This window comes from Hetaerina americana, unplaced genomic scaffold (genome assembly GCF_022747635.1).
Source record: "Hetaerina americana unplaced genomic scaffold, ioHetAmer1.1.p SCAF_10, whole genome shotgun sequence".
Classification (NCBI taxonomy): Eukaryota; Metazoa; Arthropoda; class Insecta; order Odonata; family Calopterygidae; genus Hetaerina; species Hetaerina americana.
In genome coordinates, this window is record NW_027286070.1 from 71,543,671 (window position 1) to 71,615,759 (window position 72,089).

At 39.6% G+C, this 72,089-nt stretch overlaps 2 protein-coding genes across 2 annotated transcripts in view; one reads left to right on the plus strand and one right to left on the minus strand.

Annotated features, from left to right (window-relative positions):
- Ccz1 (vacuolar fusion protein CCZ1) overlaps positions 1–11,291 on the minus strand; it is a 39,264-nt gene extending 27,973 nt beyond the window's left edge. The window contains exons 1-5 of the mRNA XM_071598847.1: positions 11,147–11,291; positions 10,968–11,068; positions 10,779–10,872; positions 5,908–6,177; positions 1–125 (exon numbers count right to left, since the gene is read on the minus strand). The exon at positions 1–125 is cut by the window's left edge and continues 96 nt beyond it. Coding sequence (XP_071454948.1) covers positions 1–125; positions 5,908–6,177; positions 10,779–10,872; positions 10,968–11,068; positions 11,147–11,221 — 665 coding nt within the window. The 5' untranslated portion in view covers positions 11,222–11,291. The remainder of the gene's footprint in view (positions 126–5,907; positions 6,178–10,778; positions 10,873–10,967; positions 11,069–11,146) is intronic.
- Positions 11,292–26,641: 15,350 nt separating this feature from the next.
- 7B2 (Secretogranin_V domain-containing protein 7B2) lies at positions 26,642–52,073 on the plus strand. The gene is made up of 8 exons (XM_071598848.1): positions 26,642–26,743; positions 32,983–33,096; positions 34,742–34,881; positions 39,297–39,574; positions 42,064–42,198; positions 46,589–46,806; positions 49,967–50,014; positions 51,685–52,073. The coding sequence occupies exons 2-8, from the start codon at positions 33,010–33,012 to the stop codon at positions 51,754–51,756; spliced, it is 978 nt and encodes a 325-aa protein (XP_071454949.1). The 5' UTR covers positions 26,642–26,743; positions 32,983–33,009; the 3' UTR covers positions 51,757–52,073.
- The last annotated feature ends 20,016 nt before the right edge of the window (positions 52,074–72,089 follow it).

The following is a 72,089-nucleotide window of genomic DNA, read 5'->3' on the forward strand; positions in this document are numbered from 1 at the left end:
TCTTCTGCCCGCGAAAGGAAACACCGCACCCTCAGGAAAGACCGCCTGTCCAATGGCAGGAATGAGACTCCTTGGAATACTTCAAGTAAGTCAGCATGGTTCAGGTGAAGAGATTGGCTCAGGTACTGAAAAAAAGAGGAATCCAATCAACATAGCTTTATCATAAGCCTAAGAGTCGGTCTGCATTATCACATGCCCGTTTGAAAATATTTACCTCGCTTAAGAAATGTGGTGGCCATAAAAATCAAAGCAGAAAATGCAAGGACATTCCTTGATTTCCATAATAAAATTTGTCATTTTTCCACGCTGTTTTTCCAGCTATTTGTAATACAAGCTGAGCATAATAAAACATTGGCTTTTATAAATGACAGAGTAAATTCTAATTGAGAACCAATATCTGAATTAAAACAAGCAAAATCCCCCAAAAAAGAGAAAATAAATTAGGATAAACATTTGCACAATGAAAAAACATCGATACAACAAAGGTTTACTTTTTAAATTCCTCACCACTCTAAAAATGTCACCGAAAATAAAAATTTACAACTTTCTAACACAGAAATAATAAAATGTGCATTATAAATTATCAAGGCGAAAAACACATTTGAGTTGACTCTAACAGCTGAACAGAACTAGAAATACATTCAGTTGAACCATGATTACAGCTTCATGGCTTTCATGGATTCTAAAATCCATCTGATCACCAAATTGAGTTGTCTTGTAGCATACGTTAATATTTAACCATTTAATCCCTTCTTTTTTCCTAAAGATACCCCCCATTCATTTTGGCCATTTTTATCTCTCTTCCTTGCATAATTAGCTATTTTTTTGTTTTCTGACTCTCTTGAAATCACAGGGAGTGGATATAATTTCAAACTGGATGGATTGCAGCAAGTATCTTTGGCGCTGGAATGAAATCAAAGTGATCTTGAACCAATCTGTATGCCTAAGCATTTCAACTCATCCACCCACAACTCCTTTCTCCATGACCCAGGTGGAGACGGGCTTCATTTCAGCTTGAAAGAATGGCCATAAATTATTTTGAAGCATGCATGAAAATGACGATGTTTTCACTTGCTTTTGTTACCCTAAGCAGATCATCTTCATTGTCCACATGCTCTACTTCCCCAACCCTTCGATGACCACAGTCAAGAGGGAATTGCAGTGGAGCTCTTTCTAACACCAGTGCCGACCACAAAGAACATTGCACCCCTGTCCTGGATAGGACAGGGGTGCAATGTAATTTGCAAATGCAGTCTTTTGTTGACAGTATTCCTTTACAATTAGGCTGATTTCACCATTAAACATACCTGTACTGGAGGATTTGAGAGCTCATTGATTTATTTTTAATATGTGACAAATTCTTATGCTTGAGGAAATAGCAATTATTATTTAGGTATTTCCGGTAGGTTTTGGTGGGATACAGACTGAACACACCTATACTCCGTAGCCTTGCCTGACTCAATTCAAAACTTGAAACCCCACAATATAATAAACCCTTAATTAAATGAAGAATACAATGTATCTTTCCACTGTCCTTTATTCACGTACAACTAGTTTCAATGCTCAAGTGTCATCATCAAGTACAAATTAATCAAGTCACGGTCCGTTTATGTACCATTCATGAGGGAGAGGAGGGGTGGGTGAGAGAGGGGGGAGGAGGGGGGGGAAAGAAAGTGGGGTTGCGATGGGCATTGATGGGGTGGGGGGAGAGGGGTGTCAAGCTTCAGGAAAGGTGATTGGTTGGTTCACAGTGGGGTGGGGGGTTTGTCGGGTCTTTCTGTGAAGGAAAGGGGTATTCAAACAATAAATCATTAACCAAATGACCTGTTTTTAAATTCTTCCTGATTTCGAGCTCACTTGTCCATCCTCATTCCTCTTTCCATCTGGTATAAGAGTTCCGGGTTGAAATCACTCCCATGGTTTTCTTCCCATAGATGCATGGCAAAGTGTGATTGCTTGAGATCACAGTTCCTGAAACAGCGTTGGTGTTCCTCCGCCCATGTTTTTAATGATCTTCCCGTTTGACCTATATATAGCACCACAGTCCCCACAAGTTAACTTATAAACGCCACTTTTATTTTGTGTACATATTTTGTCTTTTCTGGTATTCAAGAATGATTTTCAGTTATTCTTATCGTAAAAAGCTTACATCAGATTGAAAGAGGAATGAGGATGGACAAGTGAGCTCGAAATCAGGAAGAATTTAAAAACAGGTCATTTGGTTAATGATTTATTGTTTGAATACCCCTTTCCTTCACAGAAAGACCCGACAAACCCCCCACCCCACTGTGAACCAACCAATCACCTTTCCTGATGCTTAACACCCCTCTCCCCCCTCTCTATCAACGCTGATCGCAACCCTACTTTCTTTCCCCTCCTTCTCCCCCCTCTCTCACCCACCCCTCCTCTCCCTCATGAATGGTATATAAAAGGACCGCGACTTGATTAATTTGTACCTGATGATGACACTTGAGCGTTGAAACTAGTTGTATGTGAATAAAGGATAGTGGAAAGATACTTTGTATTCTTCATTTAGTTAACATGAATTTCAATTAAGTTGAGGTGGGAACAATTGAATGCATAATAAACCCTTCTTCAATTCCACATATTTCCTTCCTTCTTTCATTCTGAGCCCAATATGCCTATCCTTCTCCTCCCACGCCTCATATCTTCCCCACTACAAGTCACAGTCTTCAACATCCCATAGCCAATAAAAATGTTCTTCATGATGGTATTTTTCCTGCCTTTCATGAATTCATACTTTTTACACCCATACTTATTTGGTCCAAAACACTTCCAAAATTCATTAACTGTCCCATCTGCTCTAGTTATTCCCCTCATATTTAATGTTTAACTTAGCCTTCCTGTTTCTCAAAAAACCTTATAATATTTGTTTTGTTTAAAATGATTCTCATCTCATTTCTATCACACTGATTTTCAAATGCGCTAGGCAGTGATTGTAACTCCTTCGCTGACTGAAGCTAGATCTCTCACAAACGTGTTTTTATGAACTCCTAATATCATGTGAAATGCAGTTTCAATCTACTGTTGGAGAGAGCTTTCCAACAGTAGATTAAAATACTATTTTTCTCTGGTGCTCACATCTGAAATACACATATTCACCTTCCTACCAAGTTATCCCCATTTGTGTCGACTTCTAACAGACTTTTCAACTAATTATACATAATCTCAATTGTTTTTCATTTCATTTCAACCTATTTAAAGAGACACAAATGAATATTAAAATGAAATTGTGTTTAAAAAAAGTAAGTTGTTAAGTTGTGGCATTTTGGTTGGTTTAAAAAATGCTTCGGCCACAGATAAAACATTTTGAATGGTTTAAATTGCCGCCCAGACAGATGCTTGTCATTTTGAATATTTCATTAACATACTACCTTGATCAAAAATTTCCCGGAATTTATTCAGAAAATTAAAAATACAAGTTTATTCATCTAAATCTATATTGTCCCCTTCAAAGTAATCCCCATCGACTGCAACACACTTATGCCAGCGCTTGATCCAATCCTCGAAACATTTTTTATATTCGGTTTTCGGTATGTCCATCAGTGCTTCCTGCGATTTTTCCATTACTTCCTCTCGGCTGCTAAAACGCGTTCCCCGTAATGGTTTTTTAACTCAATTGAACAGAAAGAAGTCACAGGGAGCCAAATCAGGTGAATTCGGTGGCTGTTGGATGGTATTTGTTGCATTTTTCGTCAAAAAATTACGAATAATGATAGCACTGTGCGACGGTGCGTTATCATGGTGCAAAATCCACGAGTTTTCTGCCCACATTTCTGGTCTCTTTCGGCGAATTGCTTCACGCAAACGTCTCATAACGCCCAAATAATACTCTTTGTTTACTGTCTGGCCTTCTGGCAAAAATTCATGATGCACTACACCGTTGTAATCCATGAGCATTGCCTTCTTTTTTGACTGAAAACGACGTGGTTTTTTTGGTCTCGGCTCATTTGGTGAACGCCATTCACTTGCCTGATGTCTGGATTGCGTGTCGTACTCATAAACCCACGTCTCGTCTCCAGTAATGATCCTTTTGATGAATGTGGGATCGGATTCAGCCTCGCAAATCATGTCTTTTGCGACGTCAACACGGTCTCTTTTTTGCATGAAATTGAGGTCTTTTGGCACCAACTTTGCTGCTACACGACGGAAACCCAAATCATTAACCACAATGTCTTGGGCGGATCCATAGGCAATGTTCAAGTCCTCCGCTATTTCTCTGATGGTTAATTTGCGGTTATTGACCAACATTTCTTTTACTTTATCAATTTTTTCACCGACTTTCGATGTCGATGGTCTGCCACTGCGTTCATCATCTTCGATTGACTCACGACCACTTCTGAACTGCTCATGCCACTGGTAAACGACCGTTTTTTTTAGAGAATCGTTGCCGAAACACTTTTCCAACATTTCCAATGTCCGTGCGCCACTAAATCCGTTTTTTACGCAAAATTTAATACAAGTTTGTTGTTGCAAATTTAAATCCATTTCTGAAATTGTAAAAAATCGCCAACACACACAGAGATAGATGTACTCTTGGCTACGTAACTTTTGCAAATGTCAAGTTATGACACTAAGATTTAAAGGGAATATCAACAACAGATGTACCAATTTAACAAAAAAACAGAACTCAAATCGGAACGATGGGAGCGCCACACGGTGGTTATTTCGGGAACTTTTTGATCAAGGTAGTACACCTTGAAAACCAATTGTAATTAACCATTACAAAATAGTTCAACAAAAATTAAGGGCCTGGGTATAAAATGTGATAAAAAAGCATTTATCATCTCAGTGGGACATTAAGACCTTATGATAATTCCATGTACCAAATTAATGTAAATTAATGACTCTTACGCCATCAATTCATATGAATAGTTGTCTGGGAAAAAAATTAAGAAACTCCAAGGGCTATGATTATTCATGATTCATAAATTGTAAATGTCCTTTCTTCACTTCTGACTCTATCAGCAGAGCAATGAATTTTATTCTAGTGTTCGAGAATTATAAGTAACTATTTAAGTTCAAGTACACACCAACTTAAGAAATCAACGATAACCATTGGAATTCTGCAGAGCAATGAAGGGGCAATTGAAATGCTTGATAAAACACTGCAATTGCATTCTTTTCATAATGATTTAATCCTCCTTCATGCCCACATATTGATAAAATATCTTCCATAGCGATTGGTTTAGAAAAGCAAAGTGCATTGCAAATGCATAACTGAATATAATAATGCTCTGAACCCATACGCTACTTTAATGTACACTCAAACACACATGTCACATGTCTTTTTTACACCATGTCACCAGGTGGTTAAGTCATTGTGCTTTAAAAAGAAAATATCTGAACACATATTCCTGTTATAATAATGGACATTTTTGTCGAATATAATATTTTTCATTCTTCCATCTCTTTGAGCACTGAAATGCTTTTAAAATAATTGCTCATGGCATTTTTTTTAGAAAATAAACAATAAATGAAAGGATGGCACCATAAGAGCAATGTAATTCAGAGTGAAAAGAGGGAACTCCTAAGCATAAATTACTTCAATTAAATGATGGGTTGCATAATTAAAATTTCACGACTTGAGAAAGAGGGAGAGCATAATCTAAATTATAATCACTATAATAGCGGCTAGTTCACGAAAGCTGAAACAGTACGGGTGTCCCCTAAACACAGTGGTTGACGTGAAAGTCTGCCCATAGCAATGACTATTGGGGCAAATGCATGAGGGGAACAGGAAAGAGAAGGAAATAAAGGGGTCATGGGATATTTGATAGGCAATGAAATCCCAGGGTCAGAATATGAGAGTTCACAAGGAGCAGGATTTTCCCAACACCCATTTCACGTGAAGGAGACCGAATTTAAAAAGTTCACAGAACTTACCGAAGAGAAAAAGTGCTCCAAGCGATTTCTCAGCAGATAGTAGTGATCGTCCACATCTCCCGCAGCTTTACTCAGGAATTTGACCTGACCCTTTTCAACCAGTGACACAAATGACCCCGAGAAGAGCCTGAATGTCCTGTAGGCATGACGAAGGATGCCCAAATACACCCGGTCCTGCACTTCCTCTTCTCCCCGCACCAAAGTTGGTACTTTGTCATTGCTCTGTTGATTGTTCACTGGGGTGCGTGTTACGCAGGGGAGGCTGACAGTCTGCAGGAGACAAACAATGACACTCATTAAAACGACAATAATTATAATTAGTATTCTAATAGTTATGGTAGGTTTTGGATAGACGGGCCATTAAACACTACAATGCAATGTGCAACGAGGTGAACATCTGCTACAGCTATTTAAATATTGAGGATAAAACCTTATTTGATGCTCTGGAGAAGAATTGACCGGTAGCCACACCATAAGGGAGATACCATTTAGACATGACAACACCTCAAGTCTTAAACTGCAAAACAGAATTAAAATGCTAGTTATTTCCTTAATACACTTTCATTACGAAAATAAGTAAAAATTAGCTATGCATTTACTTTTGGTTAATAAGTCTAACTTCAAAGAATAAAACACAATTGACTTTGTAAAGACTGGGTATAATAAAAGAAAATAAAAAACCAGACATTGTGAGTAAATTAAGTACTGAACCAGGCAATTGCTTAATTGTAAGAGACACTGGGTACCAAAACTATTTCAAAGTTTTAAGATATATGTGTATCACTATTCTAAGGAAGAGTACATAATAATTATCATTCTGCACTTTTCCAGCGTGCTATTAATCGAAGAATAACTTTATTGTCGATGGATTTGATGCCACATACCCTGGTTTTATGCTCACCGAGGAAAGGCGTTTAATGCAGCATCATTGACATCCACACTTCACCAAAAGGTATTCATTTAAGATTCAAGATTTGACCCCAGATTTATTCACATTTATCATCCATAATGATTTTACTATTCATCCTATTTAAAAATTTACATGAAGAATTCGACAATTAAAAAAAAAATTAAAATATGAGCAGATAAACAAAATATACAATGGTTAATGCAATTTAGTATGATTAAGATGATAAGAGTAACAATGCCATATACATTACTAGTAGGAATGTCACATTTCAGGGATATGATTGACCGCTAACATCTTTCAAAAAAAGTAGGAAGTCCTATACCAGTCTCGTTTCGTCCATTGGAGGTCTTCACCAGGTTCTAGGGGAAGAGGTGCCAGTCATTTTTCCTTTGTGTTAATTAATTTTGGATAGTATAATTTTTATTATGGGAGTGAACTACTGTTTCCTCAGCTTAGTGCTATTGTACACACAATGCATATGCATTGCAGTGTCAAATAAAGACTGACAGGGAGAGGAAATGTTTTTACAAGAATTCTGACAGCTCTTTTCTGTACTTTGAAGATCCTTAGAACATGATCAGAGGAACTCCAAATGCAGTATTTGATGTTCACAAGTCACATTACTGTCACAAAATATAAAAACAAAAAAATGTACACATATTTTATTTGAAAACAAAGTATTAGCCACAAGGAAGCAGAAGGACAATACCTCATTTTTTGGAATTTGTGTCGGTTTCTTGTGTTGTGTGATAGTACCAATGTTTTAGATTTTACTGTCTATCCTTAAGTTATGCTGTTATTGGATTCTGCCTCAGTTTATTCCATCCCTTACTTGACTATCCAGGCAGGTTAGAGTATTAGCCCAATACAAGAAATGAGGCATTTTTCTCACAGAAATTCACCACATAAATGAAATAGATAAGGGCTCTTTGTTTTGTGTGATACCTTCTATTCTTTCGATTTCACTGTCCAAAATCCTTTTTTATGGAAACTCTCATGTTTTATGGCTCTCAAACTCTGCCTAAGTTCTTTCCTGTCTAGAATTTTGTTGCTTTGATTTGCACAGCCTATTTTGCAGAAAAAATTGGCAATGACTTCAAGTACAAGCTGACACAATGCCATGCATTATATCAAGAACTTTCATTTCGTTGCCTGCTTTATCTTAAGATCAGACTCTCGTAGTTGACTCAATTACTACTGCAATATGAGATTTTTACAATTTGCTTCACCAATTTCATTTTCTTGGGGTCCAGTTGGAGAAATTCAAGCCTCTTTCAGTTCAGAACCTTTTAGAGGACCAGAGATCTCCCAACAGGAAGAAAAAGGTTTGATTTCTTCCCCATATTGAGTTTGCACATGAAGCAATCCACCCAAATGGACCACTAGCCAATGAAAAAATGCTCAATTGTAATTGGACAATTCAAGTGCAGTGCTAGTGGGTGACAAACAAAAGAGAGTGAAAATAAAACACAGTTCACTTTCGACTTTTGCTTTAGATAGACTTTTGAGCATTCATTGTTGGAATTTTTGAATCCATATATTCTGTTATTACTAAAGAATCAATGATCAAATTGAATGTAAAACTTAAAAAAAGTTCAGTTTGAAGTCTTATTAAAGTCCGTTTATTCTATGCCTGATTGCAGCGTCAAAAACATGTAACAAAAATTGAATTCTATTAACTCTTGCGTATTTCCATTCATGCTTCTTTGTAATCTAAAAATTTCAGGATGGATATAAATAAGTGCTAAACGGTATAAACCCATGGAAGGATACTGGTACTCCAGCACCCAAGTGTGTTATTAATAAAAGATTTCAGACAGATTATCCTTTGTGTAAAATCAGGATGGTCTTACACCTATAAATCCATCATTTGCCATCAGAATTCATCTTGATCTTTTAATGTAATGGCATTTTCTGCTGCCTTTTCCTTCTGACTGGCCCAATATTTATACTTTTTTTAAAGATGAGCACATCTTTCTTAACAACTTCTGTTTGTACATTTTTATACACCACCACAAAATATTGCTTGAAGATAGGCAAAGAGACCACCAGAATAAAAAGTCCACCATGAGATTTGATGGAGAAAGAAAGGGAGCTGAATAATGCCAGCTACTTTTGATACAGGGACTGTTTTCTGCTACTTGATGCATGAAGATTATGTTCTAGAACAAGGTGCTTCCTGGGAGAGAAAAACATGTGCACCAAAAAACGTTTAAAAGTGCATTTTAAATGGTAGATTATGACATTCCCATAATGACAATTTTATTTGGGCTAAAAAAAACATCTTAGGCAAGAGAACAAATTAATTGGTAAAATTATAAATGGGTTTTGCTGTATTGACAAATATTTTCCAAGAATAAACGCTTGAATTTGAAGTTGATAAGTTTTAAAACATTAACATAGAATGAGCATATCAGCATGATGAAATTTTTATGATTGCAATATAGGACATCACAAGTTTGATTCATTTGTGTTTAAACTCAAACACAACATTACATAGTACTACAAAAGGAAATTAAATTGAGAGAAAATATTTCACAACTGAAAGAAAAAACTACGCATGTGGTGATTCATTCATTCTGCCACATATTGGGGGTGAAAATGGGAAATGACAATATAAAATGAGGTATATAGCTAAGACAATTTGTTCTCTCAAAAGGTTGATGCCACCAATAATGGCAATATGCTGCAAAATCTTCCTCCAAATAATTTAAATTTTAAATGGAATTTTGTCACTCCATTTGATACTATATCGACTGTTAAGTGCAATCTATTAAATGCGCTCCAAGCTATTCACTCTCTTGCCAATATACCATCATATACCATCACATGTTTCCTGCAAACCTTTTTTTATTAGGTATGGAATCATGACTGTATTTGGTTTATATATCTTTAAGGCTCTGATTCATGTGAAAGTTAATCTAGAAACTTACCAATTAAGATCTCACAACCAGATCTACTTCACAAGAGATTAAGCAAATCTAAATACTACTTATGGTAGATTGTTATCAACTTATAACACATTTCATAGCATGGACATATGGCTGTACACTGTATCTGGATACTCAGTTGAAATCAGACGGTATCCAGAGTTTCAATAATAGGGATTTATACCTGGTTACTAGCTCACCCACTTTACTCATTGGATGAATTCTTTTGTGAAAATCTTCATCGCATATAAGAACTTATGTTTATATGTTAAATAATATTTATATTGATGACATTTAATATGGTTGTACCATTTTTCAAAATGAATTAAGTATTATTATCATTATATATCTTTCATACAACCATGAGGGAGCGAGGTATAGAGAGAATTGAACAAATATAGGCGCACTTCAGGAAGATTTTTTGTAAATTTATTCTTAAATTAGATGCAAAATAAAACTTCAAGTCGTCCGTTCAACATTTAAACATTATCAATAAGGGGACTTTTAACGCAAATTCTTGACGTGAGGTCTCTGACATAAATGATTTGTGTTCATGGCAACACGAGAATTTTTAGTGCTCCGTACAGCTTATTTAGAGAGAATTTGCCGAATTACCTGTCGATGCTCGGCTTCGACAGGTAGTGAAACAATCCAAAACAAATAAACAACATTTCAACAGCGCGTTTTCCAAGACTGTCCTGGGTTCGAATTTGAGAAAGATTAGATACACGACCCATACCTACTAAGCACGTCAACCACTTTCTCACCATATGTTAAAATAGTAAATGGAATACATGAAGCATAAAAACAATCCATTTCCAAAAGAAGGCTAACAGCTAAAAGAAATGTCTGTTGTGGGATTTGCTGAGGGCTGTAATGTTGAAAGATATGACGTGCGATATTTTAAGGCTAAAACACAAGTTCGCATCCATAGAAAACTTCCGTTTTAACTTCAACCATTGCTGACGAAATTCGCCTGTCACTACTCGCCAAACATAAATTGTCATCGTATTATTTAAAGAATGTGTTACCATTACAATCCAATATCCCTTTTCTGGATTAAGGTACAGCTGTCTAGTTTTCTGAGTATGAAGGGCTTCACATGGTTGACCAGGATTAAATGTCCTGAAAAATTGACAAATTAATTTAAACATACTAGGCTGCAAATACTATTTGATCATAGCATACAGAAGTCCATGCACAAAAGATTAGACACTCACTCTGAAAATTTAATGATTGCCTCACTTAGACCAACATTTTTCATTTGGGTATCCAGGTCTACTTCTGAAGGATAGTAAAACAATATCTTCTTTTCTTCATCCTAAATCGAAAATTCCACACAATTACTACCCGAGACGTTCATTCAGCTAATACATAAACAAATGTTTACCAGACAGACCTCTCCTTCATTGTGGCCCAAGCTTGTGTTGACAACATAAAAGTTAATTAATCGGATTTCGGCATCGGATGACATTTTCCATTTTTAAAGAACTTATCAGTGGGCCAAATACTATTTCCGTGGTTGGCGCAGCGCGTATATCAATTGAACTACGTGAATTTAGCCCAACCTAATGCCAGCCCAGGACAAGTAGATCGCAACGCCAATGAGGGAAATGAAAATTCCAAAAAACAAGAGTTCACGGTCGGATATCCCACGCTTCAAACGACATATTTATTATTTTTATTTATTTGTTGCGGGGAAATATTTCCTCTTAACACATTTGAATGAAAGGTAGATATATTTGTATTTTGTAGGCCGCGGTAGTCGAGGGGGTAGAGCGTTGGTCTACTAGGGTTCGAACCCGGGTTCGATTCCCGGTCAAGGCACTCTGGGCACTTGCAGCTCACCCAAGCTGCGTGATTTTTCGGGTACCAGATCTTCCTGGGAAACCATAACCGGCACAGGGGAAGGAGCTGGCCCCCCTTCCACGATGTGTGAATTTCACACGCCGTATAGGGCTTTGTACTGGGTGAACCATCACCTATCAAACCGACTTTGGGTTGATTACTGTGTTTTTGTTTTTTTTTAATTATAATATTCTGTGTATATATCTGTGTATCGCTTCCATATTGGTGCATTTGAACATTTCTGCAGGAAACTGTAGCTAGTGTTATCCCTATTCTTGACTCTGAAAGCCAATATTATAATTTGTGGAGATCTCAACATTGACGTAACACTAAAAACTAGCGACTGTCAGGTTCTTGAAAATCTTTTGCTTTCATATAATTTATACTGGGTAAACAAACAGCCTACTCGATTGTCTGCCTGCCTAGATAATGTAATTACCAATTATGTTCCTGAACTGTACAGTATAAGTGTTATTGACCATCTACTATCTGACCATCAAGGTATAAGCTTCACTTTTAATGCTCAAATAACCCAAAATATATTTTCAAATGGAGGTAAAACCATTATCATGTGGCCCATAAGAAGAGGTGGTTAAGAGAATTTCCAACTGCTTCTATCTTGTATTAATTGGCATGGTATTTGCACAGACTCTGTGGAGCAAATGTGTTTTTCAAGTTTTTTAGGTCATTTCGTAGACATTTTTGAACTGCTTTCCTAAAAAAATACTAAACCCCATGCCCACTAATAATAAAAATAATCTCTGGTATACTGGGGAATTATTAACTCTTAGAAATGATTTACTTAGTTACTATCACTCTTACAAAACCAGTAGAAGCCTGCATGACAAATAGGCTTACTTGAAATACAAAAGAGATTATTATAATTCAGTTAGGTGTGCGAAAAGTAAAGCTTATAAGGATTTTATATTGACTGCAAAAAATAAACAAAAGACAACATGGAGAGTAATCAATGAAGAAGTTGGTCATGGTAATGGAAAAGAAAATCTTCCTTTAACCCCAAATGCTGTAAATAATTGTTTCTTTAAAGCTGTTGAAAACAATTTTTTCTCTCAAAACGTTGATGCTCCCAATATTGGCAATTTGCTGCAAAATCTTCCTCCAAATAATTTTAATTTTAAATGGAATTTCATTACTTCACTTGATATTATATCAACTGTTAAAAAATTTAAAAAATCCAACTGTAAGGGTATTTATGGTCTGTCTTATTCCCTAATAAAGGACATTATTGTGTTCATTGCAGAATCATTAGCAATGCTAGTCAACTTTTGTTTTGAGACAGGAGATTTTCCAACAGCTCTAAAATATTCCAAAAGAGAACCTGTCTATAAGAAAGGTGATAAAGATGATTTAGCTAACTATCATCCCATTTCCATTGTCCCAGTTTTCGGTAAAATTTTTTAAGCTATTATGAAAGATCTAATATGTAATTTTTTTGAGTCAAATAATCTCTTTTCCAAATCAAAGTATGGCTTTCGATCTGGGAAATTTACAATTTTGGCAATAAAGTCCATAACTAATTATGTAATTAATGCATTTGAAGAGGAGACAGTCTCTGTAACATTATGAGATCTTAGTAAGGCTTTTGACTGTGTTAATCATTCAATATTACTTGATGAAGCTAGAATATTATGGTATTAAGGAAATTGCACTGAAACTAATGAAGTCATATTTGGATGATCGCCACCAATTGGTTGAACTTGATGGCTGTCGATCTACAGCTCTTAAAGTAAAATGTGGTGTACCACAGGGCTCTGTGCTTGGCCCAATACTTTTCATCATCATGAATAATGATTTGCCCTGTCATATGAAACCTACATCTGTTTTATATGCTGATGACACTACTTTTGTGCAAAAATGTGAACCTCTAGAAGATGCAAAGGTACAATCTTGCGCTATTCAAAGACAGGCTAAGAAATTGTTTGATGTTAATCATTTAAATTTAAATACTAACAAAACTCAGCATATTGTGTTCAGTCTTAAATCAAAAATAACTGATGCTGAAACTACTAAAATATTAGAAATTTATATTGATACAAAACTTAACTGGGAGACTCACATCAGTCAGACCTATAATAAACTGAGTAAAGATGTTTATTTGTTAAGAAAGCTCAAGTTTCTCATTTCCAATGAGTATCGTTTAACGCTTTACCATGCCTTCTTTCAATGTCATTTGAACTATGGTGTTGAGTTATGGGGTCATTCCCCACATGTTAAACAAAGTTTGCTACTGCAAAAGAGAGCTATTTGCTCTCTTGCTAATATACCACCACATGATTCCTGCAAACCTTTTTTTATTAGGTATGGAATCATGCCAGCATTTAGTTTATATATCCTTAAGGCTCTGATTCATGTGAATGTTAATCTAGAAACTTACCAATTAAGATATAGCATCCATAACTACTCCACAAGAGGTAAATCAAATCTAAATACTACTTATTGTAGCTTGTTATCAACTTATAACACATTTCATAATATGGACATACGACTGTATAACTATCTGCCTACTCAGTTGAAATCAGACTGTATCCAGAGTTTCAAGAATAGGGTATACATATACCTGGTTACTTGCTCACCCAATTTACTCATCGGATGAATTCTTTTGTGGCAATCTTCATCACATATAAGAACTTATGTTTGTATGTTAAATAATATTTATATTGATGACATTTAATATGGTTGTACCATTTTTCAAAATGAATAAAGTATTATTATTATTAATACGATGTAGTTAAAAGCTAAGTAATGCGAGGTAGTTATAATTACCTACAAAAAAGGAATAAAATATCAGTGAAAAATAAATTAGGAAAACACAAGAATAGCAGTATAACTTCCAATGCACTTTTGTATGCAATTTTGTTTCAAAAATACATCGAAAATAGTATATAAGAATATAGAAAAACAACATCATTCTGAATAGGGTCAATTAGTTTTAATCATGCTTTATGGCATTCTTGAATTGTGAAATAGAGAATGAAAAAATGCTTACACTTGTTATGATCGGTTATATTCTCCAGTGATTTTAAATAAGGACATGAAAATTCAAAATTTTGGACAATTGAAGAGATGTTAAAAAATTTAGCCTTGAACATACCTTTGGGTGTCTACTGGGAATAAACCAAGTTGAGTTATGATAATATCATAACTATAATCAAAAGCAGAAGCCAAACGTACACATTACCGTATGGATAGGCCACACAGTGGGGAGGGACAATGCTGAAAAATGGGCCTGGCAAGAAATCAAAACGGATCTAAAACAACTCATGCCAGGAAAGTCTTTAGCAACATGAGAAATGACACCCAAAATCCTGTAAGCTCTCATAACCATGGGGTGAATATGTACTTTAAAATTTTAATTGCTGCGAGATGTTATACTCAAGTCAGAACATGTTTCTACTCTATTTAACAGGGTTTTACTCAAAGTGTGATCACACAGAATCGGCATCCCTTTACGATTATGTCATTATAGTGCAGTTTTCAATGTTTAGATTTTGAGATATTTATTAATGGGAAAAGCACTTTTACACAAAGAAAGGCATATTAACAAACAGGTACCAATTACATAAAGTTACTTGCTCGTTATTGAGAATTAAAATATAATTTAGAATTAAAGAAGAATTCTGTCTTGCAATGCATGAAAGACATTTACAGATGATGTTAAGGTACGAAAACATTTCTAGTTACATTAATTAGTGTAGGCAAAATATCATTAATATTCTAAATTACAAAATAATATTAGAAATATAGTGTTTATTACAGACCAGATGACGGTACAAAATGATAAGTGTTAGCAGTAGTTAGTAACTAGACCTTGTGTCATCGATTGAGAACACTTTCCGAATGGGCATTGGGAACAACTTACTGACATGTACAGATATCAACACGGCAATAATCAGCATTCTAATATTCTTTTGATATTTTTAATAAAATTTTTTAAGGGATCTTAGTGAAATAGAAAGTAGGTCAATATGGTCACAACTGTTGGCATCTCTCATAATCTGGCTTATAGGCAAGTATTAATTGAAATTTAATGCATGATATCTAATTTCAATTAGTGCTTCATACCTTGTGCTTTGTGTAGGTACTTGGAAAGATATGGCCCTTAAGAGTTCTAAGGAATCAATCTTGTTATAAAGTCATTTATAAAGAAAAGTTATGTTATTAGTTTTTCTACATTTATGCAAGGAGGGAAGATTTAGTAGAGGCAACATTTCATGATAACTATAAAGATCTTTGTGAAGATTGAATATGATTTAAATTTTGCGCAGAAATTTTCTTTGAACACATTTGATTGTATGAATATGGAGTTCAGTTTCTGCAGTATCGGAAGAGAAATTTGTAGATAGAAACATTTAACTTTAAAAGCATTAATTTTTACTACACCTTCTCTGTTGGTCAAATAACTTTCCATCCAGTCAAATAACGTACTATTCATTCCTAATGTGTCCAACTTTCTACGAAGAAGCCCATACAATTCATTCAACACTATTTTTCAAGCCTCCCTAAATAACATTCCAATTCAAAATTACCACAAGAAGGGTCTATCACATTAAAAATATTAAAATTATCAGCATACATACAGCAGGTGATTCGTGGGGTAAATCCATTCATCAATAATTCATTTTAATAGATAAAAACAAACAATGGATCAAGATATGATGCCAACTATATGTCACCAAACCAGAAAATTCAAAATAAAATTTACTTGTTTTGAAGATATTTAACCCTAAAATCCAAAAGTACTCCCCAAATTATTCTCAGATGTAAAATGATAGGTCATGTTTATTCATGCATGACACATTTTATGGAAGACAAACACTCATGACAAAAATGACCCATAATCAATTACACAAGTGTAAAAACTTAAACTTAATATACCTGTACTTGTATAAAAATAACATTTATAAAGTTATATGACTTACAGAGGTTGCAAGTTAAAAAAAAACAATACAGGCAATGAATTACAAATATACAGGCTGCGTTCCGAAAGTGTTGCAATTATTTTATTTTATAAGTAATTTATTGAACATATTTGCACAAACAATTAAAATTCTTCAAAGTACTGTCCATGGGCTTATACACATTTTTCCAGGCGACTCTGCCATGACCGGTACGCATTCTGGAAGGCGTCTTCGGGGACTTCACGCAAGGTCTTCGTCACGGCTGATAGGATCTCTTCTATGGACGAAAAACGGGCTCCTTTCAAGGGGCTACCTTGATCCGGGGGAACAAAAAGAAGTTTACTGGGGTGAATTCCGGACTACAGGGGGGGCAGCTTTGGCACCTTGTGCTTGGCCAGTAACTCGCGGACTCGTTGCTCGTTGTGGCAAATCGCGTTGTCGTGATGGAGTTGCCAGGTAGCGGAGATGTCTTGGCTCGTGCTGACGACTCTATTTCGGAGTCTTTCCGGCACATTCACGTAGTAGGCTGCATTAGTTGTCTATCCTTGAGGATAAAAACTCCTTATGGACCACTTCTTTACGATCGAAAAACACAATGAGCATTGTTTTCACTTTTGATTTGATCATTCTCACCCTCTTGGGCTTGGGAGACTGGTCGGTGTGCCGCTCAGAGCTTTGGCGTTTTGTTTCTGGGTCGTATTAAAAAAAACCTAGGTTTCATCACCAGTGATGACATTGACCAAGTACTCGTAATCAGGTTCATGTTCAATGCATTGCAAAAGTTCACTTGAAATGTCCGCTCTGTTGGTCTTGTGGTCGTACGACAACACCTGGGGCACGAGCTTGGCGCAAAATTTCCTCATCGCTAAATCATCGCAATCTTCTACGACAGTAGAAAACAAGTTCAGCCCATTGACAACCATCTTGATACTCACTCGACGGTTAGAGTCCAACAGTTGTTGAACACGAGCAACATTATTAATCGGTTTTGCTGGTTGACGGCCGTCCAGAGCCTTTTACATCGTGAACCTCTTCTCGGCCCTTTACCTTAAAGGCCTTTCACCGCCTCGAAAATTTTGAATAGGACAGAGCTGAGTCCCCATAAACCTCACGAATCAATTTGTTGGTCTCCTCAAGAGATTTTTTTCAGTTTAGCAAAAAACTTAGTAATCGCGTAACGTTGCTCGATCATCCATTCCATTTTTTTCGCGACACGGTCGGCGCGCAGAGGTTTCAATAACTGATGTCCTGCCGCTTTAATTGCTTGGAGAGCACTGAGACCGCTGTTACGGCAATGCTTAACGTCCCTCCACCAATAGGAGCGGCACGGGAAATTTAATGGCACTACTTTTGGAACTCACCCTGTTTTTTTATCACTATTAGTTTTAAATGCATTGAAGGATATTTTTCAGTAAAGCATCTGATTGCTGACACTTCGCTCATATTTTTTTAAAATAACACCCTTTATATGCACAATAACTGAAAAAGGTGACTTAATGTGGGAGACTGAATACTTGTATTTTTATATGACATGCTCAAACGTTTCACTATGCAAGAAAATAAACCTGAAGTTTCATGTAAATTAATGTTTAACCAAAATTGTTAAGGTTTACTTCATAATGTAAATATTCCGATTAATCCTAGAACTGTGCTGGTGGGATCAATAATAATTGCGCCTGGTAGGGTCGCCCAAGAGACCAGATAGGTCAAAAATAGGAGCCAGACGGGTAGTCCACGCAGTATCTGTTTCTCAGTGAGACGGCTGCAAAGGCATCTGACACTAGTGGGGAAGGCTATTGAGTGACAGTGTCACGCTAAACACACTATTGAGGAAGACCACCCTCAATCATTAATCCTATTAATTTTATGATGGACAGCATTGAGAAAAAGAGTCCTGTCAACCTCAGGACTCGGCCCAATCGGCTGTATGTTGTGTCTGGCGAGGCGAGGCTGCCACCATTGTCGTCATTGCACGAAAGCCTTGCAAAGCAAAACAAACAGCAGCAGCATCACCGAAGGCTCAGGAGAACACTGATTAGTTAGAATAGGAATTTGAAATGTCAGCACAATTTTGAGGACAGGAAAATTCGAGAATATAATTCTAGAGACGGAAAGAGGAAATATAGATATTTTAGGCCTATGCGAGGTGAGATGGAAGGATAGCGGGGATTACTGGAGTGATAACTATAGAATAATATACAGCGGCGGGGACGAGAGCCAACTAGAGCTCGCCGCTAAAATTAAATAAAGAGGTAGGAATAAGCGTAGCCAACAAAGAACAAGCAACGTAAAAATATTACTTGTAGAGGTAAAAGCAGAATCGACGAAATTGGTCTAGTATGTACATGCCACCAAGGTGATGTGGAATTGGAATGCGATAGTTAGGCGAAGGTGATGAGGTGGGAGAGTACGGTTTATGTTTGAGGAATGACTGTGGGAAGAAAGCAATTGAGTTCTGCAGGAGACAGAGGTTAGTCATCACCAACACTTAGTTTGGACACCACAAAAGGTGCAGGCATACATGGAAAATGCGAGGAGACATGTCATGCGCCATGGAAACTCACTCTTGCAAGTATACGGGTAAGTCGATTCGTGATAACTGAGTTTCGATTGATTAGCGTGAACTCCTACCGGTCATGGATAACAGTCCAAGTTAGGACATTATGAAGAAAAGAAGAAAATGCAAGATTCCAATAAATGAAACCGTTGATAAAACCGTTCATAAGAAGTTTCGAAAACAAGTCGGACAAGAATGGAAGAAAACCAGGGAAGAGTGGGCAGAAACCTGCTGCAAGGAAATCAATGACGACAAAAATAAGGGAAGACGTAAAACTGCTTTTGAACTGACGAGGAGACGATTCAAAGAGAGGTAAATGAAGCCCATAACGCCTGAGGTGCTACTGGTAACATATCGATACAAGAAGGTTAAGACATTGGGAAGAGACGGACTGAACACATCGCAGTGCTCTATCTACCATGTGTGGCAGCGGGTGAATACACTTACCTGGCTAATTTTGCTCTGAATATGGCCCTACCGCGGTCGGACAATGTTATTCTGATCCTTTATCATTCGTGGAAACAATGAAATCTTAAATCTATCTGATCGTAACTCAATCTCTCTAATTTTATTGACATGATCTCTCCTGCCGTAGTACGATAGGGGTATTAATAAATTTCCAACATTACAGCTAAAAAGACGTCCTTCTAATTTTTGCAAGGGATTTAATCTGTCATTTAATCATCGCTCCATTGAGTGATTCCCAACGTAGCTCCTCCAATATTTTGGATACGCTACTAAGTTTATCATAACAATGTTTTACAAATCTAGCTCCTCTACGCTGCACGCGATCCAATGCGGTAATCAATCCAACTTCGTGACGATCCCAGTTACTTGCAGCATATTCTAAATGAGACCTAACCAACGACAGATAACATTTCTCTTTGACCTTTTCATCACATTTACTAAGTACTCTTCTAATAAATCCTAATTTTTTGTTAACTTGTCCATATATTTCCCGTATATGTTTCACCCAGGAGAGGTCGTGAGTGAGGGTAACGCCTACGTATTTAATGGAGTCTCCATATTCCATTTCAATGTTCCCAATGTAGTAGGCGTTCGGGTTGCTCTTTTTCCAAAAATTTATGATTACACACTCTTTTAAGTTCTCTTCTGATTTCCAAGTGTTGCACCAGTATTGTATAGCATTTAGGTCATCAGCTGCTGTGCCCTCAGGAACACGGATATTACGATAAACCACTGCATCGTCGGTACATAAACCTATCTTACTAGTGACTACGGAGTCAATGTCGTTAATGCAAAGTTTGGAATAAAAGAGGTACGATAAAACTATCCTGGGGAACGCCTGAAGTAACTTCTAGTGCATTTGAGCTAACTCCATCTATGACTTCACTTTGTACCCGACCATTCAAAAAGCCTTTAATCCAACCCCGAATATTTTTATCAATGCCATATGCTTCTAGCTTTGCGAGTAGTTTACTATGAGGTACTTTGTTGAAGACTTTCTTAGAATCCAGAAAAATCACGTACACTGGAACACTGCTCTATCCCGAAATAAGAATATCATGAACCAAATACGCAAGTTGTGGCTCGCAGGATCTATCTTTTCGGAAACCGTGCTGATTTTTCATTAATAACACCTGATTATCGAGGTGTCTCACGATCGAACTACCGACTCTATGTTCCATAACCTTGCACGAAATGGATGTCCCCATTTCTACCATACATAGTATAGGTGACAGACTACTAAGGTCACTTTCACCGGTAGGAATGGGAAAGAAGGAAGGGTGGAGAGAAATCCGACGTTGGTATTAGCCTACTCTGAATGAAAGGCGCCAAGGGGTCAGCAGTTTAACGTTCCATCTGACAGATGGCGCACTCACTCAAAGTTCTCTCCGCAAAGCATCTCAAGTAGAGATCGGGATACCACTGAAAAAGATCTGCCACCTCAGGATTCAAATTCTGGCCCTCTAGGTGGGAAGCCATTACGGTAGCCTCCACACCATCCCGATCCCCGAGAGAGGAGATGAAATTGGTTGGCAATATCCGAGCTATCAAGGGTGAGAGGGAAACAGTTTTAATGGGTAATGATGTGAGGAAGTTGAAGGAGTGTGTCGTGGAGACAATGGAAAAGATGAATTGATTTGCATTGTGTGCTGTGTTTGTGCGTGCCTATCTCTCTTATTGTGTGACGACTATCTGGCCTGCAGAAGTAATTGGAGGGCTGAACTCTTTAAAACAATTCTCTAAACAGTGAGTGTGAACTACTTTCCCATGTCCGGTCCTATGCGATGGTGATGCCCAAGTGTTTTGCGTAGTCTGCAATATTCATTCAAGCACTTCCAGGTGTGCAAGTTGTGAAGTTGATTGATCATGTCTAACTCATTTTTTAGGTATATTTTCTATTGAAATTATGTTATTCAGTCATTCATGTTTAAGAAAACACAAGAATTCTATGCATATTCTGCAAAAAATGTCACACATTCAGACAATGGGTTGCTACGAACCATAAACAGGGCTCTGATATCCACTGGTGATAATTTTTATGCACCAATTGCATAATAATTTATTTAGCATTTCTAGATATTACTTCAACATCATGACTGATATTTCTAACCAATAGTTATTGACAAATGGTGAGGTTAATTATGACATTATGAAATAAATTCTTGAATTGTAGTTTTTCATTTCATTATTTAAGATAAAAACCCCTTGAATTTGTATGTAACTGTTATTTATTAAAAAAAAACAGTTTCTTTTGTAAAATCATCTCACATCAATGTAAATCAATAAGTGTAGCAATCTCAAACTTTTTGAAACAGCATTAACAATATAAATTATTACAATGAGTTAGTAAAAAAAATAGTGAATGGCATCAATGAGATGTTTTGGCCTAATTTCGCCAAAGTTTTTAAAGTAGGTACTTAGAAATACTATATCACATGGATACTCCACAAAAACCATTGACTTTTTGTAATAATTTAATTTCTTTCTTCACACAATTAGTATCACTCTTCTCAGCCATCAATGACCAACGATATTCTTTACAAATATCCAACAAACCCTCCTGTGCCACTTCTGCTCCCTCAACATGCTAGTTTCCAGATATTTCAGCTCCTCGTAATCCGAATACATCCTCTTCACCCGCCCCCAGGCTCCTAACTCCACCTCCGTTCTCTCTCACATTTTTACCTGAAATAGGGAAATATGCTTTCAATGAACCTCCCGACATTAGAGTGACTAATCATCCTCTCACCATTGGCTCCCTCCCTTCTCACCCCACTCCTCATATTGGACCCTCCTAGGTCTTCCACCCCTGCCCTGCAAACTGCCTTTCCTATCTAACTATCTTCCATATATTTCCTCAGCTCACTCCATTCGTCATCCATTAAAGACTCCACATCCTGCATATCCAACCTCCACTTCTTTTCCCAATCATTCTACTCCTTTTCTACCCTCTGCTCCTCATTTGTCAATGTCCTATGCCCACCCTCTCTTGGCATACCTATGTATTGGGGCTTGGGAGTCCACTTCTGTTTCTTTGACTCCTCCAAATTCCTCCTGAATTGACCTGTACTTGTCCCTTCTGACCTGAGGATTGCTCTGCTAATCCCACCCACTCCCTTGTGATTCCCTCTCATCTACCATCCTGAAGTCCTCTCTTCCACATCTTGAACACCACTTGGTTCTCTTCTGTCGTGCCAACATATTCACTTCTTATATTATCTAGGGCATTCCTCCTACTTACCTCCCAGGATTTCAAGTGAACCCCCATCATTCAGCAACTGGGTATAGTATGCTTTCTGTCTTTTAACCTGGTAACATATCCCTCCATCTTTTTCGAAGACTCATGTATAATTCAATTTTTTTTCAATTCCTTTTCCTCTTCTTCTTTTGATTTTAGGCTTTCATATTTTTTATCTTCTTCTCCAGCTCATTATATATCTTTTCAATTCATTCGCCTTATTTGTCACGAATTCTGAGCCACGATGAACAAGACCTTCGGAAAAGTCTCGCTAACCATTATGTGTGTGTGTGTTCGGAGTGCTTGAGCATATATTTCAGCATTACAAGGTGTTATTTCCAGTGGGAGGGAGTTACGTCGCTAAAATCCGTAATTTACTTCATGATAACCTCGTCTCACTGCATGGTTCTCATTCGCCGTCGCCTTTAAAACACACGCTTTACCTGTGCTCTAATAGAGACTTTGGCTTGAGAAATGATATACTTGATTGCAGCGGTAAATATAAGGTGAACACTGAGTGAGAATTACTACATGTCGCATCTACTTCTCTTTTCTACAAGCTTAAGCCGCTTGGGTGGCAAAATTTGCTTAAAACTCCTCAAGGTACTAGGAATTACGCGAATCACACCAGATGCATACTTAAATTACAGGCATAGATTAGATTGCAAACATACAGGTAGATTAGATTACAAATTTAGTTTAATAATCCCTAGCATGTTAACAACACTGTAATCGTAGTAGTAATCATGACCTACTAAAGGTTCGTGCACTAAGGTACCTAATTTAGATGATTTTGACGAAAGGGATTAACCAGCCAAGCATATGAAATCAGTGCAAAATGCATGCATACAAGTAAAACTATTCATTATTATTACTATTTACATTACTTCTCTAGTTAACACAATTTTGGGCGCTCAAACAGTTGCGTTGACCTTTGAGACAGCGAAGGATGCAGAAGAATCCGGTTAGAGAATCGATACATTGAAGGGTAAAAGAAATTCCGATACTGGATCCATATCCGATTAAACCCTGAATTTGAGGCATTCCAATTGTTTACTACTTGGTCGCCTGAGAGATATCTCATGGACCATCTCATGGACATCTCATATCGTAGTATACTTATTGAATTTACAAAGCTTTTATGTTTTCATAATTTTTCAGTTTACTTAGTGTTCAGTGTGTACTTAAATACAGAAATGAGAATGGCAATAATATATATTATACCTTATCTTATCGTAAATTATATTGTCTTGTATCACTCATCAATAATGTATCATTATTATATTATTATATATATCAGTGTAATATCATGGAAATACTGGGACTCATATAATGTTAGATAGATTAAGTAGAGAACGGATAGATTTAAGGTGTCATTTTTCCACGAACGATAAGGGATCATAATAATATTGTTCGACCGCGGGAGCGTCATATTCGGGTAAAATTATTGTAGTGTGTATTCACCCCCTGCCAAACACCCTGGCGGAGGCTGGCACGGTATATGCAAATAAAATAAATAAATGAGGAACGACAATTAAACATTAGACGCATACTTTCTGTAGCCATAATACCATTCTTTATCAAACGTGTAGGTGTCGTACGCCATTATTTATGCCGACAGCTAATCAGACGCTCCGTACATTGGAAACAGTTGCTTCAAAATTCTAGTCTCGGGTTATTTCGTAAAAAGTTGGCTAAAAATGTTTATCATCATTTCTGTGAACTGAATTCGATGGCCATGAATCACTTATTTTAGAGTTACCTTTAAAGTCCTGTAGTGCGGGTTTCTCGGAAGCCCCCACTATCGGTTGACTCTCCCTAGGAGTGCCCGTCCCCCAGCATACCAGACAATGTATGGTGATGTAGTGCGGGTTTCTCGGAAACCAAGACAAGACGATGTCCGCTACCCAATCCCCTTGTTGCTACAATGTAGCTACTATGCAGCTACTTTGAAGTCATCCCTCCCCCCGAAGGTGCGATGCCTTAAAAGGCAAGACGCTTCTGACCCACTTCCTTACCCTTTCCTCACCCGAATGTCTCTGAGTCCGTCGGCCGAGCCTACGACCACACCAGAGAGGCCCAGCCTTGCCCTGAACATTTCCCTACGTCCCGTGTCGCCTCTGTGTCCATCGGTCGACCACACCGCCTTGCCCCGCTCGCTCGTCCCTACTCCCGGTTCCTGAACCCCATGGCTTGAAAAGGGTTGAATAAAGACTCGTAAACCGAATGCAACTCTCTCATTCTGTGCTACGCTCCCACCAATGATGTCGCGGCCGCCAACCACGCGACAGTCCAGTCAGTTCTTTTTCTTTTAAACCAGTGCTCATAATGCCTGGAAAAATCAATTTTCGTTATTCCAAAACCTCTGCAAAATCGTATTCCCGCTGATGAGATCCTGATGAAAAAACTGTCCGTGAGGCAACAATTCTAATGTAATACAGTCACAGCCGTATGGATGAATTGGTCCGGTGGAGCCGGGCATAGCCACTACTAATACTAGGGCGATTCGAAAAATAAGGTCACCTTTTTTCATGAAAAATCAAATTTATTCTCAAGTTTGCGTACATTTTTGGAAAGGTTGAGCATTTAGCTATTTTTCTACATATTTGCCTTGACGATCAATCACTTTTTGCAACCTTGTAACCAGCTTTTTAATACTGGCGTTGCACCTTTCTCCCGCCGCGTTGCGAAGCGAACTGACGACTGCTTCTCCGATATAAATTCATCGCCAATCTGTGGAGGTGTGCGGTGATAAGTGTAAGGCCATCAAAAACGTGCGGAAATTGTGCAGGGAGGTTTTTGATGGCCGGGAAAACGTCCACGATGAGCAGCGGTCGGAGCGGCCGAGTTTACTGGAATCAACGGTGGCTCCAATTGACGAGATGGTGCTCAATAACCGGAGAACAACCCTTCATGAGATAAAGGAAGGCCTTAACGAAGACAGTGGCTACTTCTCCGTGCAAAATATTATATCGGAGGTCCTCGGTTACAACAAGGTGTCTCACTAAAAGACTGTGTTTGCATCATGGCAATACACGTCCACATGTGTCACATCAAACGACCACCCTACTCAATGAATTCGGCTGGGATATCATCAACCACCCTCCTTACAGCCCGGACGTTTCCCACCAGCGACTACCACTTGTTTCCCGCTCTCAAAAAACACCTTGGAGGACAGAAGTTCAAGTCAGACGAGGAAGTGCAAGAAGCAGTCGTCAGTTGGCTTCGTGACGCGGCGGGAGAAAGGTACGACGCCGGTATTAAAAAGCTGGTTACAAGGTTGCAAAAAGTGATTGATCGTCAAGGCAACTATGTAGAAAAATAGCTAAATGCTTAATCTTTCCAACCATGCACGCAAAGTTGAGAATAAATTTCATTTTGCATGAAAAAATAGGAGACCTTACTATTCGAACCGCCCTCGTAACATATACAGGTATCCAGAAGTGCAGAGCATGAATCAGATGAGAGAAAAAGAATGGCGAGAGATTTGGGCACTGCGAACACGTGTATTAACGGAGATCCAAGAACATCTTTGCCACGGCACTAACAGAAGCGCCTTGTAGACACTTTAAGAGGCGGGGCAAGGATTATTTTGCCAATTAAGACCAAAATTGCACAAGTGAACGAAACTCACGAGTGACCGCTAAGGACAATTGTCTTGGGTGCACTGCCCTTTTGAAGGCACCGATTTCCTTAATCGCCAACAGTTGTGCTTGCCCAATCCAAATTTTAAATGTAGCGCACAATTGCCTCCTAATGTGCCATCTCCTCCACCTCCCTCCCCTCAGCATCCAGGCGATCCCTACTCCCCTAACTCCCACCTTCACTTGTTGCCGCGGTGGCGCCAAGCGGCGCGGCCGGGGAACTTCTCCCGATCGATCACTTCAACCGGAAGCCTCCATCTTGTGGAATCTCTGTGGCATTCGCCAGCGGCCTCTCGCACTCTCGCCAGCAACAATAATAAAGGTAAGTTCCCCGGAGTATTTAAAATCTTCGCCAGCACCGGTCAAACTGTCTTCGCTTACTTCAACGAGGCAGGGTGCGTTGACTCAGCCCTAGCAAAGGCACCGCTGTCATTTATTAATTCGTTCCCTGATATTGACGTTCGCCAGTACCCTTCCCCTCGAAGGATACAGGTGGCCCGAAACGGGCTCGAGCCCACAGAATATCGCCGTGTTTTTCACGATTTCGGAAGGTAGCCTTTTTTTGAACCATCCAAAGGAAATCTAACACCTCTAATGTGATAATTAAGGTCGACAATTGGGTCCTGATATGTTACCAAATGTTGCGTACCTACATATAAATGGTAAATCTTCGAAAACTCCCTGTTTGTTGGTGGTTTGTGATTGAAATCGGGGTGTGGTAATGGTGCAATATGGTCGTATGAGAATGACTGCTTCCCATTTAAGGTTTTGCTAAAACTCGCACGATCGATTAATCAAGGTGTCCTTGGGAAGTATTGAGCCGTGCCTTTTTCCTTTGTGACAAATCATCATCACCATCACCCTGTCATCTTAGGATAATATTAATTTTTGAGCAGTGGGGGATTTTTGGAATCTGTTGGTAATCTTCGTCCTAATAGTATGTGGTTAAATAAATATTTTTGATATTTTCACCATTCAATTAACGAAATATAAAAACTTTGACTCTATAATAATACGCATTAAGTCGATAACATCACGTCCTGTGACATAATATCTGCTCTAGCTACTGTGAACGCGAACTGTTTCTAAAAGTATGGCCATATTGGCTACTGCGTTGTTTTGAAAGCGAGAACTCGGTGACATTTTTTTAGCCTAAATCGTGCCTGCAGTCCCTTGTGTTGTAGTCCCTTGATATCCAAAAGCAAGCAAACCACGTGAGAATGATCAAAAAGATCCTGAATCAGGGATTACGAAAAGATTATTCGATATCCAACTAATGCTGATTCAGGGTTCAAACCTTTTTCTGTATGCAAAGACGTATTCATGGCTATAAATTACTATGAGCAAAGGTTCATAATTTATTGTTCAATAACAGGATAAGCGAAGCATTCGTGGGGGTAATTTGAAAGCGAACTTCACTTCTGTAACATGAGCAGTTAGATGACATTAAAAATTCTGACTATGTGTGTGTATTTGCCCGAGAAATTTTCCATGATTATTTCGAGAAAATCCCTATGGAACTCCTATCTTGAAAAAAAATTGATGCTATGGCAGTTTGTCAGGGTCGGCGGAGCCTAGCTTAGTTGTCAAAGATGAAGTATAACGTATTTTTATCTCAGAGGGTGAATTTCTCGATTGGGGCACGTCAAGCACTTAGGAGCCACTCTCCCATCTATACTCTCGCACCGAATGCGTATTCAATGGGTATTGAACGCGTATTGAACGGGTGGGTCCACTTTAATGAAGAGGCTCGGTCGTATTGTACCAGTGGCATGAAAAAATATCAAGGGCTAAAGAGGTGGAACCTCTTTAGGATTTGTGGAATTATCTGGGCGCAATTCCAAAGGTCGAAAGAAAATACCAGTGATTCGTCTAAAATTTCTTCGATGATAAGGAGATGAAGATATTAGGATGTGATCTCATTAATTACTTTTAGGGGTTGGAAGAAACTGCGGGAGATGCCACAACAGTAACTTTTAACGGAGTTATCCGCTTATATGCATTTCAATGCAACAATTTCAGAGTGTAAAAATCATTCACCTGGGCCAGAAATAGAATCCGGATCAAAATTTCGAAGTTAAAAAGGTCACCTCGATAGCTTAACTGGCCTAAAGCACTCGACCGGACATATAGAGATCCGGGTTCGAATCCCGGTCAAGGGGAATAATTTTTACACTCTGAAATTTTTTCATTTACGCATGGGGGTCATCAAGACTTTCAATATGCAAAGAAAACTAAACAAGTACTGCCATTTTTAACGAAAGCTTCATTATGGATCTTAAAATGAGACTATATATTTTAGGCATTGTTAATACAAATCCTTCTCTCGCAGTTATAGGCAGGCATGCATATAAACTAATAATTTAGACTGAACTGCTTAAAGAAAGAGAGAGGTGATTCCTATAAGATTGTTGACGCCGAGAAAGACTAGAAAATAAATACCACTATGCCCAGAGATGGTTTTGTCGTAGAATATTTCTGATTTTCATGATCAGTAGATATTTCCAGTTGTTCGTGTTTGAAAATTGATTGCGTGGAATAAAATATAAAAATCATGTGCCGTAAGGATACACGTAATGGACCCATATCTTAATAATCAATCGTATAGAAGTCCCAGGTTTTACGTATGTAAAGCTCAGAATTCAATTAATTGTGCATACGCCGAAATGTTTTCGTGCCTGTTGTGTTTTCTAAAGATTAGATCCTTCGTACAATTAATTATTAAACGTAGATGTACAATTAATGGAATACAATATATTATAATTATAAGGTAATCTACCGGTTAAGGTAGGTTTTTGGATAGACAGCTCCAAAATAAATATTTTGTGACTCCTAGCAAAACACAACATCCTACTCTACATCAGGTCCCTCTTCATCTCTGAGTACCTTCTTCCTCCCTTCATCCCTTCCAACATCCCTATCCTGTTCCTTCCCTTTCCTCGTTTGCCCAACATTCTCCCCTCTATCACAGTCTTCAACATCCCGCTGCCGGTCAATACCCCCGTCATCCACTTTTCCTGCATCCATAGGATTTCACCCAACAAACCCCTCTCTTAGCCCACCATACTAAGTACTTCCTCGTTTGTTTTCTTCTCGGTCCATTTCACCTTCTCCATTCTTCTCCACACCCACATTTCAGAAGCATCCAATCTACGTCTATCCTCCTGCTTCAATGACCACGTTTCCGCGCCGGAATACAATATATAAGTAAATAAATTTTTATTTACCTCCATCTAGAGCTTGGATTTTTGGAATTGTTTATTTTGCTACATATATATATATATATATATATATATATATATATATATAATTGCTAAAAGTCATAAAAAGTTATATATGTATATATATATGTATATATATATGTATATATATATATATATATATATATATATATATATATATATATATATATATATATATATATATATATATATATTTATACGAGGTCTGTTAAAAAAATATCGCGAATTTTGCATTTTCGCGGTTTACACATATTTGATTTTAGATTTTTTGTGGCGTTATGTTGGTACTTATGTCCCTTATGCCGAAAAGTTCGGCCATTTTGACTGTTCAGTTAATTTTTTAGAGCTGGTTTGCTTGGACGTGTTTTGGCTTGTCCTCTATTTTTGCCTATTCCAAAAAATGGATCGAAGAATCTATTTCACATTTTGTGTGAAAAACGAAATTAAGTGCGCGGATGCATTCCAAATGTTTACTATGGCATATGGAGAAGCTACCTTGGACCGGAGCAACGTTTATTGGTGGTACAAAATGGTCTCAGAGGGCCAAGAAGATGTGAACGACGAAGACCGTCACGGACGACCAACAACAGACGAAAACATTGATGAAGTGAAGAAAATAATATTGGCCAATCGTCGAATCACCGTTACAGAAGTTACTGAGGACCTAAAAACTGGACTGGCTCGTGCCATTCGATTTTTACTAATGATTTGGGGCATGACACGGGTTGCCGCGAAATTCGTACCAAAATTGCTCAATTTCGACCAAAAACAGCAACGCTATGAAAACATTGCTAATGAGGTGTTGGACTCTGTCCGCGACGACCCAGATTTGCTGCAGAGGGTCATAACTGGTGACGAATCATGGATTCATGGTTATGACGTGGAAACTCCCTAACTCCGAATCATCCCAATGAAAGCTGCAGCACGAGCCAAGACCGAAAAAAGCGCGCCAAGTTCGGTCGAGTGTGAAAGTTTTTCTTGGGGTTTTCTTCGATTGCAGGAGCGTGGTCTGGCATCATGAGTGCTTGCCACAGGGTAGAACGGTAAATGGGGAATATTACCTGCAAGTTATGCGCAATTGATGCGAAGCAACTCGCCACAAACGCCCGGATTTGTGAAAGAACAAAAAATTGGCTTTTGCACCATGACAACGCCCCTGCTCAGACATCGTTGCTTGTGCGCAAATGTTTGGCCAATTACAGCTCACCAGTTATGCCGCAGACACCGTATTCCCCAGATCTGGCCCCCGGTGACCTTTTCTTGTTCCCGAAACTGGAGAGGCCCATGAAAGGACGACGCTACGCTGCGATTGACGAGATAAAGACTGCATTGAAGGAGGAGCTGAACAAGATCAAAATAAATGATTTTTTGAAGTGCTTCTAGGATAGGAAAAAACGTTGGCATAAGTGTATAATATCTAATGGGGATTACTTTGAAGGGAACAAAATAGATATTCATGAGTACATAAATAATTTTTGAAAAAAACGCAAAAGTCGTGATACATTTTGAACAGACATCGTGCATCTCTACCCTGCAAGCCGTCGCAAGGATGTGGAACAGAGGCCTTTAGGTCACCAGCTAAACTACATCTTCCCTAATATTTCCAAAAACACGGCTACATCTATTATAGTGGGAGTAAACAATTACCAGGTAGCATTCTGCCCATGCTGGACGGACAATTGACTCAGATTTATAAGTTTCATGCATCCATATAAATGTATTTTTATGCTCAACATTTCTTAAAAAGTTCATATGGGTGAATTTTTAACAAGCACTTGCAAAGTACGAGAAATTTAATGTAAAAAGTAGATGAAAAAATTGAAATTAAATTTAAAATTCTTCGCCTTTCCACATAAAACACTCTTATTACGACTTAGGTTTCGTTATGGTATAACATCATCAGGTAAAAATACAAGTCAAACACAGTATATATAGCTCTGGACATTCCTTCTCCCAGTCTGCTAATTTATCAATATTACCAATCCTCCTCTTCCGACCTCAACCAATCCTTGCTTTCCTCCCTCCCTCCTCTTCCTCTCCGTCCAGAGCTATATATACTGTTTTTGACTTGTATTTTTACCTGATGATGTTATACCATAACGAAACCTAGGTCGTAATAAAAGTTTTTTATGTGGAAAGGCGAAGTATTTTAAATTTAATTTCAATATGAAGAATTTCCACCAAGTGACGCCAGAAACTGTTTCATTTAGATGAAAAAAATTCACAATATTTATTGCTGAAAGCTAAGGCAGGAGTCATTTAAGGATTAGTAGCGTGAGGTGAAAGGGAAGAGGCCAGCATCAATATTAACCCACTCATGAGGATAGAGATCAAAGGAACAACAGTTTCAAGTTTCCGCCTACGGTCTGATTACTGATCTTTAACGGTTCGCCATGTGTCATCCAAGCAAGAATGGAAGCACCACTTGAAAGTCCGAGAGATTATCGAATATGGCCTATCGGCGTGGTCATCTGTAAAGCATTGATGCATAGCCATTCCCATCCCATTTAAAGTTATAGCATTGACCCTTTTCATCTTCCATAGAAACTGCGGGAGATGCCGCAACAGTAACTTTTAACGGAGTCATCCGCTAATGTGCATTTCAATGCAACAATTTCAGAGTGTAAAAATCATTCGCCTTGACTGGGATTCGAACCCAGATCCCTCAATATCCGGTCGAGTGCTTTAGCCACTTAAGCTACCGAGGCGTCCTCTTAAACTCTGAAATTTTGGGGCTTTTAAAGGAACAAGATGTTGTGACGAAATACCGTACATACAATGTCACAGGCATTCGTAGTCGTGCGCGAGGCGCCACAGTCCACGAGGTTAAAGCCAATTTTAAACACTTATGGTGTTTTCACTTTGACAAATTCCATAGAAACTGCGGGAGATGCCGCAACAGTAACTTTTAACGGAGTCATCCGCTAATGTGCATTTCAATGCAACAATTTCAGAGTGTAAAAATCATTCGCCTTGACTGGGACCCGAACACAGATCCCTCAATATCCGGTCGAGTGCTTTAGCCACTTAAGCTACCGAGGCGTCCTCTTAAACTCTGAAATTTTGGGGCTTTTAAAGGAACAAGATGTTGTGACGAAATACCGTACATATAATGTCACAGGCATTCGTAGTCGTGCGCGAGGCGCCACGAACGAGTCACAGATCCCTGCAGTCTGCTGTTCTAGAACAGTGTTCCAGATTTGCTATTACTTTTTTAAGTTGAGCGCCTATCTGAGAAACCATTGGCTTTCTCCTGGCATGAAATACGCCCCTAATTTCACTAATTTTTTGTTAATTGCCCGTTGTCCCTTCCGCGCAGGTCTCTGCCCAGGCCCCACGCGACAAGATGCTGGCCCTCCGCGTGGCGACGGCCGCCCTGGCGCTCGTCACGTTCGCTTCCGTGCCCGTGAGGGGATTCCTCCCGCAGGCGAAGGTGAGTGAACCTTGGCGGCAGAATGAGCTATTACGCAAGGGTAACACAATGGATTTCTGCTGCCAAAGATATGGTTTGGCTGCTAACAGCTGGGAGAACCTTCGCCTAGCTGTCAGCTAATTCAACCTGAGCTATAATCAATCAATTTAAGGCCTGGGGTTGAATTTTCTGGTTTTTCAAGTTTGCAGTGATGGACACATAGTTCATTATGAAAGTAATGTTTATGATTTTATTGAGCCTAACCGTGGCAACGCAATACAACCGGTCGGGAAATGTGGTGGAGGGTCTTCCCTTCCAACACAGCCGGTTGCCAGTTTATTCTCAGCAGTCCAAGCGCGAGAAAGACTTGTCTCCGCGTGAAGTGTGTTTTTCGACTTTGTAACACGGCGCGATGGAGCGTTCGCTTGAAGAGCGATACGCTATCAAGTTTTGCTTGCAAGAATGTAACCGAACCATTCCAGATGCTTCAAGAGGCTTTCAAGGACGACTGAATCTCAAGGTCACAGTCCGGGAGGCGGTACAAGGCACAATGTATGTATTTTTGGAAGCAATAGTGACAAAGAAAGCACGCCGCATTCTCAGATCTCACCGGGATGCAAGTATGTATCATTATTCGGTAAAAAGAGCATACTTGGGAGTGTGTTGGGTGTTTGTTTTGTTACCTATGCCCGCCATTAGCTTCTATTTAGCTAAAATATCAATTATGCAATGAGTTTGTGTTCTAATTTTGTATTCCTTCGACCTCCGCACCTTAATCATTATCGAATGAGGGAAGAAAAATTATAACTCCCCAATTCCTCTCTGGCAGAACTCGCATTTTAAAATACAGTGCTAATAATACTCCAGCTTCATCCGCGACTCACCTTTTATATGATCGATTTCTGACGGAAAATAAGAAACCCTTTTTGATGCGTAATTATGCATAGAAGTTCGCGAAAAGTGCAAATTTGATGTGAACACCATGCTATATGTAAAATAGCATTTTAGAACTGTGTGGGAAGCTGGAAAACTTGAAGATAGATATGGAAAAGGGTGGAATTTAAACGTGCTACTAGTCAAATTAAATAGCTTGTCCTAGGTGAATACATCTGATGAAAACAGAGACTGATGCACTAGGAAGAAGTTAACATCACTTCAGGGATTGGCGTCATGTTGGAAAGAATTGAAACGAAGAAAAAACAAGGTTTGGAAGTGTAACGGATATATCCCGATATTAAAGAGACAAGGAGAGCCTACTGGTACAGAGATACTATACAGGTGTATACCTGTAAGTGTATATGTCAACATTCACGGAAGCAGAAGAGGAAAGAGAAGAGCTTTGTGTACAAATGCAGGAAATTCTCCGCAAAGAGAAACTAGTTTTATTTATTTATTCTGCTCACTACCATTCTTTACTTTTTGGGTTTGGGAGACTATTCGGTGTGCCAACCGAAAGCGGAGCGGGGCGAGAAATTCAATTGCATTATTTACGGAACGCACCATGTAATTAAGTATAAGCATAAGTCTCCTGCGGCCAAAATGATATAGCGTAATTGACCAGGTGGTTCTTTCGATTAAAATAAGTCAATGTTAATATTAGTCCGTGTGAACCCAGTAGAGGAGTTTTGTCATGTATAACTAATATTGTTCTCAACCCTCCCTGCAGCTGGATGGCACCAGTGGCGAGTCTCTTTTCGGTGATGACCTCCTGAGGCAAGTGGTCGAGAGGATGGGGCAGGACTTGGCTGAGGCGGCCGCGGACGCTTACTTGGACATCCCATCACAGCAACGGCAGCAGCTAAGGGGGTCAGTGAACTTCCCCCGTGTCATCATTCTACCAACTGACCTTAAACTCGGGGCCCACGGTTATATTTTCATTTGGCCACAAGTTAAAAGTATCATGTATCTCTCCGAGTGTGGCTCATAAATACTTATGCTTTCGTGCTACTAGCCGGTGAAGTAAGATCTACGCTCCCATCTCCGTTTACCATCCCAATTTCGATCGCGCAATTAGTAGTAGGATATTCAGATGTCATGAGGTACTTTTCACAATATATTATCGGATCTTTTAAGTGCGCCTTTTCGCGCGAACGAATATTAATGGATGGGTACGCAACTACGAGTATAATAAGTGGATGTATGAAACGAAATTCCAGGGAACATTTTATATTATTTGTTTATTTAGTATATTTATATATACCCTGCAAGCCACCACCAAGGTGTGTGGCAGGGGGCAAACACACACCAGGCTAATTTTGACCCTACCGCGGTCGAACAATGTTATTATGATCCCTTATCGTTCGTGGAAAAAATGACATCTTAAATCTATCTGTTCTACACTTAATCGCTCTAATTTCCCTAACATGATCTCTCCTACCGTAGTACAATGGGAGTGATAATACATTTTCAACATCACTGCTAAAGAGACGTCCTTCCAATTTATTATACATCTACTTAATACCCCGCAAGTCGCCGCAAGGGCGTGTGGCGGGGGGTGAGGACACCATCCGTAATTAAGAAAGAGAAAAAAACCGCATGTAAAAGCCACTAATTTATACCATCCACAAAAAACATGGCATGCACTCATGCAAGAACACCTACACCCCACACACATGCAAACACTCAAACTACCAACTAACATACACATGTACCTACAAATATACCTGACATCTTTGCAATGTTTAATTTTGTTCCGACTTGTAAATTCAATGTTTTTAATATTTCGAAAGTGACTTTGGTTTCTTACTATTATGATTTCTGATTGTTTGGGGAAGGAATGAGTATTTGTATCTATCCGTACTGGAATGTATCTCCCTTATTTTATCTTTGTGGTCGGATCTACCTAAGTAGTGTGGGGGCCATTATAATTCCTTTAGTGTCATCGTTAAACTCGTTTGCTCTGATCTTTTCTAAGTCTAAGCCTTGCTTGTTCTCTTCGTGCTTCAAGTGACTCCCTGCCTAAATCCCTTAAGAGACCTGTCACACTTGTGTTCTTATCATAACAATTTTTAACGAATCTGGCGGATTTTCTCTGGACTTTATTGAACTCTTTTTGCCAAATTTTCTCCCAAGGATCCCAAATACTTGCGGCATATTCCAAATGAGGTCTTACTGGAGCGAAATAAAACCTCTTTTTTAAATTTTTCATTACATTTCCCCACCACCTGTTCAATGAAGCCGAGTTTCTTTGAAGCTGATCCGCATATTGTCCTGATAGGTGCTCTCCACTGAAAGCGTGGGGTTAGAACAACCCCCAAATATTTAACTTGATTGGCCGTAGTCAGTACTGAAACCTCTATTTCATAATTTATGTCACGTTCGCCAATTCCTTTGTTCCAGACTTTCAAAACGGCGCATTTGTCTAAATTAAGCATTAATCACCATTTATTGCACCATTTCGAGATTTTTTAATAAGTCTCTAGATAGTAGCTTGCGATCGAATCTTATTCAAGAACTATAATCTGTAATTTAACCTTCGATCCGTGAGTGATTCACAGCCTAGCTGCTCTCATATTTTGGATGCGCCACTAAGTTTATCGTGACAAAGTTTTACAAATCTAGCTCCTCTACGCTTTACGCGATCCAATTCGGCATTCAATCCAATAGCGACCTATATCTCTGTCCATCTAACCAGCATGGTTCGATATAATAACTACGCCTATCAATAAATGAGTTTCCCATCCAACAATTAATGAGTTTCCCAGATTATAATCACCTCATTATTTTGAGAAAGAGGGAGCGAAAGTATTTATGATATTCACTGTGGATTATCAGCTATGAGCACAATAGACAAAATATGTTTCTTTTGTGGGCGAACACAGCTCAGCATTTAAAGAAAGAAAGTAAAGATAACTAGGGATATATTTTTCACCTGAAACAGCATAGGATATTGTCCTAACGGAAAATTCAGCCACCCTTCTATCTATGGAATACAAGAAATGAACAAAAATGTTCTGGCCGCGTGGTAAGGCATGAAAATGACGCCTCTATTCATAGGTACTACGCCTGTGATTATAGGTGTAGTTTGTCTGGACGGGTAATGGGACAGCTGCATTTTCAGGGTTTAATGGACGTACTTCCATTCAATATGCACATAGTAATCACCAATTCATGCATAAACTTGTATATCCGTAATCATAATGGTTAAGACCAACATTTTTAAAACGACGTTTTTTCAAAGGGTTTCCTATTATCTAAGGAACCTCTTTTTCTCCAACTTGCATGCAGCAAAACATCACAGCTACCCTGCTCTCTTAATTCCTTCTTATTGTCCCATCACACACACACTATGGCTGAAATCTAGTGATTTCTTAAGAATGGATCAAATAGGGGCACTCCAATCAATACCGAATATGAGTGGTAATTTTGACGCCCAATCAGCAAAGTCCTTTTCATATACGTCACTCATCTGCCCACGTATCACATAGAATCCCATGTCCTTTCCTGAAACTCTGCATTAACCTATAATGAACCACGAAGTTTCGCATGCTTAATCCCTTCGCCACATGGAGAGCCCTCTTTTATAACATCTTTCTCACTAATCTCGTAGCAAACGCATCCTTAAACTTAAACAAAATACCTGGGCGTTACCCTAACTAACGCGCTCTCCTGGGTGAAACACATGCGGGAATATTTGGACAAGCTAACAAAAGATTAGGATTTATTAGAAAAGTCCAGGGTAAATTTGATAAAAAAGCCAAAGAGAAAAGTTATCTTTCTCTGGTTAGGCCTCATTTAGAAAATGCTGCAAGTATATGGGATCCACACGAAGTTGGATTAATTGCCGAATTGAATATCAAGCAGCGTAGAGGAGCTAGATTTGTTAGACGTTGTTATGATAAACTTAGTCGCGTATTCAAAATACTAGAGCAGCTAGGCTGGAAATCACTCATTGGAGCGAAGGTTAAATTACAGATTGAAGTTATTGCATAAGTTGGAAGGGCGTCCCTTTAGCAGTCAATGTCCCCATCGTAGGAGAGATCATGCCAGCAAAATTAGAGAGATTAGGTTTAGAAAAGATAGATTGAAGATGTAATTTTTTTCATGAGCGACAAGGGATCAGAATAACCACCTATAATCCTACCACGGTAGGAATCATATTCGGGTCAAAATTAGTCTGGTGTGTGTTCACTTTCACGAGCAAGAGGAACGTGGTTCGAATTGCCAAGAATGTCCTTGGTCATCTTGCTAAGGTTTTCACAATTCCAAATAAATTTCTTTGGAGTGTGTGAAAGGTGTGAGGACAGCCCAAGTGTTTAAAAGTTGGCTTTAACCTCGTGGACTGTGGCGCGTCACGCACGAATACGATGGCCTGTGACATTGTATGCACGGTATTCCGTCACAACATCATGTTCCTTTAGAAGCCCCCCAAAAGTTCGGAGTTTAAGAGGACGCCTCGATAGCTTAACTGGCTAATGCCCTCGACCGGACACTTTGGAATCCGGGTTCGATTCCCGGTCAAGGTGGATGATTTTTACACTGAAATTGTTGCATTGAAGGTTTTCACGTCCAACAGAGCACACCTCCGGAAACGTTTTTGACAATGAGAGAATTCCTGATGAAACAGTTGCATCCGAGTCCTTTATAAATAAATGCTGATTTCTAAAGAGTGTTTCGCCGACAGAGAAATTGCCAAAATAATGGGATTAGTTGTTTTAGGCGAAAAATTTTGGAAACCACTCATGGTGAGTTAAAAAAAAAGTTAGCTATTGAACACTGTATTTGTTCAGACATGGCTCTGGTCTCGTCACCTGAAGTGGCTGAGACCACCGGAAATTCGAAACCTAGTGAGTTTCTTTTCTTTTTTTGTATGTTTCCATGTTTTTGTCTTTTTCCACTTGTGCTATCTTCATATACATACATACATATATATATATATATATATATATATATATATATATATATATATATATATATATATATATATCAATTCCTTACTAATTCTGTATTCAAATTGGGATATGAGGTAATTGAATCTCAATAACTCCTTCATCACTCCCGAAATTGAAATCGTGTGCTCAGGCATTCTCACAAGTCTTGCTGTTCGTCTGGCATCCTTCCTGTTATCCCGAAGGGTCTCCCGTAACTGGCTCCACTGAATTGTTGACGTACAATGCGGACCTCCCCCTGGCCATACTCACTTCATTGCAATAATTCCGCCTAATGCGCGTAGTTACCATGTCCTAAGCCTGTGATTCGTTTCTGCGACGATTTGTCCACAGCTACAGCCCTTCCGCGCTGGCGTTGGGGTCCCTCAAGGTGAAGCAACTGGAGGCGGAGGCGGAGGCCGAGGAGGCAGCGGAGGCGGCGGCTGAGGAAGAGGCAGCGGAGGAGGCGGAAGCCGCGGCGGAGGAAGCGGAGGCGAGGCGGTTCCTGTCCGCGGGTGGAGGTGGACCTCTGGGCCAGGTTGGACCCCGCGGAGGGCATCCGATGACCCGGGACCGAGAGTACCTTCAGCACAGCTCCCTGTGGGGTGGGAGGCAGTACCCACACGGAGCAGGCAAGGAACTCCCTTTAAGGCGACAAGTTGTTACGATACATTCGGGCCTTCCTTTCGTCCAGAGACTGTACTTGGTCTACTTAACATGTGTATGTACGAGGACGATTCGGAAAGTAAGGTCTCCTATTTTCTGTTCATGACTATTCAAATTTATTCTAAACTTTGTGTACATCGTTGGAGAGATTAAGTATTTAGCTATTTTTCTACATATTCGCCTTGACAATCAATCACTTTTTGCACTTTGTTAGTAACCAGCTTTTTAATACTGGCGTTGCACCTTTCTCCCGCCGCGTTGCGAAGCGAACCGACGACTGCTTCTCCCATATAAATGCATCGACGATTAGTGGAAGTGTACGGTGAGAAGTGTATGGACATCAAAAACGTGCGGAAGTAGAGCAGGGAGGTTTTTGATGGCCGGGAAAACGTCCACGATGAGCAGCGGTCGGAGCGGCCGAGTTTACTGGAATCAACGGTGGCTCCAATTGACGAGATGATGCTCAATAACCGGAGAAAAACCCTTCATGAGTCAAAGGAAGCCCTTAATGAAGACAGTGGCTACTTCTCCGTGCAGAATATTGTATCGGAGGTCCTCGGTTACAACAAGGTGTCTCACCAAAAGAGTGTGTTTGCATCATGACAATACACGTCCACATGCGCCACATGAAACGACCACCCTACTCAATGTATTCGGCTTGGATATCATCAACCACCCTCCTTACAGACCGTTCGTTGCCCCCAGCGACTGACTACCGCTTGTTTCCCGCTCTCAAAAAACACCTTGGAGGACAAAAATTCAAGTCAGACGAGGAAGTGCAAGAAGCAGTCGTCAGTTGGCTTCGTGACGCGGCGGGAGAAAGGTACGACGCCGGTATTAAAAAGCTGCTTACAAGGATGAAAAAAGTGATAGATCGCCAAAGCGACTATGTAGAAAAATAGCTAAATGCTTTATCTTTCCAACCATAAACGCAAAGTTGAGAATAAACTTGAATTTTCATGAATAATAGGAGACCTTACTTTTCGAATCGCGCTCGTAATACTCCATGGTCTCCTCGGGCCCCGTCCCCTCTTATAATTTTTCCCTTTCCCCTTACACTACCCTCGCCCTTCCAGACCTGAATATCCCATTTGCTGTACCTTTCAGTTTCCCTTGCATTTATGGAAAATTGATGGAAATGAATCAGAATAAACAGCAGATCGTACTCCTTGGACTCTGCTCCCACGTCTGCAGGCGATCCGGGGTGTTCTGTTACCCCCGGTGACGTCCATCCTCGCCCTACCGTCTCCGGGCTCTCAGCCGACCATTGCTTATTCCGGTTTTCAGTCCCGCGTTTTTATAATTCTTCGTGTAATACATTTATTTCAGCTTTTTTTCAAATCAAAAAGCTAGACCCACCTCACACGTCGTGCTTTGTTTTACAAGGAAGAATTGGGAAGTAAAAAACTCCACGACGGCTTATTCCAAACATCAGTTCATTCGCACTAGTCAGCAAAATCATTTTAATGATGCAACAAACGATCATTAATGGTCTTCTATTTTATGTTGGCTTGCTGCGTGAAATCGGATGTCTAAAAGACAATCGTTTCAATAGGGTCTAATGCAATGATGTCGCGGCATGCTGAATACGACTATCCATGGAAAAAATGGACAGTAAATTTCTTTGCCAAGCATTTACTGGAATTCGACCACAGCAGCGATTTTTTCCCTGAGATGTTGAACATACTTCCAAAAGGATTAAAAATGGACGCTCTCGAGCAATTAGAGCTAAGAAGGCACTTGGCAAACCCCAACACGACCCTTTGTAATGAGAAATTGTTCCCATACCCCTCCCCACTCCTCTCCTAGAAACTAGACTGAAGATGGTCAAAAAAACCCCTCAATGCTCCTGAGAGCCCACACCCCTCTCAGGCCCTTCCAACCCTACCCGCCCCCACTCTGTCCTGAGGGTATATATTCTGGCAGTGTCTGTTTAGCAAATTTGTACCTGATGGTGCAGCTGGTCGGTGAAACGCGTTGTACTATATATTAAAATCTGTGAAAAAGTACAAGTCTTTCTTTTTAGTATGGACAGTAAATTGTCCAGAAGCATCCACTGCATATAAATCTTAAATCTCTCGCTGACCAAGCATTGTACTATGCTAATTATTAGGTAAGCTAATATTAAACAGTTGTGATTTGATCATTAATCCACAGCATTGAGAGCTCATTACTTATTTTCCACTGGATATGTTGTTAGTCGTATATTCTCAACCACCGCGCGTTTATCTTACTCCTCCGAGCCTTTTGATATCTTAAAGAAATGAAAGATGCTTGATTTTTTCCGGGAATTACCGGAATTTCCCGTAATTCCCGGTTTTCTCCGGTTATCTCAGGCCCTTGGGTCGATGCTGCTAATTTTCGCTGAAGATTGGGAAGTGTTTCTTTGCAAATTTTTTTCATATGAATGTAAAAACATTTAATTGAACCAGCATTGTTTTTTCAATCGTTATAGCAAGTGGCGGACCAATTCCCGGAAAGATGCGTCTCAAGCCTGCGGGAGTGGGTGGGGGTCGGCCGGATTCGAAGAGCGACGCTGTCCTGCCCGCGTACTGCAATCCACCAAATCCATGCCCAATTGGATACACGGGTGAGTTCAGATGGATCGTTTTTAACCTGTAACAAATGCGATTGTTTAGGGACCCACTAGATGACCCACCTTAATTCCGGGGTGGACTTTCTCCCTACGTACAAGGTGTGATCAAAAAAAGGCAGGACTGATTTTATAACTTGTTTATTTCGAAGGATATAGCTTAATCGAACTTGTCGCCCTCAAAGTACATGCCTTGGCTGACGACACACCTTTGTCAACGTTTCTTCCAGCTCTCAAACCCTGCCTGGTAAGACGCCTCAGGGGTCCTCTTCAGGTCCGCCGTACAATTAGTATTAATGTCCGCAATAGAGTCGAATCGGCGCCCTTTCAAGGTTGATTTTAACTTTGTAATAAAAAAAAGTCTGATGGAGCCACGTCTGGAGAGTAGGATGGCTGCAGGATCACAGAAGTTACGGTTCTGGCGAAAAACTCTGTCACTATCAGCGCCGTGTGATCCGGCGCGTTATCGTGGTGGAAACGCCATGCATTGTTTCTCCACATGTCCAGCCTCTTTCGGCTCACTGCGACCCTCAGCCTCTTTATAACTTTTAAGTAGAAATCTTTGTTGACGGTTTGACCTTGAGGGACGTATTCGTAATGAATCAGCCCTTGCCAATCGAAGAAACACACCAGCATGACCTTCACATTGGACCGGGACATGCGAGCTTTCTTTGGTCGTGGAGAATGAGGACCTTTGTCTCAACATCATTACCGTAAACCCAAGTTTCATCACCGATTACGATGGTTTTAAGAAACTCTCGGTCGGCATTGGCTCGATTTAGGAGTCCCTGACAAATGTCCACACGTTTTTGTCTCTGTTCATCAGTCAGCACCCGCGTGACGAATTTTGATGCGACACGCATCATGCCCAAAATGTCTGTCAAAATTGTCTGACAGGATCCAGAACTAATGTTTACTTTCTCGGCAATCTCCCTAACGATTAAACGGCGATTTACCCACACCAAATCGTTCAATAATTTGACGTGGTAGGGATCTGGCGAAGTAGAAGGCCGCCCCGTTCGCGAATCTTCACCTGTCAAGGTCCTACCCGATTTAAAACGACGGTACCTTTCAAAACAATGGCTTCGACTCATAGCTTCATTAATAAAGGCTTGCTGAATCATTCCAAATGTGTCCGTAGCACTTTTGCCAAGTTTTAAACAAACTCTCACGCAAACACGCTGTTCCTCTAGCTCCTTCAGTTCTGCCGTTGCACGCGGTGACGAACAGGTTAAGACACGTACCGCTGCTGCTGCGTAGCGACTCGACGTAAACAATGTCACACCTATCGTTTTAGTCGTCAGATGCGTCGCTAGATGGCGCACCGTGTCTCATTGCGATCCGCTGAACGGTTTGCGCAGAATAAAATCAGTCCGGTCTTTCTTTGATCATACCTTGTATTCGAAAGAACATTGCGTGGTCCCAGACGTGTAGACAGACGTTTAGAAGGAATTCCATTAGTCATTGAGTCGGGGTATCGCTGCCCACCCGGCCATGCAAAAAGGACCATTGGAAATATAAGAAACTGAAAGGATGGTCGGCACCCCACTCCTCCGTACTCCTCGGCACTATCCAATTGCACTCTTTTCAACTTTGATCTCTCGTTCTAAGTTCCAGGTTTTCTGCTGAACCTTATTCTCATTACCTTTCTCTGTACATCTATATTAGGTTCCTTACTTAGTTCGATCTCCTTTTCCACATAAACGCAACTCTCACGACTAATGTAATTTTGTATATTGGCCAACTTGAACCTACTTCCTTCCCCAATGTACCCTCTAAAATCCCTTCTTAACCTAAAATGTATATGACATCTTCATCCCTTGATCCCATGAACACGATACGCTAGCTCCCTTCATTTTTTATTTTAACTCCTTCATCTCGGTCTCTTTTATACCTTCTATTTCTTACTCCACCATCACATTCTACGTTTTTGACATCCCAAATTACAAATTCAATAACTTCGTCCACATTTAACACACAAACTATCAAAACTCCCTTTACTTTAACAGCTGCCGCCCGTCACACATCAAAGGCTCCATCCTCGTTTCCCTATCTATCCGATGCCACTTTATTTATACGATAGAAATTCCTTCTCCCCACGAAAAAGTACTCCACTACAGTACATGACGCACTAAAAAATCCTATTAAGCTTAAATGGAGGATTTTTGCATGCAAGCAGGAATGAGAAATGATGTGAGAAGAAATTTGAATTAAAAAATACACTGATATTTTTGTACTGATGAACGTGGGAATCCACACTCGCCCGAAAACGGGTGAATAAGTAAGATGCAAGTCGTCCCCCTAAATCGCCCAGCAGCATCGTCCCCTTTTGGGTGGTCAACCGAAAATGAATTGGGCTAATTTGTCTCCCATTAGGTCTTTTATACCTAGCGAGGCATTTGAAGAGACTGATTCACAGAAAAGAAGAAAGATCACTCCAGATGAAGATCAACCAGTTCAGTTAAATGAAGAACACAATGTACAGGGTTCGTCCGGAAAATAAGTGTACTGAGCTCAGGAAAAAAAATTTATTACACTTTTACATATCTTAAGCTAATATTCCTCAAAATAGGACCCTTGTGAGTCGATACACTTGTTCCAGCGGCGTTCCCATTCCTGGAACGCTCCCGCGAAGGCATCATCGGGAACCTCTCGAAGACTCGTCGTCGACCTCTTCTCTGCCCTCCACGAACATCTTGTGCCACCGAAAGATCATGTTTGTGGACATGGCTGACTCCCCGTAAGCCTGGTTAATCATACCGACAGTTTCGGTAGACGATTTCCCAAGCTTTACCGCAAATTTGATGGAATAACGCTGCTTCGGCATCGCGTTCCGTGACGTGGGTCGAGCGTGGAGGTTCGCGTTAACAGAGCTCCTCACTACACCACAGCTCAGAGGCGACTGCCTTTTTCAGCGTCGCTTGCCAACATACCCCCCTCCAATCGCAGCCCGTCAGAGCGGTGCTGGGCGCGCCTGGAGCGGCGGGAAAAAATCAGTAGTCAGTACACTTATTTTCCGGACGAACCCTGTATTTTCCCACTGTTCTTTATTTTGGTACTACTATGCCAATACTACTATTTAGTATTACCAAAATAAAGGACAGTGGAAATATACATTGCATACTTCAGTTAATAAACATGAACTTCCACAAAGTTAAGCCAGAGACAATTTCTACGAAGGAAATGAGGAGGAATACCTCCCGCATCCATACAGCCTTTATTCCGCTAAGTAAATCCGTGGAATTGGGAATGAGGGCGACATTCTCATCCCACGCCTAGATTAGTATGCCCCACGCATTGGCTGTGCTGAGTGACGTAACGCGTATCCGAAAGTTCATGGTGAGATTGAATCTCCGATTATTTAGACGGCGGTGCTTGGGGACATGCGAACTCACTTCCGTAAGGCCAATTCAATTTGCTCACAGCATCTCTTTTGGATTTATCGCCATCTATGTGCAACGCATAAAATACCCAAAGGCAAGCGGGCTGGTATCATACAACAAATGGTCAAAACGTATGCTGGGGACCTCAAAAATGTATTTCTCTCAAAATCCCACAGTCAAATTTTTTCATTAGCACTGTGCTTCCTTCTGTATTTGGTAAGAAAAATAAATAAGATTTACATCGACATTGGAAAAGGTTTTCGACGTTAACTGCATGAGTTGGCATTGGACGATGAAAAGGAATGAAAAATATCTTGTACAAATTTTTTCACATTTTTTTAGGCTTTTTAGAGCAAAGCGAGATTCTTTGGTCGTTTCTGTACACTGTGTTTGGCGTCACCCCCTATTTTGGTCGAGAACTGCCCAATGTACATTGAAGAATATTTATTTATTTAACTACTTGATTGGGGTGAGACTCAATATAGTACCATCCACCACACAACCCTTGTACATTACTATGAAAACAGTGCCTAACTTCGATACCCTAAAGATAGAAAATCCACCCAGGTGGGACTCGAACCCGCGACCTCTGGATTGACATGCAAGAGCGTCACCCCTCGGCCACCCAGCCGGCAAGGGTGCGTGTAATCACCGACTCTGTTGCGGTTGCTAGAGTATTAGCTTCCCTCCACGAAGTCCCGGGTTCGAGTTCCGGCTGTGGCACGACTTTTCAGAGATATCCCGATCCTTACTTGGGGTGCCATATGGAGAGCACTTCAAGTTGTAGTACTTTCAAATGAATGACCCATCGGAGCATTAAACTAATAAAGTAGGCTAACGCCATGTTTCCCTCATCCCCCATGCTTCCTCCTCCTTCATATCCTGAAAATGCTACCTTTACAAAATTACCCACACACATCCCTGATGGCGCAAATGGCAGCCACGGATAACGGTCGCCTCCATCCTCATGAATACCGCACACGTATTTCGCTTGACCGTTTCAGAGTCGGACGGCTGCCTCGAGACGTTCGAGAACACGGCATCCTTCAGTCGGGACTTCCAGGCCAACCAGGACTGCATGTGTGACTCGGAGCACATGTTCAAGTGTCCTGGATCGAGGGACGACGGGGGCGGGGACGTGACGGCTTCGGCAGCCGCCGGTATGGTCGCCGCCGGGGCAACCGGAGGCGGATCTGAGGAAGGAATGGCGAGCGGCGATATGGTGAGGAGAACGTGGTGTCGACTGCGGAAGGTCATTCGAAGTGGGTGGGGTTGGCAACTGGAAAGGGACCGGACAGTATCTGTGAGCCGGGGAGGCGAGATCCATCCTAACAACCTCTTCCTTCGGAGGGTGGTCTTCCTTCGGACGACTTCTGGAGAGGAGCCGGGAGGTCGACGGGCAAACGTTTTGGTTACCGAGTTGAGGGGTCATTTCACTGGCATTCAAAGAAGACAGAATCCAGTGCTTCCTTTCTTAATCCCGTCTTATCACCCTGGCTCGCTTGATTCCCCCTCCTACCATTGGGTTTCTTACATTAGTCGAGAGATTAATGAGCGTCTGCTGATGAAGGCTATGCCATTCTTAAATCGTAAATAAGGCGGAGAGGACAAGAGAGGGCCGCCAAATGATGATTTTCAATATTTTTCAGCACTTTCCTCAAACCCAATCTTGACTTTTCGTGTCATGCTATTTCCTGAAAATTCATTCTCTTGGAATCGAACACTATGTTGACGCCCAGGGTTACCTGAGCACGTCTATTCTATTGTATGTTGAAATCCACGAGTTGCAGCATAGCCTACCCAAATGACTACGGACTAATTTTGTCTTAACTGCTGAGGTATTGCCATGATATTACCATGGGAGGTACTGGAAATAATATTATGCATCATATGCATGCAATTAGGAATCGAGCCCTTTGATCAGTAATAATCATTTCGGGAATGTAACTGAGTTTATTTCACAGTACGTAATAGCGTATTAGATAAGCTTTTTTGTTTTGAGATGCATAAAAAAACTGAATGAAGATATACATTTTCGAACCTTGTTTTAAACTACAATTTCATGCATAAATGCAATTTTAAATGTTTAATATTGCAATGCCATTTGATATTTCACAATTTGGTACTTTTTAAGTATAACCTGAGCAGCATTTAAATCCTTTACACAGCTTTATATAGTTTCCAAGGTTTGAAGGAATTGCAAAAAAAGGAAATCTCTGAAAACTAAATTTATTTTTGATTAATTTCTCATTAGGAATATATGAGATGTAGTATTTCTGTGATGGTTCTTATTCAGGTCCCAGGAATTAGAAATATTTTTAATTAATTAAAACGGAGTTATTGCTACATGAAAAGATGTCCAATCAAATAAGTAGGAAGAACAAAAGAATTCCAATAAATAAGAATACAAAGATTTGGTTCCAGAATGAAACACGCAAAACCATTCTTTTTATACTATTGTGAAAATAAATTTACTTATGCACTCTTTACCGCTGCTCTATCAATATTGTATTAAATTCATGCGCTGTTCTGCAAAATGTGGTAATTGCTGTGGTTATTAGTTTTCACACAACATTATTACAATGCAACAATTGCAGAGTGTAAATATCATTCGCCTTGACCGGGATTCGAACCCAGATCCCTCGATGTCTGGCCGAGTGTAAGAGGACGTAAGAGGTCGCCTCGATAGCTTAACTGGCTGAAGCACTCTGCCCGGCATCGAGGGATCCGGGTTCGAATCCCGGTCAAGGCGAATGATATTTACACTCTGAAATATTTTGCATTGTAATGCATATTAGCGGATGACTCCATTAAAAGTTACTGTTGAGGATTATCCCGCAGTATCTTGGACAACATTATTATTTTGTGCCATAGCAGAAACAAGACTTCCTTGACGTCTTCCTCGATAAGAAGTATCTCAAAAGTGATTTGAATATTTTGATCCGGTGTCTTAATTTTGATTGGTTTAAACACACAATAAGCAAAAATGTGTATTAAAATTTCCGGGAATACAGAAATATATCAATTAGAATATATAATGGTTGGGAGTTGATATGGTATACCTTAATTTAGCACCGATGAATTTCCATGTAAATTTTAATAGGGTGACACTGGGAAGGCGGCTGGAGGTGCGATGTCCATACGCATTAATCGGAATGGTAAGCAAGAGTATCAGCAAGCTGTTGATAAAATTATCAGTGAGGGTAGGCAGGTGTGTGCAATGCAGGAAAAATATGAAGAAAAAGGCATATCCAAAACCATTAATGACACTAAAGAAACAGTAACTTTAAAAAATAACAAGAAAATGGTAATTTATATTAGTTCTGATTAAGAAATGAATAAATTAAAAATTAATAAATCAAAAAATGAAATTAGAGACATGTAAAACATTAAGACAGTCAACCATATGTGAGGATAATAGAAAAATAAGTTTGATTTCGCACCCAGCTCAAGTAGTTCTCAAGATCATCCATGGATAGGAAGGGAAGTGATCACTTGGGGAATGACCAGTTTGATTTCAGAGAGGGGAAAAAAAGATACAGCTGATTTTGCGTGTTTTTTGATGTTTTGTATGTGGCGAAACACCCCCTCGGCGTTACACACCCTCTCGGCGGCTCATGAGATATTATGTAGAGTTTTATGAAGGGATAGGGACACGTGACGCCATAAAAATAATGAGATGAGCTATAATAGAGCAATAGGGATGTATTTGTCTGTTACGCAGTTTTTGAGAAGGCGTTTGAGGGAGTGAAATGATTAATAAATGCATCGCAGGAAACAGGAAAAGTTTGGAAGAATGGGAGGATTGTTCGAAATTTGTACATTTTATAGAAAGACTGCCCAGATACAAGTGGCGGGTGGATTGGCGGAATGGGCAGCGTTAGGGGTACGACAGGGATGTCAATTATCATCCGTGATTTTCAGTGTAGATGTCGAGGAAAAGGCTAAAGAGTCATGGGAAGAATTGGAGAGAGGAATAAAATTCGGGGGTGTTCCATATTGTAAATTAGATTTGCAGATGATCGAGTTTTAGTAGTAACTTCTTAGAACGTCCTCTGTTCCAGGTGGAGCCATTTAAGATGAAATTCAAAGCAACCTTGTACATTTTAAAGCGGAAAATTCTCACTAATAAAGATTTTAGCGTAATTTAAACGGATCCTGGTTAGATAGTATGAGACCTGTGCTGTTAAGAGAACTGAGAGGGGGGAAAGTTATCAAACAATACAATCCATGTATCTTCCAGTGGAATTGAACCATTTAGCAAAAAAGGCATATAACAAAAGGCATAATTGAATCAATGTTGACCATAGAAACACTATTTGATCATTCTTTGGGCTTTAACTGTAGTAAAGACAACTATTTAAATCGCTTTCCCTTTACAGGTGGAGCAGCACAAATCATTAGTTGCGAAAAAATTCCACGTGAAAAAGGTAGGTTTATATATGTATATGTGTATAAATGTATTTCTCAAATATCATACTTGATTGTCAATAGCCATCTATCCATTTTTTGTAAGTCATGTTTTCGGTCTTACTAAAAGGATCCTCCGTCCAAAATTTGATGTTCGATCGCCGTGGATATTACGAATGAGCTACGCAGTATGCTTCATCTCAGAAAACAATATTGATTATCAAAACAAGGCTATAGGAGGGAAATCGAAATTTGCCAATTAATTAACGGCTGCTGCAACAACCTAAGTTAAGTTTCATTAATGAATTCCTAAAGAAAAACCAGTGGGTAAATTGATTTAAATTGTAATATACGAGTGCAGATGTTTCGAACGCAGGGTGATGTAGCTGATCCAGGCTTCTCAAAAGAAAAATCCAGCTATTAATGAAATTGCTCCATCGTTCATTGGTGTGTGGATCCGAAAATCGAACACACAACGTTGTGGTCTGCATAACAATCACTTCTCAAGTAGCACTTAACATTGTTACACTTCGGATTTAGCGATGTACCTAACTTTTCAGTTGCCCCCTATTTCTAGCCTCCTCCATTCAATCTATAATACCTAATCGTATACTCATATTTCCATTGCAAGTGAGAAGTCTCCCTTCAGCTAATGTCTTCAACATCTCATTGTCTCCTTATACCTACATAACTAGAGGAATCTAGAATTTTATGAATTCTGTTTCTCCCTTAATTCTGACTTTCAGTGGTCATCCCAGTCTTTATCAGTACTCTTCCAAAGCCTCATTCTGACGGGGAGAATCCAATTGGCTCTTAGACGGCAGCCGTTAATGCTCATGGTGACGCGAAAGGAATGACTCACCCAAAACAGTTGACATACCATCCTAAAATATGGCTAAAACAGAAGAAACACTCACCAGTTAACATCTCCTGAGCAGCCCATTTGACTAATCACCTCCGTGCACAAATTCGAGACAAATAGGTGATGATTGCGGCGCATCGAAACCATGGTCGCGAAATATTAAATCTTTACTGTGGAAATGTTAAGTTTCTTTTTTATCCTCATAATATAAAAATTAGCTTGGACTGAAAATATACAGGCACTCATTTCTATGAATGCAAATCACAAATGGCTGCACTCTACGTACATCGCTCAGGGTTCGAATAGCTTGAGCGAGAAGCTTCCTCAGCACTTAATTAGTCGTCGGTTAGGGTACAAGAACAGCGTGGCTTCATCCTGACACAAGACCTAAAGGTCACCTAGCACCTCCCGCCACACGCCCTTCCGGCGGCTCGCGGGGTATTATGTAGATATCCTTTCCCTCCACTCGTGCGTGGCTTTGCGTAACACCCTTGAGGGATGATGTGGTGAGATGGATGTGTATATAGAATGCAAAGTAGCGTTGGCAAGGGGCGTGGCAGTTGATAAGGGAGGCCCGAGTGACGTCGAGTGATGACGAATTCAAGAAACTTTAGTACAATTACTCGCTGTGATTGAGATTTATTCCCTGTTTTACTCTACTGAGATTACTCCATCATGTTTAAGATTTAAGACACTTGGGTTGGTGGCTCTCCGATAAGTTGTGCCAAATGCGACGAAAGTTGATGGAAAATACTTGGACACCAAGTGAATGTTACTTAGGCATAATTGCGACATAAATAATTAATTGTGAATTATTTATTCCTTCAGGATGGGAATCCGTTTCTTCGCGGAGAAAAGTTGCCGGTGGCAGCGAAGAAGGGGATCAACGTAGGCTATTGAGCACGGATGATTTTCCATGGCAACCACACCTGTTTCCTTCAAAACGTTATGTATGAAAAGAATATAGCCATAATAAAAAATTTGCATCTGTAGAAAATAAGTACATGACACGTGAATATGACCGCGGAATAAAAAATGTACAGTGCCATCAAATCTTTTCTTCTCAAGTAGGTCAGTTTGAAGCAATTTCAACGCATCACCGGAAATCATGCACAAAAAAAATACCACAAATTATACAAAGTATGTATTCACATTTTTCTCATTATGAAAATTGTATTTGTGTTATAAAGTTAAAATAAATGTTATTTCTATATGCAGAGCTTTCTTATTTTTCACTGCAAATCAAGATACCGGCTAGCCGTTGAATAAGTACCATGACTTTGGGATAATTTAGGTTTAGGGTTTGGATGCATAGAAAGAATACAGAAGGGTGAATTACTTATAAACATGCTCTAGACTTCTTTTTACCCATATGCTAGTACTTAAAATGATCTGGCTCCAACTTTTATGATTATAACTGAAAACACTATAGAACTGTTTATGTTTACGAATTAATACAATCATTAGTCAAAGTATTATTTAACCCCTTTTCGTAAATCTATTCGATAATTTACATCATTGTGACCAGGCATGAGATGGAAAAGGTGCTAAGTGAAAGAACCGAATCAAGTAAAACAATGAGCTATTGATTCGTTAAAAAATGCAACCAAAAATGGTAGGATAGGTGCGTTGCATATGAAACTTGGACAACACCTCTTTTGAGAATTGTAAAAAAAACAATAAGTCCATTTCAATGAGTAAGATTTATTTTGATTAAGTCAAAGAGTGATGGGGTTACTGGAAAAACTAATTTGAAAACATTAGGGAATTTAAAAATGGAAAACCTGCTGGTTAATGGGATACATCGATTGTACCTCGTACCCACTGTTTATTTAAGGGGTGATCGTCGCATTCGGTCCTGAGAATCGGTAGTCATATGCCTGTAACTTAATTTCTAATCCCGTGAAGCTTTTCCTTCCATCATTCCTCTCTTGCCTTCAATTTTCCCATCCATGGTCCTTCTAAGCCAGCAACTACGCCGTATTATAACGAAGTCCCCTGCCAAGATGTCTGTTACCATTTGATTTATCTCAGCAGTTTTCTTTCTTATCCTTTTCTCGTCAGTACTTCCTCATGTCTCAGAATATCGGTGTACTTTAGCAGTCTTCTCCACTAATACATTGCAAAACGTTTCAAATATCTTTCGCCTTACTTTTTCACCGTCCATGTGTTGCTACTGTAAGAAGCCATATATATATATATATATATATATATATATATATATATATATATATATATATATATATATATATATATATATATATATATATATACCCAACAAAACATTTGGAAAATCTCTCTTTCCAATTGGAATCTTACTTCCTGTCAATAATGCTTTTGAATTTTCAAAAGCCTTTTTACGAATACATATTCTCTTTCGTATTTCCTCGGGACAGCTCCCTAACCATGGTTTCACGCCTCCCAAGTCCCACTGGAATGGTTTCACTTGCTCAGAAGCTTCTGCAGAACATTTAAATCTTCCGAAATTTTCCTCGCGAGGATCCAATTTCTAGGACAACAGTTTCGCCGGCGTGGCAGTCCGCGTCTTCAGGTCGGAAGTGGTTGATACTTGATTGATTTGGATAAAAGTTTTTTATTTCCACTTCGGCATATGGAACAGTAAGTTGAATAAACTATACACCACAAAAAGACGAAATGGAAACCCGGTAGTAAGAGAAGCTCCTCTTCGGGGTGGAGAGAAGACAGGATGGATGCTACAAAGAGGCAGTAATGGCGGTAAAGTTCGATGCTTGTTTTCCCATGTCTTATATAGAACTCCCGTCTGAAAAGGTGCGCTGTGATTGGCCGAATCATATTTTTTGCTAAAACGCGTTTTTAGGAGCTGGAAAGCGCGTAGATGTCTCCCATGTTGAAATTTGATGGTTTTTGGCTGCTTCCACGGCTTCAAGAATGAGTCGGGAGGAATCACGGCCTTCTTCGGCGAAGAGTTCAGCTTCTTCGAAATTGATATTGTTTTTCCCCGCGATTAATATCCCACGATCTACCAAAAATACAGGGTGCCTTCATAAAGTAATGCAATTGCATTTCCCGCGTCGCTCCTATTGGTCGGAGTGGGATCGAATTAGTTGGAGTAGGTGGGAAGGGGGGGACGCTAATTTATACCGTAGAACCGGTCTCAGTGCTCTCCAAGCCGTGGAAGCGGAAGGACGTCAGTTATTGTCAAACTCTGCGCGCCACGACCGTGTCACGAAAAAAATGGAATCGAGTAACGTTGTGCGACTACTAAGTTTTGTGCTAAACTGAAAAAAATCTCTTGGAAAGACTAACAAAATAGTTCGTGAGGATTACAGGGACTCTTCCGTCCTACTAACAAGTGGTTAAAGGTCTTTAAGGAGGGTCGGGAAGAGGTTCATGACGAACACCGCTCTGAGTGGCCGTACAACCGACAACAATGTACTTCGTGTTCGACAATTGTTGGACTTTGATCGTCGATTGAGTATCAAGATGGTTGCCAATGAACTGAACTTGTCGTCTGCTGTTGTGTTCCGCAATTTTGTTACTGAAGATTTAGCGATGAGGAAAGTGTGCGCCAAGTTCGTGCCCAAGGTGTTTGCCACAACGCGCAACGAGTCCGCGAGTTCCTGGTCAAACACCAGGTGCCAACTCTGCCCCCCAACCCCCCCTATAGTCCTGACGTCGCCCCTGCATACTTCTTTTTGTTCCCTCGGATTAAGGCAGCCCTGAAAGGAACCCGTTTTTTGTCCCCAGAAGAGATCAAATCAGCCGTGACGAAGACCTTGCGAGAGGTCCCCGAAGACGCCTTCCAGAATGCGTACCGGTCATGGCAGAGTCGCCTGGAAAAATGTGTAGAAGCCCATGGACAGTACTTTGAAGAATTTTAAGTGTTTGCGCAAATATGTTCAATAAATTACTTAAAAAAATAATGAATTACATTCGGAGCACACCCTGTATGTGTGGCAGGGAGTGTAAACACCAGATGAAACGGTTGAGAAATAAGGAAGTGTAAGGGTTAAAACAAATTCCAAAGAAACTGCGGGAGATGCCGCAACAGTAACTTTTTTTTTTTTTTAACGGAGTCATCCGCTAATGTGCATTTCAATGCAACAATTTCAGAGTGTAAAAATCATTCGCCTTGACTGGGATTCGAACCCAGATCCCTCAATATCCGGTCGAGTGCTTTAGCCACTTAAGCTACCGAGGCGTCCTCTTAAACTCTGAAATTTTGGGGCTTTTAAAGGAACAAGATGTTGTGACGAAATACTGTACATACGAGGGTCATCCGGAAAGTAGTACCCGTTCGTGCCGCATGAAGTGCTGACGACGCGAGTAGCCGCTGGACGAGGTCAGATAGCTTCAGTGGCTTGTCTGCCTTCTCTGAGCCAAGTTGCGTGACGCTAGCATTGCCTGTGTTGTTTCTGTGATTGTTTACAATGTTTAAAAAAATTGAGAACGCCGCCAGTTGTGAAGTGAGGGCAGTGATTAAATTCCTCAATGCAAGAAACGTTCGCCCATGTGATATTCATCGCCAATTAAAGGAGGTGTATGGAGACAATGTAATGGACGAGTCGTCTGTTCGGCGGTGGTGTCGCAACTTCAACATGGGGAGGGGGAACACACACGACGATGAGCGTTCGGGGAGACCGTCTGTCATTACAGACCAACTGGTGAGCTCAGTTGACGAATTCGTGAGGAACGATCGGCGCGTCACAATTGATGACATCTGTGAGCATTTTCCCAATGTTTCTCGAACAATTGTTCATGAAATTGTTAAACACCATCTGCATTATGCAAAAATTTGTGCAAGATGGGTCCCTCGCGTATCTCAATGAGCTGGCGGCGAAGGACTATGCAGCAGGAATACAGAAACTTGTCACACGTTATGACAAATGCCTTAATTTGCTTGGAGATTATGTTGAGAAGTAGTTTAAAGTATCCTCTTTCAAATAAAATTTTTTATGTTTGTTAATATTTACTTTTGTGTCTTTATTTCACGAACGGGTACTACTTTCCGGATGACCCTCGTACAATGTCACAGGCATTCGTAGTCGTGCGCGAGGCGCCACAGTCCACGAGGTTAAAGCCAACTTTAAACACTTATGGTGTTTTCACTTTGACAAATTCCAAAGAAACTGCAGGAGATGCCGCAACAGTAACTTTTTTTTTTTTTTTTAACGGAGTCATCCGCTAATGTGCATTTCAACATTTCTTGTTCCTTTAAAAGCCCCAAAAATTTCAGAGTTTAAGAGGACGCCTCGGTAGCTTAAGTGGCTAAAGCACTCGACCGGATATTGAGGGATCTGGGTTCGAATCCCAGTCAAGGCGAATGATTTTTACACTCTGAAATTGTTGCATTGAAGTGTAAGGGTTTTCAAAGGGTTTGAAAAAAAGGGGAAAACTTTCACCAAATATCCCCGAAAAGACTTGAAAATCTATACTCTTGTTCTGTTCTAATACTCGCAGCATACGAGTGAACACGTGTGTGTCAAATTTTTTTAATGGGGCCTCGAGAGAGCATGTTAGCAACGTGGTATGTATTGCCTTATATTCCTCCTGCCTTCACTCCTACCCACAATGCGTCCAATGAAGCTCATTTATTTATTTGCTTGCCCATGGATTTCACGCTCGTGGGGGTCCCATAAAAATTCGTTAGTTCTTGTTACAACTTGGCATTTTACCAAATCAACCAATTCTAGGTCAACTCTATAAGTTTACAAACAAATCCCGTCGGTCTTTTGAAGAGATTTTCCCCTCATAATTAGTTATTGTTTTAGAGTTAACTAGCGCCGTCAAGGACTACCCTCTGTTCCAGCTCTGAGATGAAAGTCTTCTAGCCAATTTATTGCGCCCTTGTTTATACATGGGGATCGAGATGGTGCGGGGGCTAACGTACTGGCTTCCCATCCTGAGGGCGCGGGTTCAAATCCCGGCGGTGTTGAATATTTTTCAGAGGTATCTCGATCCCTACTTGAGGTGCTTTGTGGAGGGCACTTTGAGTGAGTACGCCGTCCGTCGGATGGGACGTTAAACTGCGGACCCCTTGGCGCCTTTCGTAAAGAGTAGGCTAATGCCGACGCCGGGTTTCTCTCCACCCTTCATCCTTTCCTGTCCATCCCCTATGGCGCAAATGACCTTAGCTGTCGGTCGCCTCCCCTTAAAACTACTACTACTTGTTTATACATGCGAACTTAAATTGCTTACTTTCATTGTTAACTGCAGCCAGTGCATTATGAAATTCGTCTTTTTCCCTTTACATTTTACTATTTTCTGCATTATTACAAGAGATCTACCTTGAGTACTTCATAAGATCTGTATGTGGCCCCTGTGTACTTAATGCTCTCTGTATTTCTGCACTCAGCCTAATATATATATATATATATATATATATATATATATATATATACATATAAATGTTTTTGGGTCCCTATTTGTGTTCATTTTACTTTCCATTTTTCTTTATTATTTAAAATTTATTAATGTTTCTGTTGTAAATATTTTTTTGAATTTTCCGTAAGTAAAATAAAGTTTGAAAAATTTATAAACTAAAGTAATGATCAATAGTTGACGTCATTGTGTAAGACACAACTTATTCCTCAAATTGGAATGATGCAGTCAACATTTCCGGTCTTATGCTCACCAAACCTGTTAATTCAATGCCATTCAAAGGACGTGATCGAAATCCTGTCTCGCATTTAGATGAAATATAAAATCCATGATGCATGCCGTCAGCATCGGTGTAAAATTTACCGTTATTTTTCCTATCGTCCTTTCATGTTAACACGAAGTTTTTCTTTCTCCAGACAACCTATTTCATCTAGAGATATTCTTGTCGGTGGAATCCATGTGATGGACCACAGAAGTGACAAAGAATGGATGCTGCGCAATCATAGTTCACATCACCTAGGTTGGTTCTTTCGTCTGAAAATTAATGTTTGTCTACATTTTCTCGTCTAAGAAGTCGACTCATTTTACTCTCTTCTCCACCACGTTTGTCAATCCGTTATCAAAACTAATTATAAGGAATTGTAAGAAAACGATTTTACACATATTTACATGGTTTTCCTTATCACGTTAATCATTTTCACCTGTTAAATCTGCATATACCTATTTCTTTAAAAGTTCCCGTATACCATTCCATCTGAGAATTGAACGGCTAATCATCACTTGCTAATACCATTTTTAGACCGTATCAACGTGATAATTTTCTCATACACGAAGCTTCCGGTTAACAATAAAACTCCGAACCCTAAAGTAAACACGGTGATCGGTGGTAAGACTCCGCCCCCCCCCCCTCCACACTCGTAATAACAGGAGGCGGAGTAAAAAAGTCTAGGATCAGTAACCTCGGCCTGATGGGGTAATAGTGACGGAGTCACTATCTAGTTCGTAAAAGCCCCCTAAGGCAAAAATCCGATTGGCACAAGGAATGGGGATTTGACTAAGTGTAGGCAAATTTGCAGTTTTTAAATTTTGAGCAAAGGAAGTGGCGAAAAGCATAAAACTTGTGAAGCAGAGGGTTCAGTGCTAACTGTGACAGATCAAGTTAAATGTTTAGGGGCCGATCTAAAACAACGCCTTTCATGGGGGAGCACATATCAGGACAACCCACTATAAAGAAACTCGGCTTCATGAAAAGGGTGGTGGGGAAATGTAATGAAAAAGTAAAATAGAGTTGTTATTTTGCTGCTGTTAGGCTACATTTGTAATTTTCCGCTAGTATTTGGGATCCTTGGGAGAAAATTTGGCTAAAGAAATAAGATAAAGTCCAGAGAAAATCCGCCAGGTTCGTGGAAAATTGTGCATGAATATATATATATATATATATATATATATATATATATATATATATATATATATAATATATACGACTCAGAAATGAAATGAGTTTAACAATGACACTATATGAATTATTATTAAACCCCACACTATTTGGGTAGATAACACCTCATTAATAAGATAAGGGAGATAGATTTCAGTACAGGTAAATATTCATTCTTTCCCCGGGCAATTCGGAACAATAGTAGTAAGAGACCAAATAGAAATATTAAATACATTCGATTCGCAAATGAGGACAAGATTAAACGGTGTGTAGATATAAGGTATCACAAAAATTAGGTAAGAAGATTTTTCCTGACGAAGTGGACGACGGGAGCGACGGAAAAAATGGTGTCTTTGTAAAGCAACACGACCCGCGTCAGTTGTATGCGGGCCGTTACAGTCTGCGAATCGCTGCACCCCTGCTCGAGGTTCACTAACTCACGAGGCCACTTTCCAAGGAGCTGTGATACACTTTTTTGTTGAACTTTAAAAATCAGGCCCGGGAACCACAAACATGGTTGAGAATGCTTATAAAGAAGAAGAAACGTCGCAAGTGATGGCTTTCTGCTTCAACACAAGATAAAAAAAGGAGACGTTTCAGGCGTGATATGGTGGAATATCAAGATTAATTAAAAATAGCAATTTTCCAGAAAAATATGTGTCCACTATTTTTGTGGAAAATTGCTATTTTTAATTAATCAACACAAGATGCTCTGGGAGGGTAACGAGATGGTTGGCGATGAGGAATGCCCTGGACACATCCATCAACAACACAGTGTGATGAAAATGCGCGGAAAGAGGAACACATGCTAAATTCTGATTGACCCCCAAGTGTCAGGATGTGATAGCAAATGAGTGCAATATTCAGAAAACCACAGTGCATTGCATTCTTCCGGAAATTGTACCATAAGAAAGGTGTACCAAGATGGTCCCAAAAGTGCTGTCGGAAGATTGCTTGCGTGGCAATCTTGCCTTAGACCTTGTATACTCGTAACTATGACCTGCATTTTTTAGACTAGGTGGCCACTGGTGACAAGACATGGGTCTTTGAGTACGACCCAAGTACAACCCTATTGAGAATCATTTTGGAACCATGGATTATTTTAAAGAGGCCGTGACGAGGTGCCTGAGCGAGGGTCCTGTTGATGCCTTATACAGGAAGTGTGCCAGAAGCGTGGCAGAGGCGCTGGCATCGATGAGTTGATGCACAAGGGTGCTGATTTAAAGAGTTTTAGTAATTTTCACTTTGATCTGCGATGAAGTTTTCCCCCGATTTATTCTACTTATTTTTTAGGACAGGACATGTATTTCTTAGGGGCATGTGTTTGTTAGTTGGCAGTATATGTATTTGCATGCTCGTAAGTTAAAAAGGCTTACGCATGAATATATACGGCCCTATGGGTCGAATACTTAATATATACGACTCAGAAATGAAATGACAGTGACCTTTTAACCCTTCAATCGGGTCAAATGTGTCCTTTTTCTTGATCATTAAGTTATATCCGTTCCTTTTTTTGCTACGTACACTCTTAAAACAAAAGAGCAAACAAAATTCCAACTCATGGTCCTCTACGTAATATTCGGGATTTCACTGAAATCGCATGCAACCCCAATCACCATTCATGTCAAAAAATTACATGAAAACATTTCCTAAGAATGCAATGAAATTAAAATCTGTTACTCGCCGGGCCCACTGACCTCACGCTCCTCGTCTCATCCATCCTTACGATGATGGTTCTTATTCGTTAAGTTGTGACCCTCTCTCTCACGCATCATCACTCCATCCTCAAGATCCCTGATAACCTTTCGGGTCTCTCCATTCCTTCGCTCATGTTCACTCTTCATCCGCTCACACTCCTCTCCCTCCAATTCCTCTCACACTCGTCCTACTTGTCCTCTGCCCACTCAGCCTCTCCCTCTCCTCCGCCTCCCTCCGCACCCTCTCCTCCTCTCTCGCCACATCTACCACCACCCTTCTTGCCTCCTCCTCCTCCGTATCTGCACGCCACCCCCCCTCTCCCTCTCGCCCTCCCATTCTGCCATTGCCTTCTGTCGCCCCTCCTTCTCCTATCTCTCCCACATTTCTCCTTCTCTCTCCTCAAAGCCTCCCATTCCCTCTCCAACCTCATAGCCACCCCCTCCCTAAGCTCTCCTTCCTTCCATCACATTCAACTCCTCCTCCCTTCTCCCCCACAACTCCCTCCTCAATCTTCTCCTCCCGCTCCCGTGATTCCATTCCCTTCTTCTCTTCCCATTCCCTCTCCTTCCTCCTCTTCTTCACTCCTCCTTTTCCTATCAAGCACTTGCTTCTTCAGTCGTTCCTCTGTCCTCTCCACATCATCTTCCATCCCCTCCGCCCCTCTCCTTAACTCCTCCTCCCTCATTTTGTGTATGTGCAGGTGTATCCTTAATTTATATATTTATATATATATATATATATATATATATATATATATATATATATATATATATATATATATATATGTATATATATATGTATATATATGTGTGTATATATATATATATATATACTATAGTATATATATATATGTACTATAGTATATATATATAATAGTATATATATATAAACACAGTAATCAACCCGAAGGTCGCTTTGGTTGGTGATGGTAGAGTTCCCCAGTACCCAGCCCCAGCACCCAGTACTAAGCCCAAGGGCGTGTGATATTCACACATCAGGTAATGGGGGCCAGTTCCTTTCACTGGGCTGGTTATGGTTTCCCAGGAAGATCTGGTACCCAAAAAATCACATAGCTTGGGTGGAGCTGTATATATATATATATATATATATATATACATATATTATTATTAGGTAAACTACCAGTTAAGGTAGGTTTTTGGATGGACATAATTGCTAATTAAATAATACTCTACATCAGATCCCTCTTCAGCTCTGAGTACTTTCTGCCTCCCTTCATCCCGTCCAACATCCCTATCCTGTTCCTTCCCTTTCCTCATTTGCCTAACATTCTCCCCTCTATTGCAGTCTTCAACATCCCACTACTGATCAATACCCCTTCATCCACTTTTCCTGCCTACATAGGATTCCTCACAACAAACCCCTCTCTTCGCCCACCATACCAAGTACTTCCTCATTTGTTTTCCTTTTGGTCCATTTCACCTTCTCCACACCCTTATTTCAAAAGCCACTATCTGCAGTCTATCCTCCTGCTTTAATAACCACATTTCCGTGCCGTACATAGCTACACTCAATATCAAGGTTTTCACGAGTCTTCTCCTAATATCCTTACGCAAAATCCCTGCCATCAACTCCCTCCTCCTTGTGGAAGCATCTTTGCCTAGCGTAATTCTTCTCCTTGCGACCCTACCACTTTGACTGTGTTGGTCCAAAGCACTGCCGAGATACGTAAACTGTTCTACCTGCTCTAGTTTTTGCCCTCCTACTTTGATGTTTAGCTTAGCCTTTTTCTCTCTGAAAAATTGCATGACATTTGTTTTATTAATATTGATTCTCATCCCATTCTTGTCGCACTGAATTTCCAATTCACTCAGCAATGCTTGTAGCCCCTTGGCTGACTGGCAAACTAAAGCTTTGTCATCAGCAAACCTAACTGATTTTACGAATTCCTCGCCCACTTTCATTCCTACCTCGAGTTCTTCCCATGCCTCTTTGATCATTTCCTCTGCATACAGGTTGAACAGCAACGGTGATAATGGGCAACCCTGCCTTACACCCCTTCCTAACACTGCCCATCCGGACTCCCCGTTTCCCACCCGAACCTTAGCAGTCTGAGACATGTACAGGTTGCCGACTAGCCTCCTCTCCCTCCAATGTATTCCTATTTTCTGCAATATACTCATTAGTTTTCCCCAATTCACTCAAATGCTTTTCCGAAATCCACGAAACAGGCAAATACCTCCTGGTTGTATTCTATATTCCTCTCCATTAATATAATGTTAATTAAATAATAAATAATAATTAATAATAATATAATAACTTGTTAAGAAATTTTGTCCTTTAGCTCATTCACAAAAACTGCAATTTTCAACAAATAGGTTGGTTTAATATGCATAATTGAGGACAGTATTCATCAAGCAAAGGAGAGAAAGGAAAATATTTGTCCTTTAGGATGGTGCACAGGCTGACAGAAAATGTCAAGAGCATCAGAATGACATCAGTTTGAACTCGAATAAATTTAAAAAATATGAAATAATAGTCAGTGTGAGTCAAAATCCAACTTTCACCCAATTACCTGAAACATATTTAATCAGGATGCACCAATCCATGAAAAACTACATGCGTTGAGAGGCTTTCTCTTTATTTAATTTGCTATAACCCAATTTTTTCTTAAACACAAGCTCATCATGCCACCATAAGAAAACTCATCCGGTGTTAACAAAAAAATCATTTCCATGAAAATTGGATGTAGCTTAATTTGGCAATGGTGGTTACATAAAAATACAAACTACATGAGAATAATATGTGCCACTTGATGTGAACATAAAAAAATAATTAGAGAAAATATTCAGAAATAAGATTAGGACATAGGGACTAAAACAAAAATAAGGATCCAATTAAGGGTTTTGAGAGAACTTCAAAGGAAGAGATTTTAACGGGCTCATTTGCACATGTAAAAGGGAGCAATTCAGCCCAATATTATTTTGATCAACATAAATTTCATCTCAAAGAAGGAAAATCACATTAGAAGGCAGAGGGTGAAGTGGTAAGAAAGTATGAACAACCATTAAAGTTGGAAGGGGGAAATAATAAAAATGGGAAAGGAATTGTGAAAAACTTATAAATTGTTTCCTTGGACAAAGAGGCAAACTAATGCTTGGGATGGGACTCTGGTAGAATTTAGTGCCTTCAACTCCCCCTTCATGGAAGGTCTATTTCATCTGAGAGAACTAGGAGACAATAGGCATTTTTAATATAGTTATAGTTAGTTATAATTGGATTTTTAAAATAGCAAAATAGTAAGGCTATTCATGAAAAGAAGCAGAAAAGTAATACATAAATGAAAATTACTATTTACGTGATCATCAATTTTATTTCAGAAATGGAAGCAGTATAAGTGATGCCACAACATTAATGAGGTCACTTGTAGAGAGACATATGGAATTCTAAAGGAGGCGTTTGACTGCATTGTGGAATTCTAAAAGGCATTTGCTAGAGTAAATTGAACATGAATGCATTGCAGAAGATAGGAGTGGACAGATAGTTTGGGCTACAAATCCAAAGCCTCTTGCAGACTGATAAAGGTATGGATTGTAGTTTGAGAGTGGGCAAGGGTAGGGGTCATGACGGATGATGCCTGCTATCATCAATAACAGTGGGCACCCATCAACGCATGCATGGAGGAAATGGTGGATGAGGTTTGGTAAGAGCTAGTGGTATGAATGAAAGTAGATGCCATATTCATAAAATCAGATTTTTGGATGATCATACTTAATGGTGTGTCACTTTAAGTATTTATAATCAATGCTGATCACATTACCAAATCAATATGATAGGCATGGGATGAGATCTGGGTATATTAAAAGAAGCAAATGAGATTCACAGGAAGGTTAAGTCAAGCACTTAAATTGTAGAACACAAACAACTGCAGGGAAAAGAGTCCACCTATCTCGTAGTTTTTTTGGACATTGGCAATTGGAGTTGTAATTAAATTAAGAATAAAACCAGACAAAGCATCTTTTATAAAGAGGCATTTATCGATTAATATTATTGTAAATTTGGATAAGAATAAAAAATTGGTGAAAACATTGATTCAAGAGTATTTTTTTGAAATGGAGAGAGGCAGGATGAAGAGGAAAAGGAAGATTGCAGTCTTATATACTGGAGTGTAGTCGCAGGAAGCAGCCGGATGAAATGTGAAAAAGGCCAAGGACTTGGGTGGTGGACATGGATATTAGATGTAAATTGATATGAAACCACTCTCTGTGAAATAAGGACATAAGTGGCGAACATATTGATATGAAGCCTAGAGCTCCAAACCATTGTCTCTGGCCTTTAAGGAAAGGGGCAGGCATCAACACAGAGTGAAAATACATTGAGATGGGTTGAAAAATGGACTAAGCACGAAATGGGATAGGGGGATAAAATTTGGTGGTAGAAATACTAAAAAGGCAGAGGGATTGGATGGAGCAGAGCATTTAGTGATTGTGACAAGTTGACGAACAACAAAGGGAAGTATGGGAAGAAATAGGGAAGGGCAACAGAAAAAGAATCAATAATCCTGGACAGCATTGGACCGGAAATGCAGAGCAGGATGCAATATATAGCATTCATGTGGGCTCAGGTCCATTCTCATTACGGATATACAAATGATTACTTAAAAGTTTTATAGACAGTCCTAAACCTAATGATATTTTAGCAAATTCTGTCTCATCTTTTCCAATATCAGGTGAAAGGCATCTTTTAAAAATGCTGCTTTATGTGATAAAAATCTGACCCATTAAGGTATTCACATCACATAACACAGGCGGGTCACCATGACTGGATTTGCGATGGCTTTTTTGTGCAGATCAGTGAATTAATCCATTTAGACTTAAGAGTACAAGAAGGGCGTAATCAAAACAGAATAGCCCTCATGTAAATAAATAGTCACTATGAATGAGTACATTAATTTACCATTCGATAAGCATATTGTCAAAACACTTCCATTTATGGTTACAACATTGTATATTCTAAGATCAGTAGTTCTATGATATTTGTAAAGATTATTTCAAATAGCCAACATCAAATCGTGTAAATGTTTCTACTTCCTTGCATAATGAGTCGGGGAAGAAATATTAGGTTGAATGAAATAATTTACCAAAGGATGTAACTCCAAGGTAAAAATCTATACAATGCCCTCTCAAATGATGTGGATCAATTTCACCTCACTCAAGTGATGGAGTTTTATGGCTGATTCGGAGAAATGTTGGCACTATTTTGAATTAAATTATTTCATTTATGGCACAAATCTGCTGCTTGGTTATTCTTTTGAGTTATTACATACAAATGACAAGGAGCACTGAGTGTTCCTTGGTATTCCTTGTAAGTTCCATTAAAACTGTGGCAGTAATGGACACTTTTACATTTCACAATAAAAATCACAAGAGTAACCACAGTTACTTATTCCTGCTATAAACCAAGTCTAGTATACACCATCACAGGTTTGCATAAGTTTAATATGGCTTGTTCCCCACTTGAAACAAAATTTACACTTTTAAAATCGAAGGTTACAAAGGGAATTGTATATTAAATACAAATCTTAATGTCTACTACATTCATTGCAATTAATTACCAGATGCCATATAATCAAAAAACTGTTAACCATAATTTGAAAGAAATGAGAAAACTCACAACCTGTACAATACAGGATATTAAACAATGGATACTCAAGCGGAATTTGTTGTAAATTTGAATTTTTTTAATTAGAAGGGTATTATTTTCAATTAATGAATACATTCATGAGCTGCTACAATTATTTATTATAACTTAAAAATAATATGTATACTTGACATTTGTTTAACTAGGAGCACCAAAGAGTCAAGGTTATATGAATAAACTATACAAAGGATACTTCCAAAAAGTAATGCAGCTGATGCAAATTGTGAAGTGGGCATGATATAGAATATTTCAAGGCATGCATTGGTCAATTATTATTTTTAAAAGGGATTAGGGATGACATTTTGTAAAAGTTCAGGTCTAAATATGACATTCTGACGATGTGAAGAGAGTCTCTGTATATATAAGACAATGATACTTAAATGGTCAAAGATAATGTTACCCAGATAAAAAAACGAAGGTCACTGAGTGTGGTATTCACAGTTGTCCCTCTATGTGAAAGAAAGATGACAAGCATGATAAAACCCAGCAGTGTGTTTGGAAAATGGTAATGATGGAATTTTCCCCTCTGCATTGAATAATTTGCAACTATATTCACTAGTGGCAATGAACTCAATAACCCATGATGGGCTAGTTTACCTTCCTTCCTTGAACTGGTGTCAACAAGAACACGTTGATAAGTTTGACCATGATATGATATGGTCCGACGGGAATTCGGATTCACACTGACTCTTATGATGTGATGGGGAAGCCAGGTAACTTAGCTGCAAAATGACTTCACTAAAATGCAAAATGAAGTGTCACTTTAAGCTTAAATATATAATCATTTTCAATAAGTATACCCCAATGAAGAGGACACCGGCCTACCAAAAGGATGCAGTATGATGACATCCATAACCTCACACAGGTGCAGGCACCATGCACTGGGAATTGAATCAGAATGTCAATGAAGTAGGATAAAATATAAACATTTTCATGAATACATTGTGTTCACACAATCTGTTGAAGCTGTTCTCATTTTTATAACATGTCTACAGAAATCTTTCATAGAAAACTTAATCTGCCTTTGAAAAGTTTACTGAAATTTTAAAGTAAATGATGCAATATTTCAATTTGTAGCAACAAAAATGATTTCAAAATTATTTTTACATTCATTTTAAAAATTAGTTGCTCAACCTAAATATTTAAGGAATTTTTCAAGATGAAATACATGAAAACCAGTCATTTACCATATGCCTAACCTTTACCTTTTGTTATAGAGAACAACAAGACTTCATTTAATGTTGAGTATGTACTTAATGAAGAGAAACTGCTTCATACTCATTTAGCCATTAAATCTTACAATGGTAATTAAAATTCGCACTTTGAAATGGATTAGAGTCGCAAAATATTCTTCAATCTTCCTTGTATATAAAATAAACATTAATGGAGCAACTAAATTTAAAGAGGCACGTCTGAATAAACCGAATAGCATTCAATTTATTTCTGAGCTTTACGTGAAAGTGTCCCATGAAAAATTGTAAATGACCCTGCCAGGGAGAATCCAGAATTCCCAAAATTACATTGACAAAGAGGGAAAAGGGTTATCGATGGATTCATTATTGGAGGAACCTGGGTTAGAGGCAATGCTGATAAGGAATCCAATGCTATTTGATGGAGAAAAACAGCTGTAACAGCAGAAGTATGAAGAGCAGTAGAAGTTCATAAGTTGCTCCGACATTTGTCATGCCTTAATTAAACCTTAATTCCAATAATCAAATAAAATCACATATTAACAAAGTCACGGGACGTATTAGAAGTAACAAGATGGTGCCAGGTAGCTCATTGGTCACCAACATACACATTTCATCCAGAAAGACTATTTCCTTGCTCATAAAGTAGGACTTAGGATCTTCTTTATAGGAAGTTAAGGTGTTCCACAATATTGGTATTGTTAATTCTCCTCAAGCGGACAATTATTTAATAACTAATATTCAATATTATGCAAGAAAAATGAGTAAGTCGCTTGAGTGGATTTGAAATGCTATTTTGAACATTTTACCATAAATTGTATAGAATGATGAATAGAGAAAATGTTTTAATTTATTTGTTTGTTGGCCGGAGAAGTAATAAAGTTGCAAAGCACTGATTCCGACCATTCCATTGAATCGACTGGACTGTAAGTTCAAAAAAATAGACTTACGTTGAAGACATTCTGTATCATTAACGTGAAGTTTCCTTGGAATCCAAGTTTTTGCAGACACCCCCTGATCCTGCCCCTGCGAACTAACACTGTCGAAAGTACTTGAAGACTCGAAGGCTGGAATTAAGGCACAGAGTTCCCATCCTCTTTTAAAAGATAATCAGGAAAAATGGTATTAACACACGAAGTAATTCAAATAGTAATTGACGTTTATCCATTATATTTTACGGAAATCAATGTTTCAGTGAAACGAAAATAATATTTCCAAATGCAAATTTTTCGTGCCATTTTTAACAGCCTTCCAAAGGAAGAAATTCTTAAATTAAGACCATGACCCTTAGAATTATTCAAATCCAATGTTTCTTGAGCGCCAGACGCAAGAAATTTACATGAAAGTATAACTCGGTTTGATGAAGTGTTATCGAATATATAGACGCACGGTATTCTTTCACAGCTCGGTTAATTTTGATATACGAGAAATTTGTGCCGATAACCTCTGGGGAAACTATCACCAGGGGGAATGAAGCAGATAAAATGGGGTGCACTACTAATAATACCTTATGCAAAATGATAAATACTTTCAACTTTCAATTTTGTTTAGCCACAATCAAAACGTGATGGTAATACTTCCGAGCCTAGTAGTAAATCCGAGGGAAGATTTCGAAGAGCGAATATTGTATTTTTATTATTTGCTAACGCCAGGATTGGCTTAGAATACCCTCACAGAGACTCGATCGAGACCACACGCAGCACGGGGCGAGTGGTGCCTAGCGTCTAGGACTAGTGGATTCGTCTCCACATTCAAGTGTATCAGTACCCTTAACCCTTAACACATTTTGAGCCTTTTCCGTATGTTATCTGTTTGTATGTGATATGTTTTTGATGACCACGATAAATATTAACCCGAGAATTGTGAATTTTTAATATATCCATGAAAAGTTGATAAACTGATTAGATTTCGTTCCTAATGGACCCACCGGAAGTGACGGTTTCGTGCATATTTAACTGATGAATGTGGCGCGATCCCAAAAAAACCACTTAAAAAGAGCGAAAGGACTGAGAGGAAATACAAATAAAAGTTATTACCATAAAACTTAAAAAATTGCATGCATAAAAAATTATAAATTGTTCTGTATTTTTATCAGCTTCCAAATATTTTTATCAAACACTAAAATGACGTCATTCATGAGCGGGTTTTTAGGTTCTTTGCAGTATGAACGTGGTCATTATAGAAACAGCAGCAGATCGCGGGGACCATTCAGCTCCCTTATCGCGCACTTTCCATGATAAGAATTTTCTCTCATTCCTGTTCAATAAGTACTTAAAAATTGCAATAAACTTGGGTTTTATAAAGTTTTGTCTTTTAATTCTCACTGCATTGGGTCTCCTTTTCATCGCCTCTTAACGTCGTGGCCAAAGCCTTTCTCTCGAAAGTTGACGATAGATCCGTCCTTGCCAAGGAATCCATTTTCATTCTCATTAACGGGGAGAGTGTAGATTCCATGCGTCCCTGAAGAAAAGAAATCACGAAAAAATATGTACTTTTAAGAATGAATTCTAAGAGATTTGATTTCAAATCGCAAATCAATGAAGAAAATCTTTGAATTGACCTCAGTAATACATATGTTACCGTCAATTGTTAAATGTTGCCGTTGTTAGACTCTGAGTCTGCCCTGAAGAAGGCGGAAAGCTCAAATAATCTACAATGTGAGTGTAAGTGTTATCCATTATATTTTGTGTTCTAGAGGTAGGTAGGTAGAAGCGTAGTCAACATAGAACAGGTAATGGATAGAATATTACCAGTATAGATGAAAGCAGGAACGACGAATTTGGTTATTATTCAGGTATACATGTCACCGAGAACCATACGGAGGAATAGACCGATAGGATATACGATCAGTTCGAGGACACAATCGCGTGTGTTCCTGCAGGGAAACATTTGATAGTGATGGGGGATTGGAATGCGACAGTAGGCGAAGGAAGAGATGGTGATGAGGCGGGGTATAGGTACGAGGAATGAACACGGGGTGAAAGCAATTGAGTTCTGCAGGAGACAGGGGTTAGTCATCACCAACACTTAGTTTAGACACCACAAAAGACGCAGGTATACATGGAAAATGCCAGGTGACTCAGGGAGGTATCAGCTAGATTATATCCTGGTTAGACACAGGTTTAGGAACAGTGTGATAAATTCGCACAGCTTCCCGGGAGCGGATGCGGACTCCGACCACAATTTAGTTGTTATGAAATGTAGGGTCCGTTTCAAAAAGATAAGGTAGGGGCGGCGGGTTAGAAAATGGAACTTAGAAGTATTAAATGGATTAAAAAGGAAGGAGCAACAGGCTGTAGAGGAAATTATGGAGGATGGTAAAGGTCTAAGTTCTATCGAAGAAAAATTGGAACGTAAGAAGAAAGGGTTGTCCAAAGCCGCAAAAGACACTATTGGAACCGTTAACGCTAAAAGGACTAGGAAACCATGGATCACGGATGAGATGATTACAAAGATGGTTGAGAGGAGGAAATGGAAGAATGTAAACTCAGAGTAAGGCAAAATGAAGTACAAAGAGTTAAACAATAAATTGAGGCGGGCAACAAATAAAGCAAAAGAAGCATGGTGGAAGACACAGTGCGAGGATATGGAAAGTCTGCAGAGGAAGGGTGAAATTGGTGCGCTGTACAGCAAAGTTAAATTTTTATCGGGAAGTAAGAAAGGAAGATCTATGCTAATAGTCAGAGATAATGTGGGTAAGGTAATAGTTGACACAGGAAAGATCCAAGAGAGATGGAGGGAATATACAGAAGAACTGTATAGTAAAGAACTTAGACCAACAAAGTTAGACATAGAAAAGGAACATGACGTAAAGGAAGAAAGCTTAGGTCAAGGTATACTCGACGATGAGATAGAAAGGGTATTAAGGGAGATGAAACTAAATAAAGCCGTGGGGGTAGATAAAATTCTTGCGGAACTAGTGAAATGCTTAGGAAAATGTGGGAGGATATTATTTGACGCGAAAACGCTGCGGCTTCGTACTTATCCAACTCCCGCTGTCATCTGGCGGGTTGCAGTTTGGTTCGAAAAACTCTCCACAGATGGCGGAAACTTGGCCTTGCTTCCACAAAGACTGCCGGATGGGGGGACATATCCGACAGAGGAGTGCGGAGGCGGCGGGTGGGGGGAGATGGATGGACGGGGGGGGCAAGGGAGGGTTGGGAAGGGAACAGAGCGGGATGTGCCGTGGGGGTCCTCGTGGGGCGGGCGGCGGCCCAGTCTCCGAGATGAAAGCGGGTCACGGGGGCATCAATGGAGGCGGGGAGGGGGCGGGAGGTGAAGGGGGTGGGGGTGCGCCGATGCGGAGTGCGCAAGCGCGGGACCCCCTGATCGATAAGACCCCCTGAGTTCTCTCTCTCTCTCTCTCTCTCCTGCGGACATCACTTCCTCTCTCCCCCCACCTCCGGAAAGGGGACCGACGCGTGCGGAGAAAGTGCAATAATTGTCATAATATTGATGATGACTGTTTATAAATTTGTTTTCGGTCGGATTCGTTTGTTTTGGGGGAGATGGTCCAAATTCTGGGCAACGTAATCCTCCGGATGCAATAGAAAGCGTAATAGTAACTGTATGCGACCTCTTCTCTTTGAAATGAACATATGGATGACAGATTGGCATTCTCCTACAGTTAATATCCGTTTATTTCTCATCTCATTCAATTATTTGAATCCCATCTCTTATGCTGCAACATCCGGTTTCATTTCTTGTCGATGAACAATAAGTTCATAAAATCGCTTTTTCTCAAACAGCGAACTTGGCCTTTTCCCGCCATGAAGTCCCTTCCTAATGTGCTGTGTTTTTGCGACTGTTGATCAATTAACATCCTTTCTTTGGAATCCGCTTTCTCCATCTTCGCTGAAAAGAAAGTCCATCTTATGAATTAGTAGCCC

What these genes read in the sequence shown, in the direction of transcription:
- 7B2 (XM_071598848.1), top strand. Translation starts at nt 33,010, where the DNA reads ATGCTGGCCCTCCGCGTGGCGACGGCCGCCCTGGCGCTCGTCACGTTC. An exon ending in GCAGTACCCACACGGAGCAG is followed by an intron (nt 39,575 to 42,063) that starts GCAAGGAACTCC and finishes CAATCGTTATAG; the next exon opens with CAAGTGGCGGACCAATTCCC. An exon ending in ATGCCCAATTGGATACACGG is followed by an intron (nt 42,199 to 46,588) that starts GTGAGTTCAGAT and finishes TGACCGTTTCAG; the next exon opens with AGTCGGACGGCTGCCTCGAG.